The 72,089-nt window shown below is 35.5% G+C and overlaps 8 non-coding genes across 8 annotated transcripts; all 8 read right to left on the bottom strand.

Annotated features, from left to right (window-relative positions):
- Positions 1-1,000: 1,000 nt before the first annotated feature.
- MIR7359A-1 (microRNA mir-7359a-1) lies at positions 1,001-1,056 on the bottom strand. Its single transcript, NR_127582.1, has one exon. It is a non-coding gene; the product is annotated as a microRNA mir-7359a-1 (primary transcript).
- A 2,643-nt stretch (positions 1,057-3,699) lies between these two features.
- MIR7359B-1 (microRNA mir-7359b-1) lies at positions 3,700-3,755 on the bottom strand. Its single transcript, NR_127592.1, has one exon. It is a non-coding gene; the product is annotated as a microRNA mir-7359b-1 (primary transcript).
- Positions 3,756-11,794: 8,039 nt separating this feature from the next.
- Positions 11,795-11,850, bottom strand: MIR7359A-2 (microRNA mir-7359a-2). Its single transcript, NR_127583.1, has one exon. It is a non-coding gene; the product is annotated as a microRNA mir-7359a-2 (primary transcript).
- Positions 11,851-26,449: 14,599 nt separating this feature from the next.
- Positions 26,450-26,508, bottom strand: MIR7360-3 (microRNA mir-7360-3). The gene has a single exon (NR_127589.1). It is a non-coding gene; the product is annotated as a microRNA mir-7360-3 (primary transcript).
- Positions 26,509-29,148: 2,640 nt separating this feature from the next.
- MIR7360-2 (microRNA mir-7360-2) lies at positions 29,149-29,207 on the bottom strand. The gene has a single exon (NR_127588.1). It is a non-coding gene; the product is annotated as a microRNA mir-7360-2 (primary transcript).
- Positions 29,208-38,781: 9,574 nt separating this feature from the next.
- Positions 38,782-38,837, bottom strand: MIR7359B-2 (microRNA mir-7359b-2). The gene has a single exon (NR_127593.1). It is a non-coding gene; the product is annotated as a microRNA mir-7359b-2 (primary transcript).
- An 11,903-nt stretch (positions 38,838-50,740) lies between these two features.
- MIR7360-9 (microRNA mir-7360-9) lies at positions 50,741-50,799 on the bottom strand. Its single transcript, NR_127596.1, has one exon. It is a non-coding gene; the product is annotated as a microRNA mir-7360-9 (primary transcript).
- Positions 50,800-53,439: 2,640 nt separating this feature from the next.
- Positions 53,440-53,498, bottom strand: MIR7360-1 (microRNA mir-7360-1). The gene has a single exon (NR_127587.1). It is a non-coding gene; the product is annotated as a microRNA mir-7360-1 (primary transcript).
- Between the last annotated feature and the right edge of the window lie 18,591 nt (positions 53,499-72,089).

Consider the following 72,089-nt stretch of genomic DNA (forward strand, 5'->3'; position numbering starts at 1 on the left):
TACCAAGGTGTCAAGAAGATGATGTGGGTTCTGACCGCTCAATACATAGTCATATACAATATCCTAGTTGATATAGAAACATTGTTGTACAACATGTGAAATGACCTCAGGAATTCTAACTTCTAAGGACTCATTCGCTTCATAGAGAAAATATCCAATGAGTTATAGCATTGTTTGTTCAACAGATTGAGAAAGAAACTCTTAAATGGCAAGATCTTACCTTATCTGTAAGATCTTGTGGATTCTCAGGCTCGATTTCATTCTATGACAAAATATTCAGTGTATTAGGAAGATATGAAACAGACAGCAAACTGAAGAACTAAATGAAAATAAATACTAATTATAGAAGACAACGAGGATTGTAGTGCGCCATTAAATCGTTCGGTATGGTGTTCAATTCCTTAAGAAATATTGTTGCTGCAGACGGGGAAAATTGCTCAGAGACACACAAAATAAATAACCTTTCTGCATGACAATGTGTGCTCAAAGGATCCAATCCATTCTGTGATACAATATTCAATATTTTTATAAAAATATTATAGCTACAGAACGAACAGGGCCTCAGGATCTACTAATACCACCATGTCGATAAGATGAGGAGGATCCTTAGGGCTCGTTATTTTCGGATAGGCAATACTGAAGATGTACTAGAAATGTTGTTTCTATAGAATGTGAAAGGACATCAGAAACTCTAAACTCTAATGGCCTTTCACAATCTAAGACACAACACCCAAGGTATCATAGCTCAATCGTTCTAACAAACTCAGAAAGAAACTTAAGAAACGAACCAGAAGAATTGATTTAAATGTTGAAGCGTGCTCAAAGACCCCACACCATTCTGGAATACAATATTCAATTTTTTATAAAAATATTATACATACAGAATGGAAAGGGACCTCAGAATCTCCTAATACCAGCTTCCCTAAACGATGAGGAGTATCCCGATGTCTCAATATGTATTCTGATATTCAATATTCACGATGTACTCGAAATATCGTCTCTAAGAATGTGAAAGGCTATGAGAAACAAAAATGTCTAATGGCCTTTCACATTCTAAGACACAATATTCAAAGGGTTATAAGCAGTATTGTTCCACCAAAACGGGAAAGGATCTTAGAAACAAAAAGTGACACACATTCCAGATGATGATTGTTGTTCCAAGAACATAGTCTGTTTTGATCTATAATATTCATTTTTTTTAAAGAAATGTTGTTCTGACCGAATTGGAAGGGTCCAGTGAAACATCAAATCACAGCAAACATACAGAATGATACAAGTAATAAAGATGCTTTTCATTCTCAGATACAACATTCAACATGTACTAGAAATTTTGGATCTCCAGAAGATCCTCAGAGGTTATGAATAGCCACATGTCCAGAAGATGATGTGGCTTCTGAAGGCTCAATACATTGTCATATACAGTGTCCAACATTTGATAGACACATTTTTCTACAGTACGTGAAACGACCTCAGAAATTCTGATTTCTATAGGCCCATTACATTGTAAGACAAAATATTCAACGAGTTAAAGAAATGTTATACCAACTGATTGAGAATGGAACTCTGAATTGGCAAGATCCTACCTTATTTGGAAGATGATGAGGGTTCTCAGGGCCGATTTCATTCTGTGACAAAATAGGGAACATGTTAGAGATACCTACAGAATTGCAAAGAACTTAAAGAAAATCAAAAACCAAACTCCCTAGAAGACAATGAAGACTGCAGCCACCATTAAAGTCCGAGATACAATATTTAATTACAGAGTGGGAAATTAGCTCAGAAACCAAAAAATACCCTTTCTACATGCCAATGCTTGCTCAAAGGGATCACTCAATTCTGCGACAAAATATTCAATCTTTCCTCAAAAAATTATACCTACAGAATGGAAAGGTCCCTCAGAATCTCCCAATAAAACCATCACTAAATGATGAGCAGTATCCTGAAGTCTCATATACTCTGATATTCAATATTCAAAAGGATCAAGAAATATTGTTACTCAAGATGGTGAAAGGACATCAGAAGCTCTAACGTCTAATGGCGTTTTATATTCTAAGACACAATATTCAATGGGTTATAGCTCAATTGTTCTAAGAAAATGGGAAAGAACTTTAGAAACAAATTATAAGAACCTCCTAAGTTGATGATGATTGGTCAAAGGGCCCAGTCCAATCTGTGATACAATATTTAATTTTTTATTAAAATATTATACCTACAGAAAGGAATGGGACCTCAGAACCTCCTAATACCCCCATCTCTAAACGATGAGGAGTATCCTGAAGACTCAATATATTCTGTTATTCAATATCCACGATGTACTATAAATATTGTTCCTAAGGAATATGAAAGGACATCAGAAGCTCTAAAATCTAATGGCCGTTCACATCCTAAGACACAACATTCAAACTTTTATAGCACTAATTTTCCATTAAAATGGGAAAAGAGTACAGAAATGAAAAAAACCACTCACTCCATATGATGATAGTTGTTCCAACAGCCCAGTCGTTTCGAAATACAACACTCAAATTTTTAAAAAAATATAGTTTCCACAGAATTGGAAGGGACCCGTGAAGTTTCAAATCACAGCAAGCATAGGGAATGATGACATTTCTAAAGACCATTTTCATTCTGAGATACAATATTTAATAAGTACTTGAAATATTGGATCTACAGAATGTGAAAGGTCCTCAGATACTATGAATACCAAGGTGTCAAGAAGATGATGTGGGTTCTGACCTCTCAATACATAGTCATATACAATATCCTAGTTGATATAGAAACATTGTTGTACAACATGTGAAATGACCTCAGGAATTCTAACTTCTAAGGACTCATTCGTTTCATAGAGAAAATATTCAATGAGTTATAGCATTGTTTGTTCAACAGATTGAGAAAGAAACTCTTAAATGGCAAGATCTTACCTTATCTGTAAGATCATGTGGATTCTCAGGCCCGATTTCATTCTATGACAAAATATTCAGTGTATTAGGAAGATATGAAACAGACAGCAAACTGAAGAACTAAATGAAAATAAATACTAATTATAGAAGACAACGAGGATTGTAGTGCGCCATTAAATCGTTCGGTATGGTGTTCAATTCCTTAAGAAATATTGCTGCTGCAGACGGGGAAAATTGCTCAGAGACACACAAAATAAATAACCTTTCTGCATGACAATGTGTGCTCAAAGGATCCAATCCATTCTGTGATACAATATTCAATATTTTTATATAAATATTATAGCTACAGAACGAACAGGGCCTCAGGATCTACTAATACCACCATGTCGATAAGATGAGGAGGATCCTTAGGGCTCGTTATTTTCGGATAGGCAATACTGAAGATGTACTAGAAATGTTGTTTCTATAGAATGTGAAAGGACATCAGAAACTCTAAACTCTAATGGCCTTTCACAATCTAAGACACAACACCCAAGGTATCATAGCTCAATCGTTCTAACAAACTCAGAAAGAAACTTAAGAAACGAACCAGAAGAATTGATTTAAATGTTGAAGCGTGCTCAAAGACCCCACACCATTCTGGAATACAATATTCAATTTTTTATAAAAATATTATACATACAGAATGGAAAGGGACCTCAGAATCTCCTAATACCAGCTTCCCTAAACGATGAGGAGTATCCCGATGTCTCAATATGTATTCTGATATTCAATATTCACGATGTACTAGAAATATCGTCTCTAAAGAATGTGAAAGGCTATGAGAAACAAAAATGTCTAATGGCCTTTCACATTCTAAGACACAATATTCAAAGGGTTATAAGCAGTATTGTTCCACCAAAACGGGAAAGGATCTTAGAAACAAAAAGTGACACACATTCCAGATGATGATTGTTGTTCCAAGAACATAGTCTGTTTTGATCTATAATATTCATTTTTTTTAAAGAAATGTTGTTCTGACCGAATTGGAAGGGTCCAGTGAAACATCAAATCACAGCAAACATACAGAATGATACAAGTAATAAAGATGCTTTTCATTCTCAGATACAACATTCAACATGTACTAGAAATTTTGGATCTCCAGAAGATCCTCAGAGGTTATGAATAGCCACATGTCCAGAAGATGATGTGGCTTCTGAAGGCTCAATACATTGTCATATACAGTGTCCAACATTTGATAGAAACATTTTTCTACAGTACGTGAAACGACCTCAGAAATTCTGATTTCTATAGGCCCATTACATTGTAAGACAAAATATTCAACGAGTTAAAGAAATGTTATACCAACTGATTGAGAATGGAACTCTGAATTGGCAAGATCCTACCTTATTTGGAAGATGATGAGGGTTCTCAGGGCCGATTTCATTCTGTGACAAAATAGGGAACATGTTAGAGATACCTACAGAATTGCAAAGAACTTAAAGAAAATCAAAAACCAAACTCCCTAGAAGACAATGAAGACTGCAGCCACCATTAAAGTCCGAGATACAATATTTAATTACAGAGTGGGAAATTAGCTCAGAAACCAAAAAATACCCTTTCTACATGCCAATGCTTGCTCAAAGGGATCACTCAATTCTGCGACAAAATATTCAATCTTTCCTCAAAAAATTATACCTACAGAATGGAAAGGTCCCTCAGAATCTCCCAATAAAACCATCACTAAATGATGAGCAGTATCCTGAAGTCTCATATACTCTGATATTCAATATTCAAAAGGATCAAGAAATATTGTTACTCAAGATGGTGAAAGGACATCAGAAGCTCTAACGTCTAATGGCGTTTTATATTCTAAGACACAATATTCAATGGGTTATAGCTCAATTGTTCTAAGAAAATGGGAAAGAACTTTAGAAACAAATTATAAGAACCTCCTAAGTTGATGATGATTGGTCAAAGGGCCCAGTCCAATCTGTGATACAATATTTAATTTTTTATTAAAATATTATACCTACAGAAAGGAATGGGACCTCAGAACCTCCTAATACCCCCATCTCTAAACGATGAGGAGGATCCTGAAGACTCAATATATTCTGTTATTCAATATCCACGATGTACTAGAAATATTGTTCCTAAGGAATATGAAAGGACATCAGAAGCTCTAAAATCTAATGGCCGTTCACATCCTAAGACACAACATTCAAACTTTTATAGCACTAATTTTCCATTAAAATGGGAAAAGAGTACAGAAATGAAAAAAACCACTCACTCCATATGATGATAGTTGTTCCTACAGCCCAGTCGTTTCGAAATACAACACTCAAATTTTTAAAGAAATATAGTTTCCACAGAATTGGAAGGGACCCTTGAAGTTTCAAATCACAGCAAGCATAGGGAATGATGACATTTCTAAAGACCATTTTCATTCTGAGATACAATATTTAATATGTACTTGAAATATTGGATCTACAGAATGTGAAAGGTCCTCAGATACTATGAATACCAAGGTGTCAAGAAGATGATGTGGGTTCTGACCGCTCAATACATAGTCATATACAATATCCTAGTTGATATAGAAACATTGTTGTACAACATGTGAAATGACCTCAGGAATTCTAACTTCTAAGGACTCATTCGCTTCATAGAGAAAATATCCAATGAGTTATAGCATTGTTTGTTCAACAGATTGAGAAAGAAACTCTTAAATGGCAAGATCTTACCTTATCTGTAAGATCTTGTGGATTCTCAGGCTCGATTTCATTCTATGACAAAATATTCAGTGTATTAGGAAGATATGAAACAGACAGCAAACTGAAGAACTAAATGAAAATAAATACTAATTATAGAAGACAACGAGGATTGTAGTGCGCCATTAAATCGTTCGGTATGGTGTTCAATTCCTTAAGAAATATTGTTGCTGCAGACGGGGAAAATTGCTCAGAGACACACAAAATAAATAACCTTTCTGCATGACAATGTGTGCTCAAAGGATCCAATCCATTCTGTGATACAATATTCAATATTTTTATAAAAATATTATAGCTACAGAACGAACAGGGCCTCAGGATCTACTAATACCACCATGTCGATAAGATGAGGAGGATCCTTAGGGCTCGTTATTTTCGGATAGGCAATACTGAAGATGTACTAGAAATGTTGTTTCTATAGAATGTGAAAGGACATCAGAAACTCTAAACTCTAATGGCCTTTCACAATCTAAGACACAACACCCAAGGTATCATAGCTCAATCGTTCTAACAAACTCAGAAAGAAACTTAAGAAACGAACCAGAAGAATTGATTTAAATGTTGAAGCGTGCTCAAAGACCCCACACCATTCTGGAATACAATATTCAATTTTTTATAAAAATATTATACATACAGAATGGAAAGGGACCTCAGAATCTCCTAATACCAGCTTCTCTAAACGATGAGGAGTATCCCGATGTCTCAATATGTATTCTGATATTCAATATTCACGATGTACTCGAAATATCGTCTCTAAGAATGTGAAAGGCTATGAGAAACAAAAATGTCTAATGGCCTTTCACATTCTAAGACACAATATTCAAAGGGTTATAAGCGGTATTGTTCCACCAAAACGGGAAAGGATCTTAGAAACAAAAAGTGACACACATTCCAGATGATGATTGTTGTTCCAAGAACATAGTCTGTTTTGATCTATAATATTCATTTTTTTTAAAGAAATGTTGTTCTGACCGAATTGGAAGGGTCCAGTGAAACATCAAATCACAGCAAACATACAGAATGATACAAGTAATAAAGATGCTTTTCATTCTCAGAAACAACATTCAACATGTACTAGAAATTTTGGATCTCCAGAAGATCCTCAGAGGTTATGAATAGCCACATGTCCAGAAGATGATGTGGCTTCTGAAGGCTCAATACATTGTCATATACAGTGTCCAACATTTGATAGACACATTTTTCTACAGTACGTGAAACGACCTCAGAAATTCTGATTTCTATAGGCCCATTACATTGTAAGACAAAATATTCAACGAGTTAAAGAAATGTTATACCAACTGATTGAGAATGGAACTCTGAATTGGCAAGATCCTACCTTATTTGGAAGATGATGAGGGTTCTCAGGGCCGATTTCATTCTGTGACAAAATAGGGAACATGTTAGAGATACCTACAGAATTGCAAAGAACTTAAAGAAAATCAAAAACCAAACTCCCTAGAAGACAATGAAGACTGCAGCCACCATTAAAGTCCGAGATACAATATTTAATTACAGAGTGGGAAATTAGCTCAGAAACCAAAAAATACCCTTTCTACATGCCAATGCTTGCTCAAAGGGATCACTCAATTCTGCGACAAAATATTCAATCTTTCCTCAAAAAATTATACCTACAGAATGGAAAGGTCCCTCAGAATCTCCCAATAAAACCATCACTAAATGATGAGCAGTATCCTGAAGTCTCATATACTCTGATATTCAATATTCAAAAGGATCAAGAAATATTGTTACTCAAGATGGTGAAAGGACATCAGAAGCTCTAACGTCTAATGGCGTTTTATATTCTAAGACACAATATTCAATGGGTTATAGCTCAATTGTTCTAAGAAAATGGGAAAGAACTTTAGAAACAAATTATAAGAACCTCCTAAGTTGATGATGATTGGTCAAAGGGCCCAGTCCAATCTGTGATACAATATTTAATTTTTTATTAAAATATTATACCTACAGAAAGGAATGGGACCTCAGAACCTCCTAATACCCCCATCTCTAAACGATGAGGAGTATCCTGAAGACTCAATATATTCTGTTATTCAATATCCACGATGTACTAGAAATATTGTTCCTAAGGAATATGAAAGGACATCAGAAGCTCTAAAATCTAATGGCCGTTCACATCCTAAGACACAACATTCAAACTTTTATAGCACTAATTTTCCATTAAAATGGGAAAAGAGTACAGAAATGAAAAAAACCACTCACTCCATATGATGATAGTTGTTCCAACAGCCCAGTCGTTTCGAAATACAACACTCAAATTTTTAAAAAAATATAGTTTCCACAGAATTGGAAGGGACCCGTGAAGTTTCAAATCACAGCAAGCATAGGGAATGATGACATTTCTAAAGACCATTTTCATTCTGAGATACAATATTTAATAAGTACTTGAAATATTGGATCTACAGAATGTGAAAGGTCCTCAGATACTATGAATACCAAGGTGTCAAGAAGATGATGTGGGTTCTGACCTCTCAATACATAGTCATATACAATATCCTAGTTGATATAGAAACATTGTTGTACAACATGTGAAATGACCTCAGGAATTCTAACTTCTAAGGACTCATTCGTTTCATAGAGAAAATATTCAATGAGTTATAGCATTGTTTGTTCAACAGATTGAGAAAGAAACTCTTAAATGGCAAGATCTTACCTTATCTGTAAGATCATGTGGATTCTCAGGCCCGATTTCATTCTATGACAAAATATTCAGTGTATTAGGAAGATATGAAACAGACAGCAAACTGAAGAACTAAATGAAAATAAATACTAATTATAGAAGACAACGAGGATTGTAGTGCGCCATTAAATCGTTCGGTATGGTGTTCAATTCCTTAAGAAATATTGCTGCTGCAGACGGGGAAAATTGCTCAGAGACACACAAAATAAATAACCTTTCTGCATGACAATGTGTGCTCAAAGGATCCAATCCATTCTGTGATACAATATTCAATATTTTTATATAAATATTATAGCTACAGAACGAACAGGGCCTCAGGATCTACTAATACCACCATGTCGATAAGATGAGGAGGATCCTTAGGGCTCGTTATTTTCGGATAGGCAATACTGAAGATGTACTAGAAATGTTGTTTCTATAGAATGTGAAAGGACATCAGAAACTCTAAACTCTAATGGCCTTTCACAATCTAAGACACAACACCCAAGGTATCATAGCTCAATCGTTCTAACAAACTCAGAAAGAAACTTAAGAAACGAACCAGAAGAATTGATTTAAATGTTGAAGCGTGCTCAAAGACCCCACACCATTCTGGAATACAATATTCAATTTTTTATAAAAATATTATACATACAGAATGGAAAGGGACCTCAGAATCTCCTAATACCAGCTTCCCTAAACGATGAGGAGTATCCCGATGTCTCAATATGTATTCTGATATTCAATATTCACGATGTACTAGAAATATCGTCTCTAAAGAATGTGAAAGGCTATGAGAAACAAAAATGTCTAATGGCCTTTCACATTCTAAGACACAATATTCAAAGGGTTATAAGCAGTATTGTTCCACCAAAACGGGAAAGGATCTTAGAAACAAAAAGTGACACACATTCCAGATGATGATTGTTGTTCCAAGAACATAGTCTGTTTTGATCTATAATATTCATTTTTTTTAAAGAAATGTTGTTCTGACCGAATTGGAAGGGTCCAGTGAAACATCAAATCACAGCAAACATACAGAATGATACAAGTAATAAAGATGCTTTTCATTCTCAGATACAACATTCAACATGTACTAGAAATTTTGGATCTCCAGAAGATCCTCAGAGGTTATGAATAGCCACATGTCCAGAAGATGATGTGGCTTCTGAAGGCTCAATACATTGTCATATACAGTGTCCAACATTTGATAGAAACATTTTTCTACAGTACGTGAAACGACCTCAGAAATTCTGATTTCTATAGGCCCATTACATTGTAAGACAAAATATTCAACGAGTTAAAGAAATGTTATACCAACTGATTGAGAATGGAACTCTGAATTGGCAAGATCCTACCTTATTTGGAAGATGATGAGGGTTCTCAGGGCCGATTTCATTCTGTGACAAAATAGGGAACATGTTAGAGATACCTACAGAATTGCAAAGAACTTAAAGAAAATCAAAAACCAAACTCCCTAGAAGACAATGAAGACTGCAGCCACCATTAAAGTCCGAGATACAATATTTAATTACAGAGTGGGAAATTAGCTCAGAAACCAAAAAATACCCTTTCTACATGCCAATGCTTGCTCAAAGGGATCACTCAATTCTGCGACAAAATATTCAATCTTTCCTCAAAAAATTATACCTACAGAATGGAAAGGTCCCTCAGAATCTCCCAATAAAACCATCACTAAATGATGAGCAGTATCCTGAAGTCTCATATACTCTGATATTCAATATTCAAAAGGATCAAGAAATATTGTTACTCAAGATGGTGAAAGGACATCAGAAGCTCTAACGTCTAATGGCGTTTTATATTCTAAGACACAATATTCAATGGGTTATAGCTCAATTGTTCTAAGAAAATGGGAAAGAACTTTAGAAACAAATTATAAGAACCTCCTAAGTTGATGATGATTGGTCAAAGGGCCCAGTCCAATCTGTGATACAATATTTAATTTTTTATTAAAATATTATACCTACAGAAAGGAATGGGACCTCAGAACCTCCTAATACCCCCATCTCTAAACGATGAGGAGTATCCTGAAGACTCAATATATTCTGTTATTCAATATCCACGATGTACTAGAAATATTGTTCCTAAGGAATATGAAAGGACATCAGAAGCTCTAAAATCTAATGGCCGTTCACATCCTAAGACACAACATTCAAACTTTTATAGCACTAATTTTCCATTAAAATGGGAAAAGAGTACAGAAATGAAAAAAACCACTCACTCCATATGATGATAGTTGTTCCAACAGCCCAGTCGTTTCGAAATACAACACTCAAATTTTTAAAAAAATATAGTTTCCACAGAATTGGAAGGGACCCGTGAAGTTTCAAATCACAGCAAGCATAGGGAATGATGACATTTCTAAAGACCATTTTCATTCTGAGATACAATATTTAATAAGTACTTGAAATATTGGATCTACAGAATGTGAAAGGTCCTCAGATACTATGAATACCAAGGTGTCAAGAAGATGATGTGGGTTCTGACCTCTCAATACATAGTCATATACAATATCCTAGTTGATATAGAAACATTGTTGTACAACATGTGAAATGACCTCAGGAATTCTAACTTCTAAGGACTCATTCGTTTCATAGAGAAAATATTCAATGAGTTATAGCATTGTTTGTTCAACAGATTGAGAAAGAAACTCTTAAATGGCAAGATCTTACCTTATCTGTAAGATCATGTGGATTCTCAGGCCCGATTTCATTCTATGACAAAATATTCAGTGTATTAGGAAGATATGAAACAGACAGCAAACTGAAGAACTAAATGAAAATAAATACTAATTATAGAAGACAACGAGGATTGTAGTGCGCCATTAAATCGTTCGGTATGGTGTTCAATTCCTTAAGAAATATTGCTGCTGCAGACGGGGAAAATTGCTCAGAGACACACAAAATAAATAACCTTTCTGCATGACAATGTGTGCTCAAAGGATCCAATCCATTCTGTGATACAATATTCAATATTTTTATATAAATATTATAGCTACAGAACGAACAGGGCCTCAGGATCTACTAATACCACCATGTCGATAAGATGAGGAGGATCCTTAGGGCTCGTTATTTTCGGATAGGCAATACTGAAGATGTACTAGAAATGTTGTTTCTATAGAATGTGAAAGGACATCAGAAACTCTAAACTCTAATGGCCTTTCACAATCTAAGACACAACACCCAAGGTATCATAGCTCAATCGTTCTAACAAACTCAGAAAGAAACTTAAGAAACGAACCAGAAGAATTGATTTAAATGTTGAAGCGTGCTCAAAGACCCCACACCATTCTGGAATACAATATTCAATTTTTTATAAAAATATTATACATACAGAATGGAAAGGGACCTCAGAATCTCCTAATACCAGCTTCCCTAAACGATGAGGAGTATCCCGATGTCTCAATATGTATTCTGATATTCAATATTCACGATGTACTCGAAATATCGTCTCTAAGAATGTGAAAGGCTATGAGAAACAAAAATGTCTAATGGCCTTTCACATTCTAAGACACAATATTCAAAGGGTTATAAGCAGTATTGTTCCACCAAAACGGGAAAGGATCTTAGAAACAAAAAGTGACACACATTCCAGATGATGATTGTTGTTCCAAGAACATAGTCTGTTTTGATCTATAATATTCATTTTTTTTAAAGAAATGTTGTTCTGACCGAATTGGAAGGGTCCAGTGAAACATCAAATCACAGCAAACATACAGAATGATACAAGTAATAAAGATGCTTTTCATTCTCAGATACAACATTCAACATGTACTAGAAATTTTGGATCTCCAGAAGATCCTCAGAGGTTATGAATAGCCACATGTCCAGAAGATGATATGGCTTCTGAAGGCTCAATACATTGTCATATACAGTGTCCAACATTTGATAGAAACATTTTTCTACAGTACGTGAAACGACCTCAGAAATTCTGATTTCTATAGGCCCATTACATTGTAAGACAAAATATTCAACGAGTTAAAGAAATGTTATACCAACTGATTGAGAATGGAACTCTGAATTGGCAAGATCCTACCTTATTTGGAAGATGATGAGGGTTCTCAGGGCCGATTTCATTCTGTGACAAAATAGGGAACATGTTAGAGATACCTACAGAATTGCAAAGAACTTAAAGAAAATCAAAAACCAAACTCCCTAGAAGACAATGAAGACTGCAGCCACCATTAAAGTCCGAGATACAATATTTAATTACAGAGTGGGAAATTAGCTCAGAAACCAAAAAATACCCTTTCTACATGCCAATGCTTGCTCAAAGGGATCACTCAATTCTGCGACAAAATATTCAATCTTTCCTCAAAAAATTATACCTACAGAATGGAAAGGTCCCTCAGAATCTCCCAATAAAACCATCACTAAATGATGAGCAGTATCCTGAAGTCTCATATACTCTGATATTCAATATTCAAAAGGATCAAGAAATATTGTTACTCAAGATGGTGAAAGGACATCAGAAGCTCTAACGTCTAATGGCGTTTTATATTCTAAGACACAATATTCAATGGGTTATAGCTCAATTGTTCTAAGAAAATGGGAAAGAACTTTAGAAACAAATTATAAGAACCTCCTAAGTTGATGATGATTGGTCAAAGGGCCCAGTCCAATCTGTGATACAATATTTAATTTTTTATTAAAATATTATACCTACAGAAAGGAATGGGACCTCAGAACCTCCTAATACCCCCATCTCTAAACGATGAGGAGTATCCTGAAGACTCAATATATTCTGTTATTCAATATCCACGATGTACTAGAAATATTGTTCCTAAGGAATATGAAAGGACATCAGAAGCTCTAAAATCTAATGGCCGTTCACATCCTAAGACACAACATTCAAACTTTTATAGCACTAATTTTCCATTAAAATGGGAAAAGAGTACAGAAATGAAAAAAACCACTCACTCCATATGATGATAGTTGTTCCAACAGCCCAGTCGTTTCGAAATACAACACTCAAATTTTTAAAAAAATATAGTTTCCACAGAATTGGAAGGGACCCGTGAAGTTTCAAATCACAGCAAGCATAGGGAATGATGACATTTCTAAAGACCATTTTCATTCTGAGATACAATATTTAATAAGTACTTGAAATATTGGATCTACAGAATGTGAAAGGTCCTCAGATACTATGAATACCAAGGTGTCAAGAAGATGATGTGGGTTCTGACCTCTCAATACATAGTCATATACAATATCCTAGTTGATATAGAAACATTGTTGTACAACATGTGAAATGACCTCAGGAATTCTAACTTCTAAGGACTCATTCGTTTCATAGAGAAAATATTCAATGAGTTATAGCATTGTTTGTTCAACAGATTGAGAAAGAAACTCTTAAATGGCAAGATCTTACCTTATCTGTAAGATCATGTGGATTCTCAGGCCCGATTTCATTCTATGACAAAATATTCAGTGTATTAGGAAGATATGAAACAGACAGCAAACTGAAGAACTAAATGAAAATAAATACTAATTATAGAAGACAACGAGGATTGTAGTGCGCCATTAAATCGTTCGGTATGGTGTTCAATTCCTTAAGAAATATTGCTGCTGCAGACGGGGAAAATTGCTCAGAGACACACAAAATAAATAACCTTTCTGCATGACAATGTGTGCTCAAAGGATCCAATCCATTCTGTGATACAATATTCAATATTTTTATATAAATATTATAGCTACAGAACGAACAGGGCCTCAGGATCTACTAATACCACCATGTCGATAAGATGAGGAGGATCCTTAGGGCTCGTTATTTTCGGATAGGCAATACTGAAGATGTACTAGAAATGTTGTTTCTATAGAATGTGAAAGGACATCAGAAACTCTAAACTCTAATGGCCTTTCACAATCTAAGACACAACACCCAAGGTATCATAGCTCAATCGTTCTAACAAACTCAGAAAGAAACTTAAGAAACGAACCAGAAGAATTGATTTAAATGTTGAAGCGTGCTCAAAGACCCCACACCATTCTGGAATACAATATTCAATTTTTTATAAAAATATTATACATACAGAATGGAAAGGGACCTCAGAATCTCCTAATACCAGCTTCCCTAAACGATGAGGAGTATCCCGATGTCTCAATATGTATTCTGATATTCAATATTCACGATGTACTAGAAATATCGTCTCTAAAGAATGTGAAAGGCTATGAGAAACAAAAATGTCTAATGGCCTTTCACATTCTAAGACACAATATTCAAAGGGTTATAAGCAGTATTGTTCCACCAAAACGGGAAAGGATCTTAGAAACAAAAAGTGACACACATTCCAGATGATGATTGTTGTTCCAAGAACATAGTCTGTTTTGATCTATAATATTCATTTTTTTTAAAGAAATGTTGTTCTGACCGAATTGGAAGGGTCCAGTGAAACATCAAATCACAGCAAACATACAGAATGATACAAGTAATAAAGATGCTTTTCATTCTCAGATACAACATTCAACATGTACTAGAAATTTTGGATCTCCAGAAGATCCTCAGAGGTTATGAATAGCCACATGTCCAGAAGATGATGTGGCTTCTGAAGGCTCAATACATTGTCATATACAGTGTCCAACATTTGATAGAAACATTTTTCTACAGTACGTGAAACGACCTCAGAAATTCTGATTTCTATAGGCCCATTACATTGTAAGACAAAATATTCAACGAGTTAAAGAAATGTTATACCAACTGATTGAGAATGGAACTCTGAATTGGCAAGATCCTACCTTATTTGGAAGATGATGAGGGTTCTCAGGGCCGATTTCATTCTGTGACAAAATAGGGAACATGTTAGAGATACCTACAGAATTGCAAAGAACTTAAAGAAAATCAAAAACCAAACTCCCTAGAAGACAATGAAGACTGCAGCCACCATTAAAGTCCGAGATACAATATTTAATTACAGAGTGGGAAATTAGCTCAGAAACCAAAAAATACCCTTTCTACATGCCAATGCTTGCTCAAAGGGATCACTCAATTCTGCGACAAAATATTCAATCTTTCCTCAAAAAATTATACCTACAGAATGGAAAGGTCCCTCAGAATCTCCCAATAAAACCATCACTAAATGATGAGCAGTATCCTGAAGTCTCATATACTCTGATATTCAATATTCAAAAGGATCAAGAAATATTGTTACTCAAGATGGTGAAAGGACATCAGAAGCTCTAACGTCTAATGGCGTTTTATATTCTAAGACACAATATTCAATGGGTTATAGCTCAATTGTTCTAAGAAAATGGGAAAGAACTTTAGAAACAAATTATAAGAACCTCCTAAGTTGATGATGATTGGTCAAAGGGCCCAGTCCAATCTGTGATACAATATTTAATTTTTTATTAAAATATTATACCTACAGAAAGGAATGGGACCTCAGAACCTCCTAATACCCCCATCTCTAAACGATGAGGAGTATCCTGAAGACTCAATATATTCTGTTATTCAATATCCACGATGTACTAGAAATATTGTTCCTAAGGAATATGAAAGGACATCAGAAGCTCTAAAATCTAATGGCCGTTCACATCCTAAGACACAACATTCAAACTTTTATAGCACTAATTTTCCATTAAAATGGGAAAAGAGTACAGAAATGAAAAAAACCACTCACTCCATATGATGATAGTTGTTCCAACAGCCCAGTCGTTTCGAAATACAACACTCAAATTTTTAAAAAAATATAGTTTCCACAGAATTGGAAGGGACCCGTGAAGTTTCAAATCACAGCAAGCATAGGGAATGATGACATTTCTAAAGACCATTTTCATTCTGAGATACAATATTTAATAAGTACTTGAAATATTGGATCTACAGAATGTGAAAGGTCCTCAGATACTATGAATACCAAGGTGTCAAGAAGATGATGTGGGTTCTGACCTCTCAATACATAGTCATATACAATATCCTAGTTGATATAGAAACATTGTTGTACAACATGTGAAATGACCTCAGGAATTCTAACTTCTAAGGACTCATTCGTTTCATAGAGAAAATATTCAATGAGTTATAGCATTGTTTGTTCAACAGATTGAGAAAGAAACTCTTAAATGGCAAGATCTTACCTTATCTGTAAGATCATGTGGATTCTCAGGCCCGATTTCATTCTATGACAAAATATTCAGTGTATTAGGAAGATATGAAACAGACAGCAAACTGAAGAACTAAATGAAAATAAATACTAATTATAGAAGACAACGAGGATTGTAGTGCGCCATTAAATCGTTCGGTATGGTGTTCAATTCCTTAAGAAATATTGCTGCTGCAGACGGGGAAAATTGCTCAGAGACACACAAAATAAATAACCTTTCTGCATGACAATGTGTGCTCAAAGGATCCAATCCATTCTGTGATACAATATTCAATATTTTTATATAAATATTATAGCTACAGAACGAACAGGGCCTCAGGATCTACTAATACCACCATGTCGATAAGATGAGGAGGATCCTTAGGGCTCGTTATTTTCGGATAGGCAATACTGAAGATGTACTAGAAATGTTGTTTCTATAGAATGTGAAAGGACATCAGAAACTCTAAACTCTAATGGCCTTTCACAATCTAAGACACAACACCCAAGGTATCATAGCTCAATCGTTCTAACAAACTCAGAAAGAAACTTAAGAAACGAACCAGAAGAATTGATTTAAATGTTGAAGCGTGCTCAAAGACCCCACACCATTCTGGAATACAATATTCAATTTTTTATAAAAATATTATACATACAGAATGGAAAGGGACCTCAGAATCTCCTAATACCAGCTTCCCTAAACGATGAGGAGTATCCCGATGTCTCAATATGTATTCTGATATTCAATATTCACGATGTACTAGAAATATCGTCTCTAAAGAATGTGAAAGGCTATGAGAAACAAAAATGTCTAATGGCCTTTCACATTCTAAGACACAATATTCAAAGGGTTATAAGCAGTATTGTTCCACCAAAACGGGAAAGGATCTTAGAAACAAAAAGTGACACACATTCCAGATGATGATTGTTGTTCCAAGAACATAGTCTGTTTTGATCTATAATATTCATTTTTTTTAAAGAAATGTTGTTCTGACCGAATTGGAAGGGTCCAGTGAAACATCAAATCACAGCAAACATACAGAATGATACAAGTAATAAAGATGCTTTTCATTCTCAGATACAACATTCAACATGTACTAGAAATTTTGGATCTCCAGAAGATCCTCAGAGGTTATGAATAGCCACATGTCCAGAAGATGATGTGGCTTCTGAAGGCTCAATACATTGTCATATACAGTGTCCAACATTTGATAGAAACATTTTTCTACAGTACGTGAAACGACCTCAGAAATTCTGATTTCTATAGGCCCATTACATTGTAAGACAAAATATTCAACGAGTTAAAGAAATGTTATACCAACTGATTGAGAATGGAACTCTGAATTGGCAAGATCCTACCTTATTTGGAAGATGATGAGGGTTCTCAGGGCCGATTTCATTCTGTGACAAAATAGGGAACATGTTAGAGATACCTACAGAATTGCAAAGAACTTAAAGAAAATCAAAAACCAAACTCCCTAGAAGACAATGAAGACTGCAGCCACCATTAAAGTCCGAGATACAATATTTAATTACAGAGTGGGAAATTAGCTCAGAAACCAAAAAATACCCTTTCTACATGCCAATGCTTGCTCAAAGGGATCACTCAATTCTGCGACAAAATATTCAATCTTTCATCAAAAAATTATACCTACAGAATGGAAAGGTCCCTCAGAATCTCCCAATAAAACCATCACTAAATGATGAGCAGTATCCTGAAGTCTCATATACTCTGATATTCAATATTCAAAAGGATCAAGAAATATTGTTACTCAAGATGGTGAAAGGACATCAGAAGCTCTAACGTCTAATGGCGTTTTATATTCTAAGACACAATATTCAATGGGTTATAGCTCAATTGTTCTAAGAAAATGGGAAAGAACTTTAGAAACAAATTATAAGAACCTCCTAAGTTGATGATGATTGGTCAAAGGGCCCAGTCCAATCTGTGATACAATATTTAATTTTTTATTAAAATATTATACCTACAGAAAGGAATGGGACCTCAGAACCTCCTAATACCCCCATCTCTAAACGATGAGGAGGATCCTGAAGACTCAATATATTCTGTTATTCAATATCCACGATGTACTAGAAATATTGTTCCTAAGGAATATGAAAGGACATCAGAAGCTCTAAAATCTAATGGCCGTTCACATCCTAAGACACAACATTCAAACTTTTATAGCACTAATTTTCCATTAAAATGGGAAAAGAGTACAGAAATGAAAAAAACCACTCACTCCATATGATGATAGTTGTTCCTACAGCCCAGTCGTTTCGAAATACAACACTCAAATTTTTAAAGAAATATAGTTTCCACAGAATTGGAAGGGACCCTTGAAGTTTCAAATCACAGCAAGCATAGGGAATGATGACATTTCTAAAGACCATTTTCATTCTGAGATACAATATTTAATATGTACTTGAAATATTGGATCTACAGAATGTGAAAGGTCCTCAGATACTATGAATACCAAGGTGTCAAGAAGATGATGTGGGTTCTGACCGCTCAATACATAGTCATATACAATATCCTAGTTGATATAGAAACATTGTTGTACAACATGTGAAATGACCTCAGGAATTCTAACTTCTAAGGACTCATTCGCTTCATAGAGAAAATATCCAATGAGTTATAGCATTGTTTGTTCAACAGATTGAGAAAGAAACTCTTAAATGGCAAGATCTTACCTTATCTGTAAGATCTTGTGGATTCTCAGGCTCGATTTCATTCTATGACAAAATATTCAGTGTATTAGGAAGATATGAAACAGACAGCAAACTGAAGAACTAAATGAAAATAAATACTAATTATAGAAGACAACGAGGATTGTAGTGCGCCATTAAATCGTTCGGTATGGTGTTCAATTCCTTAAGAAATATTGTTGCTGCAGACGGGGAAAATTGCTCAGAGACACACAAAATAAATAACCTTTCTGCATGACAATGTGTGCTCAAAGGATCCAATCCATTCTGTGATACAATATTCAATATTTTTATAAAAATATTATAGCTACAGAACGAACAGGGCCTCAGGATCTACTAATACCACCATGTCGATAAGATGAGGAGGATCCTTAGGGCTCGTTATTTTCGGATAGGCAATACTGAAGATGTACTAGAAATGTTGTTTCTATAGAATGTGAAAGGACATCAGAAACTCTAAACTCTAATGGCCTTTCACAATCTAAGACACAACACCCAAGGTATCATAGCTCAATCGTTCTAACAAACTCAGAAAGAAACTTAAGAAACGAACCAGAAGAATTGATTTAAATGTTGAAGCGTGCTCAAAGACCCCACACCATTCTGGAATACAATATTCAATTTTTTATAAAAATATTATACATACAGAATGGAAAGGGACCTCAGAATCTCCTAATACCAGCTTCTCTAAACGATGAGGAGTATCCCGATGTCTCAATATGTATTCTGATATTCAATATTCACGATGTACTCGAAATATCGTCTCTAAGAATGTGAAAGGCTATGAGAAACAAAAATGTCTAATGGCCTTTCACATTCTAAGACACAATATTCAAAGGGTTATAAGCGGTATTGTTCCACCAAAACGGGAAAGGATCTTAGAAACAAAAAGTGACACACATTCCAGATGATGATTGTTGTTCCAAGAACATAGTCTGTTTTGATCTATAATATTCATTTTTTTTAAAGAAATGTTGTTCTGACCGAATTGGAAGGGTCCAGTGAAACATCAAATCACAGCAAACATACAGAATGATACAAGTAATAAAGATGCTTTTCATTCTCAGAAACAACATTCAACATGTACTAGAAATTTTGGATCTCCAGAAGATCCTCAGAGGTTATGAATAGCCACATGTCCAGAAGATGATGTGGCTTCTGAAGGCTCAATACATTGTCATATACAGTGTCCAACATTTGATAGACACATTTTTCTACAGTACGTGAAACGACCTCAGAAATTCTGATTTCTATAGGCCCATTACATTGTAAGACAAAATATTCAACGAGTTAAAGAAATGTTATACCAACTGATTGAGAATGGAACTCTGAATTGGCAAGATCCTACCTTATTTGGAAGATGATGAGGGTTCTCAGGGCCGATTTCATTCTGTGACAAAATAGGGAACATGTTAGAGATACCTACAGAATTGCAAAGAACTTAAAGAAAATCAAAAACCAAACTCCCTAGAAGACAATGAAGACTGCAGCCACCATTAAAGTCCGAGATACAATATTTAATTACAGAGTGGGAAATTAGCTCAGAAACCAAAAAATACCCTTTCTACATGCCAATGCTTGCTCAAAGGGATCACTCAATTCTGCGACAAAATATTCAATCTTTCCTCAAAAAATTATACCTACAGAATGGAAAGGTCCCTCAGAATCTCCCAATAAAACCATCACTAAATGATGAGCAGTATCCTGAAGTCTCATATACTCTGATATTCAATATTCAAAAGGATCAAGAAATATTGTTACTCAAGATGGTGAAAGGACATCAGAAGCTCTAACGTCTAATGGCGTTTTATATTCTAAGACACAATATTCAATGGGTTATAGCTCAATTGTTCTAAGAAAATGGGAAAGAACTTTAGAAACAAATTATAAGAACCTCCTAAGTTGATGATGATTGGTCAAAGGGCCCAGTCCAATCTGTGATACAATATTTAATTTTTTATTAAAATATTATACCTACAGAAAGGAATGGGACCTCAGAACCTCCTAATACCCCCATCTCTAAACGATGAGGAGTATCCTGAAGACTCAATATATTCTGTTATTCAATATCCACGATGTACTAGAAATATTGTTCCTAAGGAATATGAAAGGACATCAGAAGCTCTAAAATCTAATGGCCGTTCACATCCTAAGACACAACATTCAAACTTTTATAGCACTAATTTTCCATTAAAATGGGAAAAGAGTACAGAAATGAAAAAAACCACTCACTCCATATGATGATAGTTGTTCCAACAGCCCAGTCGTTTCGAAATACAACACTCAAATTTTTAAAAAAATATAGTTTCCACAGAATTGGAAGGGACCCGTGAAGTTTCAAATCACAGCAAGCATAGGGAATGATGACATTTCTAAAGACCATTTTCATTCTGAGATACAATATTTAATAAGTACTTGAAATATTGGATCTACAGAATGTGAAAGGTCCTCAGATACTATGAATACCAAGGTGTCAAGAAGATGATGTGGGTTCTGACCTCTCAATACATAGTCATATACAATATCCTAGTTGATATAGAAACATTGTTGTACAACATGTGAAATGACCTCAGGAATTCTAACTTCTAAGGACTCATTCGTTTCATAGAGAAAATATTCAATGAGTTATAGCATTGTTTGTTCAACAGATTGAGAAAGAAACTCTTAAATGGCAAGATCTTACCTTATCTGTAAGATCATGTGGATTCTCAGGCCCGATTTCATTCTATGACAAAATATTCAGTGTATTAGGAAGATATGAAACAGACAGCAAACTGAAGAACTAAATGAAAATAAATACTAATTATAGAAGACAACGAGGATTGTAGTGCGCCATTAAATCGTTCGGTATGGTGTTCAATTCCTTAAGAAATATTGCTGCTGCAGACGGGGAAAATTGCTCAGAGACACACAAAATAAATAACCTTTCTGCATGACAATGTGTGCTCAAAGGATCCAATCCATTCTGTGATACAATATTCAATATTTTTATATAAATATTATAGCTACAGAACGAACAGGGCCTCAGGATCTACTAATACCACCATGTCGATAAGATGAGGAGGATCCTTAGGGCTCGTTATTTTCGGATAGGCAATACTGAAGATGTACTAGAAATGTTGTTTCTATAGAATGTGAAAGGACATCAGAAACTCTAAACTCTAATGGCCTTTCACAATCTAAGACACAACACCCAAGGTATCATAGCTCAATCGTTCTAACAAACTCAGAAAGAAACTTAAGAAACGAACCAGAAGAATTGATTTAAATGTTGAAGCGTGCTCAAAGACCCCACACCATTCTGGAATACAATATTCAATTTTTTATAAAAATATTATACATACAGAATGGAAAGGGACCTCAGAATCTCCTAATACCAGCTTCCCTAAACGATGAGGAGTATCCCGATGTCTCAATATGTATTCTGATATTCAATATTCACGATGTACTAGAAATATCGTCTCTAAAGAATGTGAAAGGCTATGAGAAACAAAAATGTCTAATGGCCTTTCACATTCTAAGACACAATATTCAAAGGGTTATAAGCAGTATTGTTCCACCAAAACGGGAAAGGATCTTAGAAACAAAAAGTGACACACATTCCAGATGATGATTGTTGTTCCAAGAACATAGTCTGTTTTGATCTATAATATTCATTTTTTTTAAAGAAATGTTGTTCTGACCGAATTGGAAGGGTCCAGTGAAACATCAAATCACAGCAAACATACAGAATGATACAAGTAATAAAGATGCTTTTCATTCTCAGATACAACATTCAACATGTACTAGAAATTTTGGATCTCCAGAAGATCCTCAGAGGTTATGAATAGCCACATGTCCAGAAGATGATGTGGCTTCTGAAGGCTCAATACATTGTCATATACAGTGTCCAACATTTGATAGAAACATTTTTCTACAGTACGTGAAACGACCTCAGAAATTCTGATTTCTATAGGCCCATTACATTGTAAGACAAAATATTCAACGAGTTAAAGAAATGTTATACCAACTGATTGAGAATGGAACTCTGAATTGGCAAGATCCTACCTTATTTGGAAGATGATGAGGGTTCTCAGGGCCGATTTCATTCTGTGACAAAATAGGGAACATGTTAGAGATACCTACAGAATTGCAAAGAACTTAAAGAAAATCAAAAACCAAACTCCCTAGAAGACAATGAAGACTGCAGCCACCATTAAAGTCCGAGATACAATATTTAATTACAGAGTGGGAAATTAGCTCAGAAACCAAAAAATACCCTTTCTACATGCCAATGCTTGCTCAAAGGGATCACTCAATTCTGCGACAAAATATTCAATCTTTCCTCAAAAAATTATACCTACAGAATGGAAAGGTCCCTCAGAATCTCCCAATAAAACCATCACTAAATGATGAGCAGTATCCTGAAGTCTCATATACTCTGATATTCAATATTCAAAAGGATCAAGAAATATTGTTACTCAAGATGGTGAAAGGACATCAGAAGCTCTAACGTCTAATGGCGTTTTATATTCTAAGACACAATATTCAATGGGTTATAGCTCAATTGTTCTAAGAAAATGGGAAAGAACTTTAGAAACAAATTATAAGAACCTCCTAAGTTGATGATGATTGGTCAAAGGGCCCAGTCCAATCTGTGATACAATATTTAATTTTTTATTAAAATATTATACCTACAGAAAGGAATGGGACCTCAGAACCTCCTAATACCCCCATCTCTAAACGATGAGGAGGATCCTGAAGACTCAATATATTCTGTTATTCAATATCCACGATGTACTAGAAATATTGTTCCTAAGGAATATGAAAGGACATCAGAAGCTCTAAAATCTAATGGCCGTTCACATCCTAAGACACAACATTCAAACTTTTATAGCACTAATTTTCCATTAAAATGGGAAAAGAGTACAGAAATGAAAAAAACCACTCACTCCATATGATGATAGTTGTTCCTACAGCCCAGTCGTTTCGAAATACAACACTCAAATTTTTAAAGAAATATAGTTTCCACAGAATTGGAAGGGACCCTTGAAGTTTCAAATCACAGCAAGCATAGGGAATGATGACATTTCTAAAGACCATTTTCATTCTGAGATACAATATTTAATATGTACTTGAAATATTGGATCTACAGAATGTGAAAGGTCCTCAGATACTATGAATACCAAGGTGTCAAGAAGATGATGTGGGTTCTGACCGCTCAATACATAGTCATATACAATATCCTAGTTGATATAGAAACATTGTTGTACAACATGTGAAATGACCTCAGGAATTCTAACTTCTAAGGACTCATTCGCTTCATAGAGAAAATATCCAATGAGTTATAGCATTGTTTGTTCAACAGATTGAGAAAGAAACTCTTAAATGGCAAGATCTTACCTTATCTGTAAGATCTTGTGGATTCTCAGGCTCGATTTCATTCTATGACAAAATATTCAGTGTATTAGGAAGATATGAAACAGACAGCAAACTGAAGAACTAAATGAAAATAAATACTAATTATAGAAGACAACGAGGATTGTAGTGCGCCATTAAATCGTTCGGTATGGTGTTCAATTCCTTAAGAAATATTGTTGCTGCAGACGGGGAAAATTGCTCAGAGACACACAAAATAAATAACCTTTCTGCATGACAATGTGTGCTCAAAGGATCCAATCCATTCTGTGATACAATATTCAATATTTTTATAAAAATATTATAGCTACAGAACGAACAGGGCCTCAGGATCTACTAATACCACCATGTCGATAAGATGAGGAGGATCCTTAGGGCTCGTTATTTTCGGATAGGCAATACTGAAGATGTACTAGAAATGTTGTTTCTATAGAATGTGAAAGGACATCAGAAACTCTAAACTCTAATGGCCTTTCACAATCTAAGACACAACACCCAAGGTATCATAGCTCAATCGTTCTAACAAACTCAGAAAGAAACTTAAGAAACGAACCAGAAGAATTGATTTAAATGTTGAAGCGTGCTCAAAGACCCCACACCATTCTGGAATACAATATTCAATTTTTTATAAAAATATTATACATACAGAATGGAAAGGGACCTCAGAATCTCCTAATACCAGCTTCTCTAAACGATGAGGAGTATCCCGATGTCTCAATATGTATTCTGATATTCAATATTCACGATGTACTCGAAATATCGTCTCTAAGAATGTGAAAGGCTATGAGAAACAAAAATGTCTAATGGCCTTTCACATTCTAAGACACAATATTCAAAGGGTTATAAGCGGTATTGTTCCACCAAAACGGGAAAGGATCTTAGAAACAAAAAGTGACACACATTCCAGATGATGATTGTTGTTCCAAGAACATAGTCTGTTTTGATCTATAATATTCATTTTTTTTAAAGAAATGTTGTTCTGACCGAATTGGAAGGGTCCAGTGAAACATCAAATCACAGCAAACATACAGAATGATACAAGTAATAAAGATGCTTTTCATTCTCAGAAACAACATTCAACATGTACTAGAAATTTTGGATCTCCAGAAGATCCTCAGAGGTTATGAATAGCCACATGTCCAGAAGATGATGTGGCTTCTGAAGGCTCAATACATTGTCATATACAGTGTCCAACATTTGATAGACACATTTTTCTACAGTACGTGAAACGACCTCAGAAATTCTGATTTCTATAGGCCCATTACATTGTAAGACAAAATATTCAACGAGTTAAAGAAATGTTATACCAACTGATTGAGAATGGAACTCTGAATTGGCAAGATCCTACCTTATTTGGAAGATGATGAGGGTTCTCAGGGCCGATTTCATTCTGTGACAAAATAGGGAACATGTTAGAGATACCTACAGAATTGCAAAGAACTTAAAGAAAATCAAAAACCAAACTCCCTAGAAGACAATGAAGACTGCAGCCACCATTAAAGTCCGAGATACAATATTTAATTACAGAGTGGGAAATTAGCTCAGAAACCAAAAAATACCCTTTCTACATGCCAATGCTTGCTCAAAGGGATCACTCAATTCTGCGACAAAATATTCAATCTTTCCTCAAAAAATTATACCTACAGAATGGAAAGGTCCCTCAGAATCTCCCAATAAAACCATCACTAAATGATGAGCAGTATCCTGAAGTCTCATATACTCTGATATTCAATATTCAAAAGGATCAAGAAATATTGTTACTCAAGATGGTGAAAGGACATCAGAAGCTCTAACGTCTAATGGCGTTTTATATTCTAAGACACAATATTCAATGGGTTATAGCTCAATTGTTCTAAGAAAATGGGAAAGAACTTTAGAAACAAATTATAAGAACCTCCTAAGTTGATGATGATTGGTCAAAGGGCCCAGTCCAATCTGTGATACAATATTTAATTTTTTATTAAAATATTATACCTACAGAAAGGAATGGGACCTCAGAACCTCCTAATACCCCCATCTCTAAACGATGAGGAGTATCCTGAAGACTCAATATATTCTGTTATTCAATATCCACGATGTACTAGAAATATTGTTCCTAAGGAATATGAAAGGACATCAGAAGCTCTAAAATCTAATGGCCGTTCACATCCTAAGACACAACATTCAAACTTTTATAGCACTAATTTTCCATTAAAATGGGAAAAGAGTACAGAAATGAAAAAAACCACTCACTCCATATGATGATAGTTGTTCCAACAGCCCAGTCGTTTCGAAATACAACACTCAAATTTTTAAAAAAATATAGTTTCCACAGAATTGGAAGGGACCCGTGAAGTTTCAAATCACAGCAAGCATAGGGAATGATGACATTTCTAAAGACCATTTTCATTCTGAGATACAATATTTAATAAGTACTTGAAATATTGGATCTACAGAATGTGAAAGGTCCTCAGATACTATGAATACCAAGGTGTCAAGAAGATGATGTGGGTTCTGACCTCTCAATACATAGTCATATACAATATCCTAGTTGATATAGAAACATTGTTGTACAACATGTGAAATGACCTCAGGAATTCTAACTTCTAAGGACTCATTCGTTTCATAGAGAAAATATTCAATGAGTTATAGCATTGTTTGTTCAACAGATTGAGAAAGAAACTCTTAAATGGCAAGATCTTACCTTATCTGTAAGATCATGTGGATTCTCAGGCCCGATTTCATTCTATGACAAAATATTCAGTGTATTAGGAAGATATGAAACAGACAGCAAACTGAAGAACTAAATGAAAATAAATACTAATTATAGAAGACAACGAGGATTGTAGTGCGCCATTAAATCGTTCGGTATGGTGTTCAATTCCTTAAGAAATATTGCTGCTGCAGACGGGGAAAATTGCTCAGAGACACACAAAATAAATAACCTTTCTGCATGACAATGTGTGCTCAAAGGATCCAATCCATTCTGTGATACAATATTCAATATTTTTATAAAAATATTATAGCTACAGAACGAACAGGGCCTCAGGATCTACTAATACCACCATGTCGATAAGATGAGGAGGATCCTTAGGGCTCGTTATTTTCGGATAGGCAATACTGAAGATGTACTAGAAATGTTGTTTCTATAGAATGTGAAAGGACATCAGAAACTCTAAACTCTAATGGCCTTTCACAATCTAAGACACAACACCCAAGGTATCATAGCTCAATCGTTCTAACAAACTCAGAAAGAAACTTAAGAAACGAACCAGAAGAATTGATTTAAATGTTGAAGCGTGCTCAAAGACCCCACACCATTCTGGAATACAATATTCAATTTTTTATAAAAATATTATACATACAGAATGGAAAGGGACCTCAGAATCTCCTAATACCAGCTTCCCTAAACGATGAGGAGTATCCCGATGTCTCAATATGTATTCTGATATTCAATATTCACGATGTACTAGAAATATCGTCTCTAAAGAATGTGAAAGGCTATGAGAAACAAAAATGTCTAATGGCCTTTCACATTCTAAGACACAATATTCAAAGGGTTATAAGCAGTATTGTTCCACCAAAACGGGAAAGGATCTTAGAAACAAAAAGTGACACACATTCCAGATGATGATTGTTGTTCCAAGAACATAGTCTGTTTTGATCTATAATATTCATTTTTTTTAAAGAAATGTTGTTCTGACCGAATTGGAAGGGTCCAGTGAAACATCAAATCACAGCAAACATACAGAATGATACAAGTAATAAAGATGCTTTTCATTCTCAGATACAACATTCAACATGTACTAGAAATTTTGGATCTCCAGAAGATCCTCAGAGGTTATGAATAGCCACATGTCCAGAAGATGATGTGGCTTCTGAAGGCTCAATACATTGTCATATACAGTGTCCAACATTTGATAGAAACATTTTTCTACAGTACGTGAAACGACCTCAGAAATTCTGATTTCTATAGGCCCATTACATTGTAAGACAAAATATTCAACGAGTTAAAGAAATGTTATACCAACTGATTGAGAATGGAACTCTGAATTGGCAAGATCCTACCTTATTTGGAAGATGATGAGGGTTCTCAGGGCCGATTTCATTCTGTGACAAAATAGGGAACATGTTAGAGATACCTACAGAATTGCAAAGAACTTAAAGAAAATCAAAAACCAAACTCCCTAGAAGACAATGAAGACTGCAGCCACCATTAAAGTCCGAGATACAATATTTAATTACAGAGTGGGAAATTAGCTCAGAAACCAAAAAATACCCTTTCTACATGCCAATGCTTGCTCAAAGGGATCACTCAATTCTGCGACAAAATATTCAATCTTTCCTCAAAAAATTATACCTACAGAATGGAAAGGTCCCTCAGAATCTCCCAATAAAACCATCACTAAATGATGAGCAGTATCCTGAAGTCTCATATACTCTGATATTCAATATTCAAAAGGATCAAGAAATATTGTTACTCAAGATGGTGAAAGGACATCAGAAGCTCTAACGTCTAATGGCGTTTTATATTCTAAGACACAATATTCAATGGGTTATAGCTCAATTGTTCTAAGAAAATGGGAAAGAACTTTAGAAACAAATTATAAGAACCTCCTAAGTTGATGATGATTGGTCAAAGGGCCCAGTCCAATCTGTGATACAATATTTAATTTTTTATTAAAATATTATACCTACAGAAAGGAATGGGACCTCAGAACCTCCTAATACCCCCATCTCTAAACGATGAGGAGGATCCTGAAGACTCAATATATTCTGTTATTCAATATCCACGATGTACTAGAAATATTGTTCCTAAGGAATATGAAAGGACATCAGAAGCTCTAAAATCTAATGGCCGTTCACATCCTAAGACACAACATTCAAACTTTTATAGCACTAATTTTCCATTAAAATGGGAAAAGAGTACAGAAATGAAAAAAACCACTCACTCCATATGATGATAGTTGTTCCTACAGCCCAGTCGTTTCGAAATACAACACTCAAATTTTTAAAGAAATATAGTTTCCACAGAATTGGAAGGGACCCTTGAAGTTTCAAATCACAGCAAGCATAGGGAATGATGACATTTCTAAAGACCATTTTCATTCTGAGATACAATATTTAATATGTACTTGAAATATTGGATCTACAGAATGTGAAAGGTCCTCAGATACTATGAATACCAAGGTGTCAAGAAGATGATGTGGGTTCTGACCGCTCAATACATAGTCATATACAATATCCTAGTTGATATAGAAACATTGTTGTACAACATGTGAAATGACCTCAGGAATTCTAACTTCTAAGGACTCATTCGCTTCATAGAGAAAATATCCAATGAGTTATAGCATTGTTTGTTCAACAGATTGAGAAAGAAACTCTTAAATGGCAAGATCTTACCTTATCTGTAAGATCTTGTGGATTCTCAGGCCCGATTTCATTCTATGACAAAATATTCAGTGTATTAGGAAGATATGAAACAGACAGCAAACTGAAGAACTAAATGAAAATAAATACTAATTATAGAAGACAACGAGGATTGTAGTGCGCCATTAAATCGTTCGGTATGGTGTTCAATTCCTTAAGAAATATTGTTGCTGCAGACGGGGAAAATTGCTCAGAGACACACAAAATAAATAACCTTTCTGCATGACAATGTGTGCTCAAAGGATCCAATCCATTCTGTGATACAATATTCAATATTTTTATAAAAATATTATAGCTACAGAACGAACAGGGCCTCAGGATCTACTAATACCACCATGTCGATAAGATGAGGAGGATCCTTAGGGCTCGTTATTTTCGGATAGGCAATACTGAAGATGTACTAGAAATGTTGTTTCTATAGAATGTGAAAGGACATCAGAAACTCTAAACTCTAATGGCCTTTCACAATCTAAGACACAACACCCAAGGTATCATAGCTCAATCGTTCTAACAAACTCAGAAAGAAACTTAAGAAACGAACCAGAAGAATTGATTTAAATGTTGAAGCGTGCTCAAAGACCCCACACCATTCTGGAATACAATATTCAATTTTTTATAAAAATATTATACATACAGAATGGAAAGGGACCTCAGAATCTCCTAATACCAGCTTCTCTAAACGATGAGGAGTATCCCGATGTCTCAATATGTATTCTGATATTCAATATTCACGATGTACTCGAAATATCGTCTCTAAGAATGTGAAAGGCTATGAGAAACAAAAATGTCTAATGGCCTTTCACATTCTAAGACACAATATTCAAAGGGTTATAAGCGGTATTGTTCCACCAAAACGGGAAAGGATCTTAGAAACAAAAAGTGACACACATTCCAGATGATGATTGTTGTTCCAAGAACATAGTCTGTTTTGATCTATAATATTCATATTTTTTAAAGAAATGTTGTTCTGACCGAATTGGAAGGGTCCAGTGAAACATCAAATCACAGCAAACATACAGAATGATACAAGTAATAAAGATGCTTTTCATTCTCAGAAACAACATTCAACATGTACTAGAAATTTTGGATCTCCAGAAGATCCTCAGAGGTTATGAATAGCCACATGTCCAGAAGATGATGTGGCTTCTGAAGGCTCAATACATTGTCATATACAGTGTCCAACATTTGATAGAAACATTTTTCTACAGTACGTGAAACGACCTCAGAAATTCTGATTTCTATAGGCCCATTACATTGTAAGACAAAATATTCAACGAGTTAAAGAAATGTTATACCAACTGATTGAGAATGGAACTCTGAATTGGCAAGATCCTACCTTATTTGGAAGATGATGAGGGTTCTCAGGGCCGATTTCATTCTGTGACAAAATAGGGAACATGTTAGAGATACCTACAGAATTGCAAAGAACTTAAAGAAAATCAAAAACCAAACTCCCTAGAAGACAATGAAGACTGCAGCCACCATTAAAGTCCGAGATACAATATTTAATTACAGAGTGGGAAATTAGCTCAGAAACCAAAAAATACCCTTTCTACATGCCAATGCTTGCTCAAAGGGATCACTCAATTCTGCGACAAAATATTCAATCTTTCCTCAAAAAATTATACCTACAGAATGGAAAGGTCCCTCAGAATCTCCCAATAAAACCATCACTAAATGATGAGCAGTATCCTGAAGTCTCATATACTCTGATATTCAATATTCAAAAGGATCAAGAAATATTGTTACTCAAGATGGTGAAAGGACATCAGAAGCTCTAACGTCTAATGGCGTTTTATATTCTAAGACACAATATTCAATGGGTTATAGCTCAATTGTTCTAAGAAAATGGGAAAGAACTTTAGAAACAAATTATAAGAACCTCCTAAGTTGATGATGATTGGTCAAAGGGCCCAGTCCAATCTGTGATACAATATTTAATTTTTTATTAAAATATTATACCTACAGAAAGGAATGGGACCTCAGAACCTCCTAATACCCCCATCTCTAAACGATGAGGAGTATCCTGAAGACTCAATATATTCTGTTATTCAATATCCACGATGTACTAGAAATATTGTTCCTAAGGAATATGAAAGGACATCAGAAGCTCTAAAATCTAATGGCCGTTCACATCCTAAGACACAACATTCAAACTTTTATAGCACTAATTTTCCATTAAAATGGGAAAAGAGTACAGAAATGAAAAAAACCACTCACTCCATATGATGATAGTTGTTCCAACAGCCCAGTCGTTTCGAAATACAACACTCAAATTTTTAAAGAAATATAGTTTCCACAGAATTGGAAGGGACCCGTGAAGTTTCAAATCACAGCAAGCATAGGGAATGATGACATTTCTAAAGACCATTTTCATTCTGAGATACAATATTTAATATGTACTTGAAATATTGGATCTACAGAATGTGAAAGGTCCTCAGATACTATGAATACCAAGGTGTCAAGAAGATGATGTGGGTTCTGACCTCTCAATACATAGTCATATACAATATCCTAGTTGATATAGAAACATTGTTGTACAACATGTGAAATGACCTCAGGAATTCTAACTTCTAAGGACTCATTCGTTTCATAGAGAAAATATTCAATGAGTTATAGCATTGTTTGTTCAACAGATTGAGAAAGAAACTCTTAAATGGCAAGATCTTACCTTATCTGTAAGATCATGTGGATTCTCAGGCCCGATTTCATTCTATGACAAAATATTCAGTGTATTAGGAAGATATGAAACAGACAGCAAACTGAAGAACTAAATGAAAATAAATACTAATTATAGAAGACAACGAGGATTGTAGTGCGCCATTAAATCGTTCGGTATGGTGTTCAATTCCTTAAGAAATATTGCTGTTGCAGACGGGGAAAATTGCTTAGAGACACACAAAATAAATAACCTTTCTGCATGACAATGTGTGCTCAAAGGATCCAATCCATTCTGTGATACAATATTCAATATTTTTATAAAAATATTATAGCTACAGAACGAACAGGGCCTCAGGATCTACTAATACCACCATGTCGATAAGATGAGGAGGATCCTTAGGGCTCGTTATTTTCGGATAGGCAATACTGAAGATGTACTAGAAATGTTGTTTCTATAGAATGTGAAAGGACATCAGAAACTCTAAACTCTAATGGCCTTTCACAATCTAAGACACAACACCCAAGGTATCATAGCTCAATCGTTCTAACAAACTCAGAAAGAAACTTAAGAAACGAACCAGAAGAATTGATTTAAATGTTGAAGCGTGCTCAAAGACCCCACACCATTCTGGAATACAATATTCAATTTTTTATAAAAATATTATACATACAGAATGGAAAGGGACCTCAGAATCTCCTAATACCAGCTTCCCTAAACGATGAGGAGTATCCCGATGTCTCAATATGTATTCTGATATTCAATATTCACGATGTACTCGAAATATCGTCTCTAAAGAATGTGAAAGGCTATGAGAAATAAAAATGTCTAATGGCCTTTCACATTCTAAGACACAATATTCAAAGGGTTATAAGCAGTACTGTTCCACCAAAACGGGAAAGGATCTTAGAAACAAAAAGTGACACACATTCCAGATGATGATTGTTGTTCCAAGAACATAGTCTGTTTTGATCTATAATATTCATTTTTTTTAAAGAAATGTTGTTCTGACCGAATTGGAAGGGTCCAGTGAAACATCAAATCACAGCAAACATACAGAATGATACAAGTAATAAAGATGCTTTTCATTCTCAGATACAACATTCAACATGTACTAGAAATTTTGGATCTCCAGAAGATCCTCAGAGGTTATGAATAGCCACATGTCCAGAAGATGATATGGCTTCTGAAGGCTCAATACATTGTCATATACAGTGTCCAACATTTGATAGAAACATTTTTCTACAGTACGTGAAACGACCTCAGAAATTCTGATTTCTATAGGCCCATTACATTGTAAGACAAAATATTCAACGAGTTAAAGAAATGTTATACCAACTGATTGAGAATGGAACTCTGAATTGGCAAGATCCTACCTTATTTGGAAGATGATGAGGGTTCTCAGGGCCGATTTCATTCTGTGACAAAATAGGGAACATGTTAGAGATACCTACAGAATTGCAAAGAACTTAAAGAAAATCAAAAACCAAACTCCCTAGAAGACAATGAAGACTGCAGCCACCATTAAAGTCCGAGATACAATATTTAATTACAGAGTGGGAAATTAGCTCAGAAACCAAAAAATACCCTTTCTACATGCCAATGCTTGCTCAAAGGGATCACTCAATTCTGCGACAAAATATTCAATCTTTCCTCAAAAAATTATACCTACAGAATGGAAAGGTCCCTCAGAATCTCCCAATAAAACCATCACTAAATGATGAGCAGTATCCTGAAGTCTCATATACTCTGATATTCAATATTCAAAAGGATCAAGAAATATTGTTACTCAAGATGGTGAAAGGACATCAGAAGCTCTAACGTCTAATGGCGTTTTATATTCTAAGACACAATATTCAATGGGTTATAGCTCAATTGTTCTAAGAAAATGGGAAAGAACTTTAGAAACAAATTATAAGAACCTCCTAAGTTGATGATGATTGGTCAAAGGGCCCAGTCCAATCTGTGATACAATATTTAATTTTTTATTAAAATATTATACCTACAGAAAGGAATGGGACCTCAGAACCTCCTAATACCCCCATCTCTAAACGATGAGGAGTATCCTGAAGACTCAATATATTCTGTTATTCAATATCCACGATGTACTAGAAATATTGTTCCTAAGGAATATGAAAGGACATCAGAAGCTCTAAAATCTAATGGCCGTTCACATCCTAAGACACAACATTCAAACTTTTATAGCACTAATTTTCCATTAAAATGGGAAAAGAGTACAGAAATGAAAAAAACCACTCACTCCATATGATGATAATTGTTCCAACAGCCCAGTCGTTTCGAAATACAACACTCAAATTTTTAAAAAAATATAGTTTCCACAGAATTGGAAGGGACCCGTGAAGTTTCAAATCACAGCAAGCATAGGGAATGATGACATTTCTAAAGACCATTTTCATTCTGAGATACAATATTTAATAAGTACTTGAAATATTGGATCTACAGAATGTGAAAGGTCCTCAGATACTATGAATACCAAGGTGTCAAGAAGATGATGTGGGTTCTGACCTCTCAATACATAGTCATATACAATATCCTAGTTGATATAGAAACATTGTTGTACAACATGTGAAATGACCTCAGGAATTCTAACTTCTAAGGACTCATTCGTTTCATAGAGAAAATATTCAATGAGTTATAGCATTGTTTGTTCAACAGATTGAGAAAGAAACTCTTAAATGGCAAGATCTTACCTTATCTGTAAGATCATGTGGATTCTCAGGCCCGATTTCATTCTATGACAAAATATTCAGTGTATTAGGAAGATATGAAACAGACAGCAAACTGAAGAACTAAATGAAAATAAATACTAATTATAGAAGACAACGAGGATTGTAGTGCGCCATTAAATCGTTCGGTATGGTGTTCAATTCCTTAAGAAATATTGCTGTTGCAGACGGGGAAAATTGCTTAGAGACACACAAAATAAATAACCTTTCTGCATGACAATGTGTGCTCAAAGGATCCAATCCATTCTGTGATACAATATTCAATATTTTTATAAAAATATTATAGCTACAGAACGAACAGGGCCTCAGGATCTACTAATACCACCATGTCGATAAGATGAGGAGGATCCTTAGGGCTCGTTATTTTCGGATAGGCAATACTGAAGATGTACTAGAAATGTTGTTTCTATAGAATGTGAAAGGACATCAGAAACTCTAAACTCTAATGGCCTTTCACAATCTAAGACACAACACCCAAGGTATCATAGCTCAATCGTTCTAACAAACTCAGAAAGAAACTTAAGAAACGAACCAGAAGAATTGATTTAAATGTTGAAGCGTGCTCAAAGACCCCACACCATTCTGGAATACAATATTCAATTTTTTATAAAAATATTATACATACAGAATGGAAAGGGACCTCAGAATCTCCTAATACCAGCTTCCCTAAACGATGAGGAGTATCCCGATGTCTCAATATGTATTCTGATATTCAATATTCACGATGTACTCGAAATATCGTCTCTAAAGAATGTGAAAGGCTATGAGAAACAAAAATGTCTAATGGCCTTTCACATTCTAAGACACAATATTCAAAGGGTTATAAGCAGTACTGTTCCACCAAAACGGGAAAGGATCTTAGAAACAAAAAGTGACACACATTCCAGATGATGATTGTTGTTCCAAGAACATAGTCTGTTTTGATCTATAATATTCATTTTTTTTAAAGAAATGTTGTTCTGACCGAATTGGAAGGGTCCAGTGAAACATCAAATCACAGCAAACATACAGAATGATACAAGTAATAAAGATGCTTTTCATTCTCAGATACAACATTCAACATGTACTAGAAATTTTGGATCTCCAGAAGATCCTCAGAGGTTATGAATAGCCACATGTCCAGAAGATGATATGGCTTCTGAAGGCTCAATACATTGTCATATACAGTGTCCAACATTTGATAGAAACATTTTTCTACAGTACGTGAAACGACCTCAGAAATTCTGATTTCTATAGGCCCATTACATTGTAAGACAAAATATTCAACGAGTTAAAGAAATGTTATACCAACTGATTGAGAATGGAACTCTGAATTGGCAAGATCCTACCTTATTTGGAAGATGATGAGGGTTCTCAGGGCCGATTTCATTCTGTGACAAAATAGGGAACATGTTAGAGATACCTACAGAATTGCAAAGAACTTAAAGAAAATCAAAAACCAAACTCCCTAGAAGACAATGAAGACTGCAGCCACCATTAAAGTCCGAGATACAATATTTAATTACAGAGTGGGAAATTAGCTCAGAAACCAAAAAATACCCTTTCTACATGCCAATGCTTGCTCAAAGGGATCACTCAATTCTGCGACAAAATATTCAATCTTTCCTCAAAAAATTATACCTACAGAATGGAAAGGTCCCTCAGAATCTCCCAATAAAACCATCACTAAATGATGAGCAGTATCCTGAAGTCTCATATACTCTGATATTCAATATTCAAAAGGATCAAGAAATATTGTTACTCAAGATGGTGAAAGGACATCAGAAGCTCTAACGTCTAATGGCGTTTTATATTCTAAGACACAATATTCAATGGGTTATAGCTCAATTGTTCTAAGAAAATGGGAAAGAACTTTAGAAACAAATTATAAGAACCTCCTAAGTTGATGATGATTGGTCAAAGGGCCCAGTCCAATCTGTGATACAATATTTAATTTTTTATTAAAATATTATACCTACAGAAAGGAATGGGACCTGAGAACCTCCTAATACCCCCATCTCTAAACGATGAGGAGTATCCTGAAGACTCAATATATTCTGTTATTCAATATCCACGATGTACTAGAAATATTGTTCCTAAGGAATATGAAAGGACATCAGAAGCTCTAAAATCTAATGGCCGTTCACATCCTAAGACACAACATTCAAACTTTTATAGCACTAATTTTCCATTAAAATGGGAAAAGAGTACAGAAATGAAAAAAACCACTCACTCCATATGATGATAATTGTTCCAACAGCCCAGTCGTTTCGAAATACAACACTCAAATTTTTAAAAAAATATAGTTTCCACAGAATTGGAAGGGACCCGTGAAGTTTCAAATCACAGCAAGCATAGGGAATGATGACATTTCTAAAGACCATTTTCATTCTGAGATACAATATTTAATAAGTACTTGAAATATTGGATCTACAGAATGTGAAAGGTCCTCAGATACTATGAATACCAAGGTGTCAAGAAGATGATGTGGGTTCTGACCTCTCAATACATAGTCATATACAATATCCTAGTTGATATAGAAACATTGTTGTACAACATGTGAAATGACCTCAGGAATTCTAACTTCTAAGGACTCATTCGTTTCATAGAGAAAATATTCAATGAGTTATAGCATTGTTTGTTCAACAGATTGAGAAAGAAACTCTTAAATGGCAAGATCTTACCTTATCTGTAAGATCATGTGGATTCTCAGGCCCGATTTCATTCTATGACAAAATATTCAGTGTATTAGGAAGATATGAAACAGACAGCAAACTGAAGAACTAAATGAAAACAAATACTAATTATAGAAGACAACGAGGATTGTAGTGCGCCATTAAATCGTTCGGTATGGTGTTCAATTCCTTAAGAAATATTGCTGCTGCAGACGGGGAAAATTGCTCAGAGACACACAAAATAAATAACCTTTCTGCATGACAATGTGTGCTCAAAGGATCCAATCCATTCTGTGATACAATATTCAATATTTTTATAAAAATATTATAGCTACAGAACGAACAGGGCCTCAGGATCTACTAATACCACCATGTCGATAAGATGAGGAGGATCCTTAGGGCTCGTTATTTTCGGATAGGCAATACTGAAGATGTACTAGAAATGTTGTTTCTATAGAATGTGAAAGGACATCAGAAACTCTAAACTCTAATGGCCTTTCACAATCTAAGACACAACACCCAAGGTATCATAGCTCAATCGTTCTAACAAACTCAGAAAGAAACTTAAGAAACGAACCAGAAGAATTGATTTAAATGTTGAAGCGTGCTCAAAGACCCCACACCATTCTGGAATACAATATTCAATTTTTTATAAAAATATTATACATACAGAATGGAAAGGGACCTCAGAATCTCCTAATACCAGCTTCCCTAAACGATGAGGAGTATCCCGATGTCTCAATATGTATTCTGATATTCAATATTCACGATGTACTCGAAATATCGTCTCTAAAGAATGTGAAAGGCTATGAGAAACAAAAATGTCTAATGGCCTTTCACATTCTAAGACACAATATTCAAAGGGTTATAAGCAGTATTGTTCCACCAAAACGGGAAAGGATCTTAGAAACAAAAAGTGACACACATTCCAGATGATGATTGTTGTTCCAAGAACATAGTCTGTTTTGATCTATAATATTCATTTTTTTTAAAGAAATGTTGTTCTGACCGAATTGGAAGGGTCCAGTGAAACATCAAATCACAGCAAACATACAGAATGATACAAGTAATAAAGATGCTTTTCATTCTCAGATACAACATTCAACATGTACTAGAAATTTTGGATCTCCAGAAGATCCTCAGAGGTTATGAATAGCCACATGTCCAGAAGATGATGTGGCTTCTGAAGGCTCAATACATTGTCATATACAGTGTCCAACATTTGATAGAAACATTTTTCTACAGTACGTGAAACGACCTCAGAAATTCTGATTTCTATAGGCCCATTACATTGTAAGACAAAATATTCAACGAGTTAAAGAAATGTTATACCAACTGATTGAGAATGGAACTCTGAATTGGCAAGATCCTACCTTATTTGGAAGATGATGAGGGTTCTCAGGGCCGATTTCATTCTGTGACAAAATAGGGAACATGTTAGAGATACCTACAGAATTGCAAAGAACTTAAAGAAAATCAAAAACCAAACTCCCTAGAAGACAATGAAGACTGCAGCCACCATTAAAGTCCGAGATACAATATTTAATTACAGAGTGGGAAATTAGCTCAGAAACCAAAAAATACCCTTTCTACATGCCAATGCTTGCTCAAAGGGATCACTCAATTCTGCGACAAAATATTCAATCTTTCCTCAAAAAATTATACCTACAGAATGGAAAGGTCCCTCAGAATCTCCCAATAAAACCATCACTAAATGATGAGCAGTATCCTGAAGTCTCATATACTCTGATATTCAATATTCAAAAGGATCAAGAAATGTTGTTACTCAAGATGGTGAAAGGACATCAGAAGCTCTAACGTCTAATGGCGTTTTATATTCTAAGACACAATATTCAATGGGTTATAGCTCAATTGTTCTAAGAAAATGGGAAAGAACTTTAGAAACAAATTATAAGAACCTCCTAAGTTGATGATGATTGGTCAAAGGGCCCAGTCCAATCTGTGATACAATATTTAATTTTTTATTAAAATATTATACCTACAGAAAGGAATGGGACCTCAGAACCTCCTAATACCCCCATCTCTAAACGATGAGGAGTATCCTGAAGACTCAATATATTCTGTTATTCAATATCCACGATGTACTAGAAATATTGTTCCTAAGGAATATGAAAGGACATCAGAAGCTCTAAAATCTAATGGCCGTTCACATCCTAAGACACAACATTCAAACTTTTATAGCACTAATTTTCCATTAAAATGGGAAAAGAGTACAGAAATGAAAAAAACCACTCACTCCATATGATGATAGTTGTTCCTACAGCCCAGTCGTTTCGAAATACAACACTCAAATTTTTAAAGAAATATAGTTTCCACAGAATTGGAAGGGACCCGTGAAGTTTCAAATCACAGCAAGCATAGGGAATGATGACATTTCTAAAGACCATTTTCATTCTGAGATACAATATTTAATAAGTACTTGAAATATTGGATCTACAGAATGTGAAAGGTCCTCAGATACTATGAATACCAAGGTGTCAAGAAGATGATGTGGGTTCTGACCTCTCAATACATAGTCATATACAATATCCTAGTTGATATAGAAACATTGTTGTACAACATGTGAAATGACCTCAGGAATTCTAACTTCTAAGGACTCATTCGTTTCATAGAGAAAATATTCAATGAGTTATAGCATTGTTTGTTCAACAGATTGAGAAAGAAACTCTTAAATGGCAAGATCTTACCTTATCTGTAAGATCATGTGGATTCTCAGGCCCGATTTCATTCTATGACAAAATATTCAGTGTATTAGGAAGATATGAAACAGACAGCAAACTGAAGAACTAAATGAAAACAAATACTAATTATAGAAGACAACGAGGATTGTAGTGCGCCATTAAATCGTTCGGTATGGTGTTCAATTCCTTAAGAAATATTGTTGCTGCAGACGGGGAAAATTGCTCAGAGACACACAAAATAAATAACCTTTCTGCATGACAATGTGTGCTCACAGGATCCAATCCATTCTGTGATACAATATTCAATATTTTTATAAAAATATTATAGCTACAGAAAGAACAGGGCCTCAGGATCTACTAATACCACCATGTCGATAAGATGAGGAGGATCCTTAGGGCTCGTTATTTTCGGATAGGCAATACTGAAGATGTACTAGAAATGTTGTTTCTATAGAATGTGAAAGGACATCAGAAACTCTAAACTCTAATGGCCTTTCACAATCTAAGACACAACACCCAAGGTATCATAGCTCAATCGTTCTAACAAACTCAGAAAGAAACTTAAGAAACGAACCAGAAGAATTGATTTAAATGTTGAAGCGTGCTCAAAGACCCCACACCATTCTGGAATACAATATTCAATTTTTTATAAAAATATTATACATACAGAATGGAAAGGGACCTCAGAATCTCCTAATACCAGCTTCCCTAAACGATGAGGAGTATCCCGATGTCTCAATATGTATTCTGATATTCAATATTCACGATGTACTCGAAATATCGTCTCTAAAGAATGTGAAAGGCTATGAGAAACAAAAATGTCTAATGGCCTTTCACATTCTAAGACACAATATTCAAAGGGTTATAAGCAGTACTGTTCCACCAAAACGGGAAGGATCTTAGAAACAAAAAGTGACACACATTCCAGATGATGATTGTTGTTCCAAGAACATAGTCTGTTTTGATCTATAATATTCATTTTTTTTAAAGAAATGTTGTTCTGACCGAATTGGAAGGGTCCAGTGAAACATCAAATCACAGCAAACATACAGAATGATACAAGTAATAAAGATGCTTTTCATTCTCAGATACAACATTCAACATGTACTAGAAATTTTGGATCTCCAGAAGATCCTCAGAGGTTATGAATAGCCACATGTCCAGAAGATGATATGGCTTCTGAAGGCTCAATACATTGTCATATACAGTGTCCAACATTTGATAGAAACATTTTTCTACAGTACGTGAAACGACCTCAGAAATTCTGATTTCTATAGGCCCATTACATTGTAAGACAAAATATTCAACGAGTTAAAGAAATGTTATACCAACTGATTGAGAATGGAACTCTGAATTGGCAAGATCCTACCTTATTTGGAAGATGATGAGGGTTCTCAGGGCCGATTTCATTCTGTGACAAAATAGGGAACATGTTAGAGATACCTACAGAATTGCAAAGAACTTAAAGAAAATCAAAAACCAAACTCCCTAGAAGACAATGAAGACTGCAGCCACCATTAAAGTCCGAGATACAATATTTAATTACAGAGTGGGAAATTAGCTCAGAAACCAAAAAATACCCTTTCTACATGCCAATGCTTGCTCAAAGGGATCACTCAATTCTGCGACAAAATATTCAATCTTTCCTCAAAAAATTATACCTACAGAATGGAAAGGTCCCTCAGAATCTCCCAATAAAACCATCACTAAATGATGAGCAGTATCCTGAAGTCTCATATACTCTGATATTCAATATTCAAAAGGATCAAGAAATATTGTTACTCAAGATGGTGAAAGGACATCAGAAGCTCTAACGTCTAATGGCGTTTTATATTCTAAGACACAATATTCAATGGGTTATAGCTCAATTGTTCTAAGAAAATGGGAAAGAACTTTAGAAACAAATTATAAGAACCTCCTAAGTTGATGATGATTGGTCAAAGGGCCCAGTCCAATCTGTGATACAATATTTAATTTTTTATTAAAATATTATACCTACAGAAAGGAATGGGACCTGAGAACCTCCTAATACCCCCATCTCTAAACGATGAGGAGTATCCTGAAGACTCAATATATTCTGTTATTCAATATCCACGATGTACTAGAAATATTGTTCCTAAGGAATATGAAAGGACATCAGAAGCTCTAAAATCTAATGGCCGTTCACATCCTAAGACACAACATTCAAACTTTTATAGCACTAATTTTCCATTAAAATGGGAAAAGAGTACAGAAATGAAAAAAACCACTCACTCCATATGATGATAATTGTTCCAACAGCCCAGTCGTTTCGAAATACAACACTCAAATTTTTAAAAAAATATAGTTTCCACAGAATTGGAAGGGACCCGTGAAGTTTCAAATCACAGCAAGCATAGGGAATGATGACATTTCTAAAGACCATTTTCATTCTGAGATACAATATTTAATAAGTACTTGAAATATTGGATCTACAGAATGTGAAAGGTCCTCAGATACTATGAATACCAAGGTGTCAAGAAGATGATGTGGGTTCTGACCTCTCAATACATAGTCATATACAATATCCTAGTTGATATAGAAACATTGTTGTACAACATGTGAAATGACCTCAGGAATTCTAACTTCTAAGGACTCATTCGTTTCATAGAGAAAATATTCAATGAGTTATAGCATTGTTTGTTCAACAGATTGAGAAAGAAACTCTTAAATGGCAAGATCTTACCTTATCTGTAAGATCATGTGGATTCTCAGGCCCGATTTCATTCTATGACAAAATATTCAGTGTATTAGGAAGATATGAAACAGACAGCAAACTGAAGAACTAAATGAAAACAAATACTAATTATAGAAGACAACGAGGATTGTAGTGCGCCATTAAATCGTTCGGTATGGTGTTCAATTCCTTAAGAAATATTGCTGCTGCAGACGGGGAAAATTGCTCAGAGACACACAAAATAAATAACCTTTATGCATGACAATGTGTGCTCAAAGGATCCAATCCATTCTGTGATACAATATTCAATATTTTTATAAAAATATTATAGCTACAGAACGAACAGGGCCTCAGGATCTACTAATACCACCATGTCGATAAGATGAGGAGGATCCTTAGGGCTCGTTATTTTCGGATAGGCAATACTGAAGATGTACTAGAAATGTTGTTTCTATAGAATGTGAAAGGACATCAGAAACTCTAAACTCTAATGGCCTTTCACAATCTAAGACAAAACACCCAAGGTATCATAGCTCAATCGTTCTAACAAACTCAGAAAGAAACTTAAGAAACGAACCAGAAGAATTGATTTAAATGTTGAAGCGTGCTCAAAGACCCCACACCATTCTGGAATACAATATTCAATTTTTTATAAAAATATTATACATACAGAATGGAAAGGGACCTCAGAATCTCCTAATACCAGCTTCCCTAAACGATGAGGAGTATCCCGATGTCTCAATATGTATTCTGATATTCAATATTCACGATGTACTCGAAATATCGTCTCTAAAGAATGTGAAAGGCTATGAGAAACAAAAATGTCTAATGGCCTTTCACATTCTAAGACACAATATTCAAAGGGTTATAAGCAGTATTGTTCCACCAAAACGGGAAAGGATCTTAGAAACAAAAAGTGACACACATTCCAGATGATGATTGTTGTTCCAAGAACATAGTCTGTTTTGATCTATAATATTCATTTTTTTTAAAGAAATGTTGTTCTGACCGAATTGGAAGGGTCCAGTGAAACATCAAATCACAGCAAACATACAGAATGATACAAGTAATAAAGATGCTTTTCATTCTCAGATACAACATTCAACATGTACTAGAAATTTTGGATCTCCAGAAGATCCTCAGAGGTTATGAATAGCCACATGTCCAGAAGATGATGTGGCTTCTGAAGGCTCAATACATTGTCATATACAGTGTCCAACATTTGATAGAAACATTTTTCTACAGTACGTGAAACGACCTCAGAAATTCTGATTTCTATAGGCCCATTACATTGTAAGACGAAATATTCAACGAGTTAAAGAAATGTTATACCAACTGATTGAGAATGGAACTCTGAATTGGCAAGATCCTACCTTATTTGGAAGATGATGAGGGTTCTCAGGGCCGATTTCATTCTGTGACAAAATAGGGAACATGTTAGAGATACCTACAGAATTGCAAAGAACTTAAAGAAAATCAAAAACCAAACTCCCTAGAAGACAATGAAGACTGCAGCCACCATTAAAGTCCGAGATACAATATTTAATTACAGAGTGGGAAATTAGCTCAGAAACCAAAAAATACCCTTTCTACATGCCAATGCTTGCTCAAAGGGATCACTCAATTCTGCGACAAAATATTCAATCTTTCCTCAAAAAATTATACCTACAGAATGGAAAGGTCCCTCAGAATCTCCCAATAAAACCATCACTAAATGATGAGCAGTATCCTGAAGTCTCATATACTCTGATATTCAATATTCAAAAGGATCAAGAAATGTTGTTACTCAAGATGGTGAAAGGACATCAGAAGCTCTAACGTCTAATGGCGTTTTATATTCTAAGACACAATATTCAATGGGTTATAGCTCAATTGTTCTAAGAAAATGGGAAAGAACTTTAGAAACAAATTATAAGAACCTCCTAAGTTGATGATGATTGGTCAAAGGGCCCAGTCCAATCTGTGATACAATATTTAATTTTTTATTAAAATATTATACCTACAGAAAGGAATGGGACCTCAGAACCTCCTAATACCCCCATCTCTAAACGATGAGGAGTATCCTGAAGACTCAATATATTCTGTTATTCAATATCCACGATGTACTAGAAATATTGTTCCTAAGGAATATGAAAGGACATCAGAAGCTCTAAAATCTAATGGCCGTTCACATCCTAAGACACAACATTCAAACTTTTATAGCACTAATTTTCCATTAAAATGGGAAAAGAGTACAGAAATGAAAAAAACCACTCACTCCATATGATGATAGTTGTTCCTACAGCCCAGTCGTTTCGAAATACAACACTCAAATTTTTAAAGAAATATAGTTTCCACAGAATTGGAAGGGACCCGTGAAGTTTCAAATCACAGCAAGCATAGGGAATGATGACATTTCTAAAGACCATTTTCATTCTGAGATACAATATTTAATAAGTACTTGAAATATTGGATCTACAGAATGTGAAAGGTCCTCAGATACTATGAATACCAAGGTGTCAAGAAGATGATGTGGGTTCTGACCTCTCAATACATAGTCATATACAATATCCTAGTTGATATAGAAACATTGTTGTACAACATGTGAAATGACCTCAGGAATTCTAACTTCTAAGGACTCATTCGTTTCATAGAGAAAATATTCAATGAGTTATAGCATTGTTTGTTCAACAGTTTGAGAAAGAAACTCTTAAATGGCAAGATCTTACCTTATCTGTAAGATCATGTGGATTCTCAGGCCCGATTTCATTCTATGACAAAATATTCAGTGTATTAGGAAGATATGAAACAGACAGCAAACTGAAGAACTAAATGAAAACAAATACTAATTATAGAAGACAACGAGGATTGTAGTGCGCCATTAAATCGTTCGGTATGGTGTTCAATTCCTTAAGAAATATTGTTGCTGCAGACGGGGAAAATTGCTCAGAGACACACAAAATAAATAACCTTTCTGCATGACAATGTGTGCTCACAGGATCCAATCCATTCTGTGATACAATATTCAATATTTTTATAAAAATATTATAGCTACAGAAAGAACAGGGCCTCAGGATCTACTAATACCACCATGTCGATAAGATGAGGAGGATCCTTAGGGCTCGTTATTTTCGGATAGGCAATACTGAAGATGTACTAGAAATGTTGTTTCTATAGAATGTGAAAGGACATCAGAAACTCTAAACTCTAATGGCCTTTCACAATCTAAGACACAACACCCAAGGTATCATAGCTCAATCGTTCTAACAAACTCAGAAAGAAACTTAAGAAACGAACCAGAAGAATTGATTTAAATGTTGAAGCGTGCTCAAAGACCCCACACCATTCTGGAATACAATATTCAATTTTTTATAAAAATATTATACATACAGAATGGAAAGGGACCTCAGAATCTCCTAATACCAGCTTCCCTAAACGATGAGGAGTATCCCGATGTCTCAATATGTATTCTGATATTCAATATTCACGATGTACTCGAAATATCGTCTCTAAAGAATGTGAAAGGCTATGAGAAACAAAAATGTCTAATGGCCTTTCACATTCTAAGACACAATATTTAAAGGGTTATAAGCAGTATTGTTCCACCAAAACGGGAAAGGATCTTAGAAACAAAAAGTGACACACATTCCAGATGATGATTGTTGTTCCAAGAACATAGTCTGTTTTGATCTATAATATTCATTTTTTTTAAAGAAATGTTGTTCTGACCGAATTGGAAGGGTCCAGTGAAACATCAAATCACAGCAAACATACAGAATGATACAAGTAATAAAGATGCTTTTCATTCTCAGATACAACATTCAACATGTACTAGAAATTTTGGATCTCCAGAAGATCCTCAGAGGTTATGAATAGCCACATGTCCAGAAAATGATGTGGCTTCTGAAGGCTCAATACATTGTCATATACAGTGTCCAACATTTGATAGAAACATTTTTCTACAGTACGTGAAACGACCTCAGAAATTCTGATTTCTATAGGCCCATTACATTGTAAGACAAAATATTCAACGAGTTAAAGAAATGTTATACCAACTGATTGAGAATGGAACTCTGAATTGGCAAGATCCTACCTTATTTGGAAGATGATGAGGGTTCTCAGGGCCGATTTCATTCTGTGACAAAATAGGGAACATGTTAGAGATACCTACAGAATTGCAAAGAACTTAAAGAAAATCAAAAACCAAACTCCCTAGAAGACAATGAAGACTGCAGCCACCATTAAAGTCCGAGATACAATATTTAATTACAGAGTGGGAAATTAGCTCAGAAACCAAAAAATACCCTTTCTACATGCCAATGCTTGCTCAAAGGGATCACTCAATTCTGCGACAAAATATTCAATCTTTCCTCAAAAAATTATACCTACAGAATGGAAAGGTCCCTCAGAATCTCCCAATAAAACCATCACTAAATGATGAGCAGTATCCTGAAGTCTCCATATATTCTGATATTCAATATTCAAAACGGTCTAGAAATATTGTTACTCAAGATGATGAAAGGACATCAGAAACTCTAACGTCTAATGGCGTTTTATATTCTAAGACACAATATTCAATGGGTTATAGCCCAATTGTTCTAAGAAAATGGGAAAGAACCTTAGAAACAACTTATAAGAACCTCCTAAGTTGATGATGATTGGTCAAAGGGCCCAGTCCAATCTGTGATACAATATTTAATTTTTTATTAAAATATTATACCTACAGAAAGGAATGGGACCTCAGAACCTCCTAATACCCCCATCTCTAAATGATGAGGAGTATCCTGAAGACTCAATATATTCTGTTATTCAATATCCACGATGTACTAGAAATATTGTTCCTAAGGAATGTGAAAGGACATCAGAAGCTCTAAAATCTAATGGCCGTTCACATCCTAAGACACAACATTCAAACTTTTATAGCACTAATTTTCCATTAAAATGGGAAAAGAGTACAGAAATGAAAAAAATCCACTCACTCCATATGATGATAGTTGTTCCAACAGCCCAGTCGTTTCGAAATACAACACTCAAATTTTTAAAGAAATATAGTTTCCACAGAATTGGAAGGGACCCGTGAAGTTTCAAATCACAGCAAGCATAGGGAATGATGACATTTCTAAAGACCATTTTCATTCTGAGATACAATATTTAATATGTACTTGAAATATTGGATCTACAGAATGTGAAAGGTCCTCAGATACTATGAAAACCAAGGTGTCAAGAAGATGATGTGGGTTCTGACCTCTCAATACATAGTCATATACCATATCCTAGTTGATATAGAAACATTGTTGTACAACATGTGAAATGACCCCAGGAATTCTAACTTCTAAGGACTCATTCGTTTCATAGAGAAAATATTCAATGAGTTATAGCATTGTTTGTTCAACAGTTTGAGAAAGAAACTCTTAAATGGCAAGATCTTACCTTATCTGTAAGATCATGTGGATTCTCAGGCCCGATTTCATTCTATGACAAAATATTCAGTGTATTAGGAAGATATGAAACAGACAGCAAACTGAAGAACTAAATGAAAGCAAATACTAATTATAGAAGACAACGAGGATTGTAGTCCGCCATTAAATCGTTCGGTATGGTGTTCAATTCCTTAAGAAATATTGCTGCTGCAGACGGGGAAAATTGCTCAGAGACACACAAAATAAATAACCTTTCTGCATGACAATGTGTGCTCAAAGGATCCAATCCATTCTGTGATACAATATTCAATATTTTTATATAAATATTATAGCTACAGAACGAACAGGGCCTCAGGATCTACTAATACCACCATGTCGATAAGATGAGGAGGATCCTTAGGGCTCGTTATTTTCGGATAGGCAATACTGAAGATGTACTAGAAATGTTGTTTCTATAGAATGTGAAAGGACATCAGAAACTCTAAACTCTAATGGCCTTTCACAATCTAAGACACAACACCCAAGGTATCATAGCTCAATCGTTCTAACAAACTCAGAAAGAAACTTAAGAAACGAACCAGAAGAATTGATTTAAATGTTGAAGCGTGCTCAAAGACCCCACACCATTCTGGAATACAATATTCAATTTTTTATAAAAATATTATACATACAGAATGGAAAGGGACCTCAGAATCTCCTAATACCAGCTTCTCTAAACGATGAGGAGTATCCCGATGTCTCAATATGTATTCTGATATTCAATATTCACGATGTACTCGAAATATCGTCTCTAAGAATGTGAAAGGCTATGAGAAACAAAAATGTCTAATGGCCTTTCACATTCTAAGACACAATATTCAAAGGGTTATAAGCAGTATTGTCCCACGAAAACGGGAAAGGATCTTAGAAACAAAAAATGACACACATTCCAGATGATGATTGTTGTTCCAAGAACATAGTCTGTTTTGATCTATAATATTCATTTTTTTTAAAGAAATGTTGTTCTGACCGAATTGGAAGGGTCCAGTGAAACATCAAATCACAGCAAACATACAGAATGATACAAGTAATAAAGATGCTTTTCATTCTCAGATACAACATTCAACATGTACTAGAAATTTTGGATCTCCAGAAGATCCTCAGAAGTTATGAATAGCCACATGTCCAGAAGATGATATGGCTTCTGAAGGCTCAATACATTGTCATATTCAGTGTCCAACATTTGATAGAAACATTTTTCTACAGTACGTGAAACGACCTCAGAAATTCTGATTTCTATAGGCCCATTACATTGTAAGACAAAATATTCAACGAGTTAAAGAAATGTTATACCAACTGATTGAGAATGGAACTCTGAATTGGCAAGATCCTACCTTATTTGGAAGATGATGAGGGTTCTCAGGGCCGATTTCATTCTGTGACAAAATAGGAAACACGTTAGAGATACCTACAGAATTGCAAAGAACTTAAAGAAAATCAAAAACCAAACTCCCTAGAAGACAATGAAGACTGCAGCCACCATTAAAGTCCGAGATACAATATTTAATTACAGAGTGGGAAATTAGCTCAGAAACCAAAAAATACCCTTTCTACATGCCAATGCTTGCTCAAAGGGATCACTCAATTCTGCGACAAAATATTCAGTCTTTCCTCAAAAAATTATACCTACAGAATGGAAAGGTCCGTCAGAATCTCCCAATAAAACCATCACTAAATGATGAGCAGTATCCTGAAGTCTCCATATATTCTGATATTCAATATTCAAAACGGTCTAGAAATATTGTTACTCAAGATGGTGAAAGGACATCAGAAACTCTAACGTCTAATGGCGTTTTATATTCTAAGACACAATATTCAATGGGTTATAGCTCAATTGTTCTAAGAAAATGGGAAAGAACCTTAGAAACAACTTATAAGAACCTCCTAAGTTGATGATGATTGGTCAAAGGGCCCAGTCCAATCTGTGATACAATATTTAATTTTTTATTAAGATATTATACCTACAGAAAGGAATGGGACCTCAGAACCTCCTAATACCCCCATCTCTAAACGATGAGGAGTATCCTGAAGACTCAATATATTCTGTTATTCAATATCCACGATGTACTAGAAATATTGTTCCTAAGGAATGTGAAAGGACATCAGAAGCTCTAAAATCTAATGGCCGTTCACATCCTAAGACACAACATTCAAACTTTTATAGCACTAATTTTCCATTAAAATGGGAAAAGAGTACAGAAATGAAAAAAATCCACTCACTCCATATGATGATAGTTGTTCCAACAGCCCAGTCGTTTCGAAATACAACACTCAAATTTTTAAAGAAATATAGTTTCCACAGAATTGGAAGGGACCCGTGAAGTTTCAAATCACAGCAAGCATAGGGAATGATGACATTTCTAAAGACCATTTTCATTCTGAGATACAATATTTAATATGTACTTGAAATATTGGATCTACAGAATGTGAAAGGTCCTCAGATACTATGAATACCAAGGTGTCAAGAAGATGATGTGGGTTCTGACCTCTCAATACATAGTCATATACAATATCCTAGTTGATATAGAAACATTGTTGTACAACATGTGAAATGACCCCAGGAATTCTAACTTCTAAGGACTCATTCGTTTCATAGAGAAAATATTCAATGAGTTATAGCATTGTTTGTTCAACAGATTGAGAAAGAAACTCTTAAATGGCAAGATCTTACCTTATCTGTAAGATCATGTGGATTCTCAGGCCCGATTTCATTCTATGACAAAATATTCAGTGTATTAGGAAGATATGAAACAGACAGCAAACTGAAGAACTAAATGAAAGCAAATACTAATTATAGAAGACAATGAGGATTGTAGTCCGCCATTAAATCGTTCGGTATGGTGTTCAATTCCTTAAGAAATATTGTTGCTGCAGACGGGGAAAATTGCTCAGAGACACACAAAATAAATAACCTTTCTGCATGACAATGTGTGCTCAAAGGATCCAATCCATTCTGTGATACAATATTCAATATTTTTATATAAATATTATAGCTACAGAACGAACAGGGCCTCAGGATCTACTAATACCACCATGTCGATAAGATGAGGAGGATCCTTAGGGCTCGTTATTTTCGGATAGGCAATACTGAAGATGTACTAGAAATGTTGTTTCTATAGAATGTGAAAGGACATCAGAAACTCTAAACTCTAATGGCCTTTCACAATCTAAGACACAACACCCAAGGTATCATAGCTCAATCGTTCTAACAAACTCAGAAAGAAACTTAAGAAACGAACCAGAAGAATTGATTTAAATGTTGAAGCGTGCTCAAAGACCCCACACCATTCTGGAATACAATATTCAATTTTTTATAAAAATATTATACATACAGAATGGAAAGGGACCTCAGAATCTCCTAATACCAGCTTCCCTAAACGATGAGGAGTATCCCGATGTCTCAATATGTATTCTGATATTCAATATTCACGATGTACTCGAAATATCGTCTCTAAGAATGTGAAAGGCTATGAGAAACAAAAATGTCTAATGGCCTTTCACATTCTAAGACACAATATTCAAAGGGTTATAGGCAGTATTGTTCCACCAAAACGGGAAAGGATCTTAGAAACAAAAAATGACACACATTCCAGATGATGATTGTTGTTCCAAGAACATAGTCTGTTTTGATCTATAATATTCATTTTTTTTAAAGAAATGTTGTTCTGACCGAATTGGAAGGGTCCAGTGAAACATCAAATCACAGCAAACATACAGAATGATACAAGTAATAAAGATGCTTTTCATTCTCAGATACAACATTCAACATGTACTAGAAATTTTGGATCTCCAGAAGATCCTCAGAGGTTATGAATAGCCACATGTCCAGAAGATGATGTGGCTTCTGAAGGCTCAATACATTGTCATATACAGTGTCCAACATTTGATAGAAACATTTTTCTACAGTACGTGAAACGACCTCAGAAATTCTGATTTCTATAGGCCCATTACATTGTAAGACAAAATATTCAACGAGTTAAAGAAATGTTATACCAACTGATTGAGAATGGAACTCTGAATTGGCAAGATCCTACCTTATTTGGAAGATGATGAGGGCTCTCAGGGCCGATTTCATTCTGTGACAAAATAGGAAACACGTTAGAGATACCTACAGAATTGCAAGGAACTTAAAGAAAATCAAAAACCAAACTCCCTAGAAGACAATGAAGACTGCAGCCACCATTAAAGTCCGAGATACAATATTTAATTACAGAGTGGGAAATTAGCTCAGAAACCAAAAAATACCCTTTCTACATGCCAATGCTTGCTCAAAGGGATCACTCAATTCTGCGACAAAATATTCAATCTTTCCTCAAAAAATTATACCTACAGAATGGAAAGGTCCCTCAGAATCTCCCAATAAAACCATCACTAAATGATGAGCAGTATCCTGAAGTCTCATATACTCTGATATTCAATATTCAAAAGGATCAAGAAATATTGTTACTCAAGATGGTGAAAGGACATCAGAAGCTCTAACGTCTAATGGCGTTTTATATTCTAAGACACAATATTCAATGGGTTATAGCTCAATTGTTCTAAGAAAATGGGAAAGAACCTTAGAAACAACTTATAAGAACCTCCTAAGTTGATGATGATTGGTCAAAGGGCCCAGTCCAATCTGTGATACAATATTTAATTTTTTATTAAAATATTATACCTACAGAAAGGAATGGGACCTCAGAACCTCCTAATACCCCCATCTCTAAACGATGAGGAGTATCCTGAAGACTCAATATATTCTGTTATTCAATATCCACGATGTACTAGAAATATTGTTCCTAAGGAATGTGAAAGGACATCAGAAGCTCTAAAATCTAATGGCCGTTCACATCCTAAGACACAACAGTCAAACTTTTATAGCACTAATTTTCCATTAAAATGGGAAAAGAGTACAGAAATGAAAAAAATCCACTCACTCCATATGATGATAGTTGTTCCAACAGCCCAGTCGTTTCGAAATACAACACTCAAATTTTTAAAGAAATATAGTTTGCACAGAATTGGAAGGGACCCGTGAAGTTTCAAATCACAGCAAGCATAGGGAATGATGACATTTCTAAAGACCATTTTCATTCTGAGATACAATATTTAATATGTACTTGAAATATTGGATCTACAGAATGTGAAAGGTCCTCAGATACTATGAATACCAAGGTGTCAAGAAGATGATGTGGGTTCTGACCGCTCAATACATAGTCATATACCATATCCTAGTTGATATAGAAACATTGTTGTACAACATGTGAAATAACCTCAGGAATTCTAACTTCTAAGGACTCATTCGTTTCATAGAGAAAATATCCAATGAGTTATAGCATTGTTTGTTCAACAGATTGAGAAAGAAACTCTTAAATGGCAAGATCTTACCTTATCTGTAAGACCATGTGGATTCTCAGGCCCGATTTCATTCTATGACAAAATATTCAGTGTATTAGGAAGATATGAAACAGACAGCAAACTGAAGAACTAAATGAAAGCAAATACTAATTATAGAAGACAACGAGGATTGTAGTCCACCATTAAATCGTTCGGTATGGTGTTCAATTCCTTAAGAAATATTGTTGCTGCAGACGGGGAAAATTGCTCAGAGACACACAAAATAAATAACTTTTCTGCATGACAATCTCCTTAATGAACACAGATGCAAAAATCTTAAATATGATACTAGCAAAAAGACTCCAGCAAGTGATCATGTGGGTTACTCACTACGATCAGGTGGGATTTATACCAGGAATGCAAGGATCATTCAATATTAGGAAAGCCCTCTACATAATTGACAATATCAACAAGCAAACGAACAAAAATCACATGATTATTTCAATATATGCAGAAAAAGCCTTTGACAAAATACAACTCATTCCTATTAAAAACACTAGAAAGTATAGGAATAGAAGGGCCTTTCCTAAAAATAATAAACAGTATTTTTCTAAAACCATCAGCCAACATCATCCTCAATGGGAATAAAGTAGATGCATTCCAAATAAGTTCAGGAGTGATACAAGGATGCCCATTATCACCTCTATTATTTAACATTGTACTAGAAACACTAGCAGTAGCAATTAGAGAAGAGAAAGAAATTGAAGGTATTAAAATTTGTAATGAGGAGACCAAGCTATCACTCTTTGCAGATGATATGATGGTCTCCTTAAGGAATCCTAGAGAATCAACTAAAAAGCTAGTGGAAATAATCGACAACTTTAGCAAAGTTGCAGGATACAAAATAAACCCACACAAATGATCAGCATTTCTATATATCTCCAACCCATTTCAGCAGCAAGAATTAGAAAGAGGAATTCCATTTAAAATCACCCTAGACAAAATAAAATACTTAGGAATCTATCTGACGAGACAAACACAGGAAATATAGAACACAACTACAAAACACTTTCCACACAATTAAAACTAGATCTAAACAATTGGAAAAACATCAACTGCTCATGGGTAGGACGAGCTAACATAATCAAAATGACAATCCTACCCAAACTAATTTACTTATTTGGGGCCATACCCATCAAACTACTAAAAAACTATTTAATAGATTTAGGAAAAAAATAACAAATTTTATTTGGAAGAACAAAATATCAAGAATATCAAAGGAAATAATGAAAAATATGTGAAGGAAGGTGACCTAGCAGTACCAGTTCTTAAACTGTACTATAAAGCAGTAATCATCAAACACACATGATACTGGCTAAGAGACAAAAGGGAGGATCAGTGGAATAGACTTGGGGTAAGTGAGCTCAGTAAGACAGTCTATGATAAACCCAAAGATCCCAGCTTTGGGGGAAAACCCACTATTTGACAAAAACTGCTGGGAAAATTGGAAAACAGTATGGGAGAGATTATGTTTAGGTCAACATCTCACACTCTATACCAAGATAAACTCAGAATGGGTGAATGACTTGAACATAAAGAATGAAACAATAAGTAAATTAGGTGAACACAGAATAGTATACTTGTCAGATCTTTGTGAAAGGAAAGATTTTAAGACCAAGCAAGAGTTAGAAAAAAATACAAAATGCAAAATAGATAATTTTGATTACATTAAATTAAAAAGGTCTTGTATAAACAAAACCCATGCAGTCAAAATTAGAATGGAATCAACAAATTGTGAAATAATCTTTATACCAAAAACCTCTGACAAAGGTCTAATCACTCAAATTTATAAGGAATTAAATCAATTGTACAAAAATCAAGCCATTCTCCAGTTGATAAATGGGCAAGGGACATGAATAGGCAATTTTCAGTCAAAGAAATCAAAACTATTAATAATCACATGAAAATTTTTTCTAAATCTCTTATAATCAGAGAAATGCAAATCAAAACAACTCTAAGGTACCACCTAACACCTAGCAGATTGGCCAACAGGACAGCAAGGGAAAGTAATAAATGTTGGAGGGGATGTGGCAAAATTGGGAAATTAATGCATTGCTGGTGGAGTTGTTAACTGATCCAACCATTCTGGAAGGCAATTTGAAACTATGTCTAAAGGGCGCTAAAAGCCTGTCTGCTCTTTGATCCAGCCATAGCACTGCTGGGTTTACACTTCAAAGAGATAAATAAGGAAAAAGACCTGTACAAAAATCTTATAGCCTCACTCTTTGTGGTGGCAAAAATTTGGAAAATGAGTGGATGCCCTCCGATTGGGCAATGGCTGAACAAATTGTTGTATCTGTTGATGGAATAGTATTCTGCTCAAAGGAATAAAAAATGGAGGGATTCCATATGAAGTGGAACAACCTCCAGGAAGTGATGCAGAGTGAGAGGAGCAGAACCAAAACATTGTACATAGAGACATTGTGGTACAATTGAATATAATGGACTTCTCTACTAGCAGCAATGTAATAATGATCCAGGATAATTTTGTAGGACTTATGAGAAAGAACACTATCCACATTCAGAGGAAGAATTGGGAATAGAAACACAGAAGAAAAACAACTGCTTGATCACATGGGTCGATGGGGATATGACTAGTGACTTAGAGTCTACACAATCACCCTATTACAAATATTAATAATATGGAAATAAGTCTTGATCAATGACACATGTATAACACAGTGGATTTGCTCATTGACTATGGGAAGGGGCAGGAGGGAAAGAATATGAATCATGTAACCATGGAAATATATTCTAAATTAATTAAATAACAATTTTCAATTCAGAAAAATAAAGTCTCACTTGTCATCTCATAAACCTGATGTAAGATGATCTTATGGGTTTTAAGGGCCTATTACACTCTGGAACACTGTTCTAATTGTTGCAGAATTAAACATCTCTTATCTGGTAGAGACCTCAATAGCTAAAAAGACAACTGCAAACATAAAATATTTCTTTAATAGCATAGATATTATGCTGTCTTATAGCATTTGAAGGAATATATGCATTGATGGACAAACACCTGCCTCTGAGGCAGCCACTTCTACAGTTTCAAAACTCCATGAGTTTAAAAGACTGACCCATTCAGCTCTGGAGGAACATATTCAATAAGTCACAGGCTGATGGCACCTTACAGCTGGCATTTTAGCTGCTGTCAAATAAATACTTCCAAAGTAACTCCCAGTAGAGTACTCATCTTCTCTTACTTACTGTATGAGTCACCAAGACTCACAACCAACAGTGACACCTATGTCCATCCAAGTCTCACTTATATCCTCATACACTTAATGGGAAAGATGATAATGTGCATTGTAAGGGGCCATTCAACTCTGAGACATGGTGTTCTCAATGTATGTCAGAGTTGGGAGGGTCCTTAGCAGCTAAAAAGATGACTGAACTCATGAAATACAACTTTTCTTTAAGAAAATAGTCATTTTATCACTGTATGGCCCTTGAACAAACATGCCCATTTGGGGGAAAGCCCTTGCCTCCTGAAGCAGCCAATTCCATTTTTCAAGAACATTATTAGGTCCAAAGGGATTTCATAAGAGAAGTCTGAAATGGATTCTCATAATTTTGTATTCAGTGTTTCTATAAACTGCCCAAGAGGCAAGGAAAACCATCTAATTTCTTTTTTTAAAAAACATTATTTTATTTGGTCATTTACAAACATTATTCATTGGAAAGAGAGATTATTTTCTTTTCCTCCCCCTCTCCCATAGCCGATGCACGATTCCACTGGGTATCACATGTGTTCTTTATTTGAACCCATTTCCATGTTGTTGGTATCTGCATTAGGGTGTTCATTTAGAGTCTCTCCTCAGTCATATCCCCTCCACCCCTGTAGTCGAGCAGTTGCTTTTCATCGGTGTTTTTACTCCCACAGTTTATCCTCTGCTTGTGGATAGTGTTTTTTAGATCCCTGCAAGTTGTTCAGGATCACTGCATTGCCACTAATGGAGAAGTTCATTACATTCATTTGTGCCACAGTGTATCGGTCTCTGTGTACAATGTTCTCCTGCTTCTGCTCCTCTCGCTCTGCATCACTTCCTGGAGGTTGTTCCAGTCTCCATGGAATTCCTCCACTTTATTATTCAAAACCATCTAATTTCACAATGAGAACGTACATCATTCTGCCAGAGGTTCTGTCCCATATATGAATAATAACACCTCGATGATATGCCCCACAAAGGGTTCTCTCATGTTCTATTAACAACATCCTGTTGCCATCCACCTGATCCAGTCCTTCAGCACTTCCAAGGGGTGGCATACTTTCTAAGGGCCTGTGCAGCTCTGGGAGACCGTGTTTAATGAGTCACAGAGTGACAACATCTCAGAGCTGGGAGGGACATTAATAGCCATTTAATATACAAAATTAACTCCTAAGAGAGTTCTTATCTTGTTCTCCTTATAGTAGCAGTCACCAAAGGCCACAACCAAAAATGCATCTCATGTCAGCCTAAGTCTCATTTATTCTCTCATACTTGTGATAAGAAATGATGACAGATTCCAGGAGATCACTTAATTCTGGGAAATGCTGTTCAGTCACAGAATTAAAGAATCTCAGAGCTTTTAGGATCCTGTATGAGAGCTATGTGAGTTTTAAAGATTGTTCATTAGAAAAACGAATGGAATTCTCTTAATTTTGCATTTGATGCTCCTTTAAATTGCCCAAGAGACAAGAAAACCCAAAGAATTTCACAATAGGAATGTATAGGCCTCTGCTATAGGGTGAAATTCCATGAATAGTAATTTCCCCTTTGGTATCCCTCACAAGAGTTCCCCCCTGTTTTTCTTAGAAATATACTCGCCCTATTGTTTCTGACATGTTCTTAAACTATAGCAATTCCAATTGTGTACCAGAGAGTGGAACTTTTTCTAAGACCATTCAGCTCTGGGAAGCTGAGTTCAAAAGAATAATAGCACCCCAGTGTTGGGACATTCATTACTGGCTTTAAGAATCATACTAAAGTAATCTTACTCTATTTACAGTAGGAGCCAGCAACATCCCAGACCAGGGATGCAATCCATTTCCATGTCATTCTCTCTCACCCCACAAACCACTGATGAAAGAAGGTAATGTATGTACTATGGGCCCATTCAAATTTGGGACACACTGTTCCAAGTGTCACAGACGTAAAGCATTTCAGAGCTGCTGGGATCTTAGCAGCTAAAAAGAGGTCTGAATGCATGAAATAAATTGATTCTTAAAGACTATTACCAATATGTTGTCTTGGAGACCCTGCATGAATATGTCCATTTAGGGCCAAACATCTTGTCTTTAGGCAATAGTCAATACTACTTTTTCACAACTCTGAGATTCATATATTTTTCAAAATGGTAAACATGAACGATAGCCTCATAATTTGTTCACGATGCTCCTTTAAATTGCCTGACAGCCAAGAAAACCAATAAAATTTCTACATGGGAATGGATATTTTGGGTTATAATGTAGAACTCATACAAAAATTGCAGTCATATTTACAATATGACCTACACATGTTCTGCCATTTTTCTTTGAGAAGGATGCCTGCCAAATTTCCACTGGCCCAATAACAGAATTTCTAAAAACATTGGCTACCAGATGGCTGAGTATTTTCTAAGAGTCTATTTATCTCTTGTAGGCCATGTATAAAAAGTGAGAAAAAAACATCGTGGATCTAGGGCAGACATCAATTGGTACTCAAATATGTACAAAAAATCTCAGTTGTATCTTTCTCTAATTATCTCATTTGTCCAGTGAGCAATCTATGCCCATCACAGTCTCAATGGTTTCCTCATAGACAGGATAAAAGAAGCTGATGCAGATTCTAAGAGCTCAGTCAATTGTGGCTCACACCATTCAAAGGGTCATCAAATCAAAGCATCTCAGGGTTGGTAGAGTCCTCAGTAGTAAAAAAAAAATGATGACGAAACACATGAAACACAACTTTACCTTATGACTACAGTCAATATACTACACTGTGACCCTTGAGTAAATGTCCATTTAGGGGCAACTACCTACCTCCCCAAACAGCTAATTCTTGCTTTTGAGAGCTCTAAGACATTTGATGTTTTTCTTTTTTTCCTTCAATTTAAACATTATTTTATTTGGTCATTTTCAAACAATATTCCTTGGAAACAAAGATCCTTTTCTTTTCCTCCCCCTCACACCACCCCTCCCCTAGCCAATGCACGATTCCACTGGGTAGCTGATGTTTTTCTTGAGAGAAGCATAAATGAGATTCACTTAATTTCATAATCAAATGTTTCTTTAAATTGTCTCCAGAGGAAGAAAAAAAATTAATTTCACAATGGGAATATATAAACTCCTGTTATTTGTTGCAGTGCTTATATAAAGAGTGATCATCTTTATAACATGCCCCATAAGAGTTCTTCTATGTTCCACTTACAAATGCACCCATCCTATCGCTTCTGACTTTGTCCAGAGCTTTGGCAATTCCAAGTGCATTGGCTATCAAAGGGAAGGATATTTCCTAATTACCCATTTGGCTCTGGAATACCATGATCAATGAACATGACAGCAACTCAGCCAGGAGGGATATCAATGGCCATCAAATATATACAAGAGAAAATCCCACAAGAACTGCCATCTTCCTTTATTTCAGGTAGGAGTAACCAAGCTCCAAAAGAAAAGATTCAACTGCTGAAATCCATGGTCTCTTGTTCCTCAGTACACCTTCTGGAAGAAGATGATATATGTTCTAATGGCCCATTCGATTTGGGGGCGCATTATTTAAAGAGTTATAAAATGAGAACATTTGAGAATTGCTCAGGACCTCAGAGACTAAAGAGACGACCTAATACATGAAGTAAAATGATGCCTTAAGAACTTACTCTATACATCTTCGTGTGCCTTTGAGTGAACACGCCCATTTAGGGTCAAACATGTTCTCAAGGCAGTCAGGTCTACTTTTCTACAGCTTCATGAGGGACAAAAGTTTTTCATAAGAAGCATGAATGGGATTTTTCTTAATTTTGTATCCTTTGTACCTTTAAGTTACCTAAAGGCAAAGAAAAGAATTTCTCTGAATTTCAAAATCAGAATGTATATCTTTCTATAGGAACCAACTCACATATGAACAGTAATAGCCTCGATTGTATAATTCAGAAAAATTCCACTTTAGTGGACACTCACCTTATTGTTTCTGACCTGGTCCCAAGTTTCAAGAATTCCAGTTTTTTATTGGCTACCAGGTGATGTCATATTTTCTAAGGACTTATTCATTCAGGACTGAGAGGCCTTCTGCAAAGAAGCAAAGAGTTGGGAGGGATATCAATTGGCCCTTTAATAGATAAAAAAGATGTCTCTGAAGTAACTCTTGAGCTCAATTTATTATAGGACCAATCAAGCCTAAGAAGGCCACCCATGTCTATCACGATCTTCCTCATTCCTTCATAAATCTAATAGAAGAAGATAATGTACATTCTCAAACACATGCTATAGAGAGTTTCAGGATCAAAGCATCTCAGAGCTAGTGGAGATCTTGGTGGCTAAAATGACCACAGAACAGATGAGACAAAGTTCTCCTTAGGAATACATATGAAATGCTATCTTATAGCCACAGAAGGATCATAATTATTTAGGGACAAACCCTTGCACCTTGAAACACCTGATTCCACTTTTCTACAGATCCATATTTAAAGATTTTTCATAAGAAAAATCTGAATGGTCTTCTCTCAGTTTTGTCTCTGCTGCTCCTTTAAATTGCCTATGGGTCTAGAAACAGTACAGACTTTTTACAATAGTAATGTATAATATTCTGCTGAATGGTTCAACTCAACTACAGTAATCACTTTGATAAAATGATCCATGAGATTTCTCTCCAAATATACTGAGAAGGGTGCCACATCTATTGGCTCTGTACAAATCTGGAGCTTCACCAATTCCAAGTGTATTGGTTAACGGATGGCAGAATATTTTCTAAGGGCGCAGGCAGCTGTGGGAGAATGTCAACAAGTCACAGAACGACAGCAACTCAGCTGTGAAGAACATCACTGGTCAATGAATATCTAAAAATGTAACTCATGTTGAGTACTCATCTTTCTTTACTTATAGTAGCTGCCACCAATCCTGCACCCTCCCCAAATTAGCAGTGTAACCCATTCTCGCCTGTTCCTACAGATCACTGGTGGAAGATGACGATGTGTGTGCTAAGGGCCCATTTAGCTCTGAGAAAGAGCATTCAGAGAGACACAGAATCAAAGCATCTCAGAGCTAGAAGGAACCTTGGCAGCTAAAAAAGAACACAAAATGTCTAAAATATAACTTTTCCTTAGGAAGAAAGCAAATACGTTTTGGGGGAGAACTCAGAGGCATTTAGAAGCAAATAGCTGCTTTGCGAGGCAGTCAGTTGGACTTTTCCCAGCTGTCTGAGATTCAAAGGTTTTTTTTAATAATGCAAGAGGGAATGGGATTCTCTGTTTTCTACAAATTGTTTCTTTAAACTGTTTAGAGGGCAAGAAAAAGGAAATAATTTACAAATAGCCATGTATAGCCAAAAATATATATATACATAAAACTCTATAATAAGTCCCACAAGTGTTCTTCCACATTCTGTTTAGAAAGATGCCTACCAGATTGCCATTGATTTAATGTAGAACTTTAGCAAAAAAAAGTACACTAGTCTACCTAATGGTGGGATATTGTCCAAGGGCTGACAACTCTTGGAGGCTGTCTGCACTAAGCCTGAAAATACTACCACTCTAGAGTGAGACATGCAAAAGGATCTGTCTCAGAAGTACTCATCTTGCTCTATGTATGGTATGAATTGACATGCTTAGGGAAAAGGCAACCCATGGCCATCCTGGCACTTGTTCTCTCATATACCTGATGGCAGTTGACATGGATTACAGCAGCCAAATAACTCTTGGACACACTGGCCAAAGAATCAAAACATGATAGTTGGTAGGTATACTGCAGCAAAGGAAAAAAGCCAAATTCATAAAATCCACCTCTTTCTTAAGAACACAGTCAGTGTTGTCTAACACCTGCCTCTTGAGGTAGTCAAATCCACTTTTCCACAGTTCCATGACGCTCATGAGTTTTTCATGGAAGAAGTATAAATTGGATTCAATCAGTTTTGTGTCCATTGTTCCTTTAAATTGCCTAAGAGGAAAGAAAAAAATTAATATTGGGAATTAATAGCCTTCTTCCATAGGGTCCAATGCAGAAATGACAAATCATCACCTCTATACCATTTCCCACAAGAGTCCTCCCACATTCCATTGAGGATGTTCACCTTATTTCCACTGACACAATCTTGAGATCCAGCAATTCCAAGTATGCTGGCTACCAGAGGACGGAATGCTGTCTAAGGTCCCATTTGGCTGTAGGAGACCATGTTCCATCAGTTCGAATGACAGCATCTCAGATCGGGGAGGCACATCCATGGCCATCGAATGTATGCAAAGTAACTCCTACATGAGTACTTGCCTTGCTCTATTTACAACAGGCGTTACCAATTCTGATATCCAACAGCGCAATCAATGCCTGCCTATTTCATTCTTTCACACATATAGCTAAAGAAGAAGATGTATGTGCTGAGAATCTATTCCTCTGGGACTCTGGGACACATTGTTCAAACAATCAGAGAGTCAAAGCATATAACATATTTTGAGAAAAAGAAAATAACCTTGTCTTGTAGCCCTTCTGCAAACATACCAATTAGAGACAAACATTTCTGCATCCTGAAACAGTTGATTCTACCTTTCAATTCAATTCAATTCAATTCAACAAACATTAATTAAACTCCTACTTGTGCCAGGTGCCCAACTCATTGTGGTTCAAAGACTGTTCAGAGGAGTCACGAGTGGGATTCTCTCACTTTTGTGCCTACTCTTCTTTTAAATTGCCTAAGGGGAAGGAAAAGACAGAAAATATCACAAAGAAAAAGTGTAACATCTGCTAACTCTAACGGGTCCATATAGAAACAATAATCACCTTTATAATATGCCTCATGAGAGCTCTCCATCCCTCCCTCCACTGATGATTCCCATCCTATCTCCCCTTACATGGTACCAAGCTTCAGCAATTCCACAGCTATGGATTATGACACAGTAGAATTTTCTGTGCGCCCATTTAGATCTTGAATGCTGTCTTTAATGAGTCAAAGTTTGAGGGTCTCAGAGCAGAGAGAGACATGCAAGACCCTCAATAATGGGCAAAATGAACTCATAACAAAAATTCAGTTTGCTCTCCTTATGGTTAGTCAGTCAATAAACATTTCTTAAGCATCCACTGTGTGCCAGGTATTGTGCTAATTACTGTGCATATAGAGAAAGACAAAAATAGCCTCTGGTGAGAAAATGTATAAACAACTAGGCACAAGTAAAATATATGCAGATAGAAGGAAGGCACTAGGGGACTCAGAACAGGTGAGCCAAAGAAGGTGGAATTTTATTTGAGACTTGGAGGAAAGCATAGAAGTCAGAAGGGAGAAATGAGGAAGAAGAACACTGAAGGCATGGGGAAAGCCAAAGAAAATGCCCAGACTCTGGAAATGGAGTGCTCCGTATACATGTAAGGAAAAGAGAAGATGGATATCCTAAGGACTAATCCAACTCTGGAATATATTGTTCAAGGATAAACAGAATCAAAGCATCTTGGAATTCTTAGGGATTTCAGCAGCTAAAAAGACTACTGAATACATAGAGCACAACGTTGCCTAAAGAACATAGTCAGTATATTGTTTTGTAGTCTTTAAGAGAATATTTTCATTTTTTAAATTTTTTTTAATTTGGTCAATTTCAAACATTATTCCCTGGTTACAAAAATCATTTTCTATTCCTCCCTCCCCTCCCCCCATCCCTCCCATAGTCAACTTACAGTTCCACTGGGTATTACATGTGTCTTTGACCAGAATCCATTTCCATATTGTTGGTGGTTGCACTAGGATGTTCATTCAGAGTCTACATCCCCAATCATATCCCCTCGACCCATGTAACCAAGCAATTGTTTTTTCTTTAGTGTTTTTACTCTCACAGTTTTCCCTCTGAATGTAGATAGTGTTATTTCTCATAGATCCCTACAAGTTGTTCAGGATCACTGAATTGCCACTAATGGAGAAGTCCATTACATTCAATTGTGCCACAGTGTGTCAGTCTCTGTGTACAATGTTCTCCTGGCTCTTATCCTTTCGCTATGCATCACTTCCTGGAGGTTGTTCCAGTTTCCATGGAATTCCTCCACTTTATTATTCCTTTGAGCACAATAGTATTCCATCACCAACATATACCAAAATTTGTTCAGCCATTCCCCAATTGAAGGGCATCCCCTCATTTCCCAATTCTTTCCTACCACAAAGAGCGCAGCTATGAATATTCTTGTACAAGTCTTTTTCCTTATTATCTCTTTGGGGTACAAACCCAGCAATGCTATGGCTGGATCAAAAGGTAAACAGTCTTTTAGCGCCTTTTGGGCATAGTTCCAAATTGCCCTCCAGAATGGTTGGATCCATTCACAACTCCACCAGCAATGCATTAGTGTCCCCACTTTGCCACATCCCCTCCAGCATTCATTACTTTCCTCTGCTGTCATGGTAGCCAATCTGCTAGGTGTTACATGGTCCCTCAGAGTTGTTTTGATTTGCATCTCTCTGATTATAAGAAATTTGGAGCACTTTTTCATGTGCTTATTAATGGTTTTGATTTCTTTGACTGAAAATTGCCTATCCACATCCCTTGCCCATTTATCAATTGGAGAATGGCTTGATTTTTTTGTACAATTGATTTAGCTCTTCGTAAATTTGAGTAATTAGACCTTTGTCAGAGGTTTTCGTTGTGAAGATTGTTTCCCAGTTTATTTCCCTTCTGATTTTGGTTACATTGGTTTTGTTTGTACAAAACACTTTTTAATTTGATGTAGTCAAAATTATTTATTTTATATTTTGTGACTCTTTCTAAGTCTTGCTTGGTTTTAAAATTATTTCCTTCCCAAAGGTTTGAAATGTATACTATTCTGTGTTCACATAATTTACTTATAGTTTCCTTCTTTATATTCAGGTCATTCATGCATTCTGAGTTTATCTTGGTGTAGGGTGTGAGCTGTTGATCCAAGTCTAATCACTCCCATTCTGTCTTCCAATTTTCCCAGCAGTTTTTATCAAATAGTAGATTTTTGTCCCAGAAGCTGGGATCTTTTGGCTTGTCATACACTGTCTTGGGGTCACTTACCCCAAGTCTATTCCACTGATCCTCCTTTCTGTCTCTTAGCCAGTACCAAATTGTTTTGATGACCACTGCTTTAGTGTATAGTTTGAGATCTGGTACTGCAAGGCCACCATCCTTTGTATTTTTTTTCATTATTTCCCTGGGTATCCTTGATCTTTTGTTCTTCCAAATGAACTTTGTTATGGTTCTTTCTCATTAATTAAAATTTTTTTGGAAGTTCGATGGGTATGGCACTAAATAAATAGATAAATTTGGGTAGGATGGTCATTTTTATTATGTTAGCTTGTCCTACCCAGGAGCAGTTAATGTTTTTCCAATTGCTCAGATCTAGTTTTAGTTGTGTGGAAAGTGTTTTGTAGTTGTGTTCATATAGTTCCTGTGTTTGACTTGGCAGAGATCGATTCCTAAGTGTTTTATATTGTATAGGGTAATTTTAAATGGAATTTCTCTTTCTAACTATTGATGAGTTGTGTTGGAAATTTAATGAAATGATGATTCATGTGGGTTTATTTTGTATCCTGCAAGTTTGCTAAAGTTATTGATTAATCCAGCCATACCATTGCTGGGTTTGTACCCCAAAGAGATAATGGAGAAAAAGACTTGTACAAGAATATTCATAGCTGTGCTCTTTGTGGTGGCCAAAAATCGGAAAATGAGGGGATGCCCTTCAATTGGGGAATGATTAAGCAAATTGTGGTATATGTTGGTGATGGAATACTATTGTGCTCAAAGGAATAACAAAGTGGAGGAGTTCCATGGAGACTGGAACAACCTCCAGGAAGTGATGCAGAGTGAGAGGAGTAGAACCAGGAGATCATTGTACACAGAGACCGATACACTGTGGTATACAATTGAATGTAATGGACCTCTCCATTAGTGGCAATGCAGTGACCCTGAACAACTTGGAGGAAGCTACAAGAAAAACCACTATCCACATCCAGAGGAAACACTGCAGGAGTAAAAACACTGAAGAAAAAGAAGTGCTTGGATACATGGATTGAAGGGATATGATTGGGGATGTAGACTCTAAATGAACATCCTAGTCTAAACAACAACATGGAAATAGGTTCTGATCAAGGACACAGGTAATACCCAATGAAATTGCGTGTTGGCTGCGGGAAGAGTGGGTGTAGGGGAGGGAGGGAAATAATGTGATTATTGTAACCAAGGAATAATGTTCTAAATTGACTAAATAAACTTATTCAAATGGAAAAAAAAATAAAATAAAACTTAAAAAAAATAAAGTTGTTGATTATTTCCATTAGCTTTTTACGTGATTCTCTAGGATTATTTAAGTAGACCATCATATCATCTGCAATGGGTGATAGCTTGGTCTCTTCATTGCCAATTTTAATACCTTCAATTTCTTTCTCTTCTCTAATTGCTACTGCTAATGTTTCTAGTACAATATTAAATAATAGAGGTGATAATGGGCATCCTTGTTTCACTCCTGATCTTATTGGGAATGTTTCTAGTTTATCCCGATTGTAGATGATGTTGGCTGATGGTTTTAGATAGATAACTGTTTATTATTTTTAGGAAAGGTCCTTCTATTCCTATACTTTCTAGTGTTTTTAATAGAAATGAGTGTTGTATTTTGTCAAAGGCTTTTTCTGCATATATTGAAATAATCATGTGATTTTTGTTGGTTTGCTTGTTGATATGGTCAATTATGTGGATGGTTTTCCTAATATTGAACCATCTCTGCATTCCTGGTATAAATCCCACCTGATCAAAGTGAATAACCCTCATGATGACTTGCTGGAGTCTTTTTGCTAGTATCCTATTTAAGATTTTTGCATATATGTCCATTAAGGAGACTGGTCTTTAGTTTTCTTTCTCTGTTTTTGATCTGCCTGGCTTTGGAATCAGTACCATATTTGTGTCATGAAATGAATTTGGTAGAATTCCTTCTTTGCTTACTATGTCAAATAGTTTGTATAGTATTGGGATTAGCTGTTCTTTGAATGTTTGATAGAATTCACTTGTGAATCCATCAGGCCCTGGGGATTTTTTCTTTGGGAGTTCTTTGATGGCCTGCTGGATTTCTTTTTGTGATATGGGATTATTTAAGAATTCTATTTCTTCTTCTGTTAATCTAGGCAATTTATATTTTTGTAAATATTAATCCATATCACCTAGATTGGCATGTTTATTGCCATATAATTGGGAAAAATATTTTTAATGAGTGCTTTAATTTCCTTTTCATTGGAAGTGAGTTCTCCCTTTTCATCTATGATACTGTTAATTTGATTTTCATCTTTCCGTTTTTTTTTTATTAGATTGACCAGTACTTTGCCTATTTTGTTTGTTTTTTCAAAATACCAGCTTCTAGTCTTATTTATTAGTTCAGTAGTTCTATCACTTTTGATTTTATTAATTTCTCCCTTAATTTTTAGGATCTTTAATTTGGTTTTTTTCTGGGGATTTTTAATTTGTTCGCTTTCAAGATTTTGGATTTGCATGTCCAAATCATTGACCTCTGTCCTTCCTAATTTGTTAATATATGAACTCAAGGATACAAATTTTCCCCTGAGTATTGCTTTGGCTGCCTCCCATAGGGTTTGAAAGGATATCTCATCATTGTCATTTTCTTCAGTGAAATTATTGTTTCTATGATTTGTTCTCTAACCGATTTTGAAGAATCATATTGTTTAATTTCCAATTAATTTTTGATTTGACTCTCCATGTACCCTTTTGAATCATTTTTATTGCCTTTTGATCTGAAAAGGTTACATTTATTATTTCTGCTTTTCTGCATTTGTATGCTATGTTTTTATGACCTAGTATATGGTCAATCTTTGTGAATGTACCATGTGCTGCTGAAAAGAAGGTGTATTCCTTTTTGTCCCTATTTATTTTTCTCCATATATCTATTAACTCTAATTTTCCTAAGATTTCATTCATGTCTCTTACCTCTTATATTTTTTTTGGTTTGATTAATCTAAATTTGATAGTGGTAGGTTCAGGTGTCCCACTAGTATAGTTTTACTATCTATTTCCTCCTTCAATTTTACTAGTTTTTCCATTAGAAATTGGGTGCTATACCATTTGGTGCATACATGTTGATTAGTGATATTTCCTCATTGTCTATACTCCCTTTTATCAGGATGTATTTACCTTCCCTATCCCTTTTAATCAGGTTTATTTTTACTTTAGAGTATTTTCATTTAGAGGCAAACACTTCACTCCTGAGGTAGCCAATTCTACTTTTCAGATGTATTTAATAAGAGAGGGTATTTTATTTTTCAAGGGCTCATTCAGTACTGGGAAACCTTCTATGATGAGTCAAAGAATAACATCTCAGATTGGGGAGGGTTAGCAACTTGTCTTCTGATATATTCTAACATAACTGTGCAAAACTACTCATCTTGTCAAACTTATGGTAGGAGTCATCATGCTCCCAAGTGAATAATATAAACTATGCTGACCACAGTCTCATTTATTCACTCATATGCCATAAGATCATGCATGTACAGAGGGCCCACTCAACTCCAGGATACTTTGTTCACAGAGTCAAAACATTTCAAGCCTGATAAGGTCCTCAGTAGCTGAAAAGGTGACATTATACATAAAATAAAACATTTCTTTAAAATCACAGCTTTTAAGGTTTTTTATGGCCATGAACCTGTCCATTTAGGCTTGGACATCTCCCTCCTGAGCCATCCAGGTCATTTTTTCCATAGTTGCATTGGGTTTGAAACTTTTCGATATTTATTTTCAATTTTATTCCCATTGCTCCTTTATATGGCCTGCTAGTTTGTTGTTCATTTGTTTCAGTCATGTCTGACTCTTTGTGAACCCATTTGGAGTTTTCTTGGCAAAGATACTGGAGTAGTTTTCCATTTCCTTCTCCAACTCATTTTATAGAGGAGAAACTGAGGCAAACAGGGTTACGTGACTTGCCCAGGATCACAGTTAGTAAGAGACTAAGAAAAAATTGGACCTCAGGAGAATGGGTCTGGCACTCTAACCACTGTGCAACCTAGCTGCCTTTATGTTATCTAAGGGGAAATAAAAATCAAAAGTTTTCACTAGGTTTCATAAATTGATGCTCTCTAAATGGTTCAAGATCTAATACATTTCTATTGTATTTATTCTAAGATGCTGCAGTATTTTCTAAGTACCAACTCAGCTCTGGGAGGACATCTGCAATAAGCCCAAGAATAACAGCCTCTCTCAGCTAGGAGGAACATAATATTTGAAGACATGCAAAAGTAACTCCTACATCAGTAGTTCCCCGTCTCTCATTTTTCTGTACTTACAGTAGGTGGGAACCACAACAACTCACCACAAGCTTACCTGTGGGCACATACAATAGAAGGAAGAAGTTGATTTGTGTTCTAAAGGCCTGTGTAACTCTGGGATGCTTTGATCAAAGAAAGAGGGAATCAAAGCAATCCAGAGCTAATACAGACTTCAGCAGCAAAAAAAAAAATAAATAAAAGGCAATGCTATATAGGAAATAAAATGTTTCTTTAAGACTTGTACCCTATCCTGGGTGTGATGCGATGGCTCATACCTGAAATCTGTCACCAAGGGAGGCCGAGGCTGGAAAATTGCTTGAGTCCAGTAATTCTCAGTCATAGAAGGGGCAATGACAAATGGTGTCTACATTCATCGTGGCTCTGAAATCATGGCATTCTGAGAATAGGGGACTCCAAGGTTTCCCAAGGAAGAGCCAATCAGTCCAGGCTGGAAAGTATCCAGGTCAGGGTGATGACTCTATCAGGGAAAAAAAGCTTCCTTTAGAGATTTTGCCTGTAAAAATTGCCTTTGGGGCAAATACCTACCTTTTGGGATAGCCAGTTCCACTTTTTTTCATAGCTCCATTAGGTTAAAAGCTTTTCCATAGAAGTAGTACAAATAGGCATCTCTTCATTTTATACCAATTGCTGGCCTCTTTCTACCTTTTTCTTTTTCTTACACTTTTCTCTCCATCTCCCATACATTGTGATCTAGTGACAATGGCCTCTGCTCTGTCCCTTGCAAATACCATTCCCAATTCCCCTTCATGCTAGTGCCTTCTCTCTGGGATTTTCTCTAATTTATCCAGTCTATCGCTGTTTACATGCTGTCTTCCTCATTAGTCTGGAAGTTCTTAAGGGCAGGAACTGGCTTGATGCCCTCTGGGTAGCCCTAGCACTTGGCATGGTACCTGATACATAGAAGGTGCTGAAAAATGCTTGTTGATGACTATTATTCACACAGCATACACCAGGCCTTGAATACGGAGTAAACAATAATGGTGGCACAACCAAAAAAGAGAAAGAGCTAAATCCATCAAAGAATCTTGATTCTCTCCAGTGCTTCGGATCCACTTGTCAGAGCTACTTCAATGTACCTTATTTTGGCCAGTACCTGGAGTCAGAGAAATGACATTATCTTCTTCTCTGTGATCATGTGATTAGGCAACTCTTCATTATGTGCTTTCCTTGATGGAATCTTCTGAAGCCACTTACTCATTTTGTGAAGTGATGTAGCTAAAACGAGATAAAATGGCATGTCAATATGCTTAACCAGGAATGGGGCAAACTGCAACAAACATACTGTAATATCCAGAAAGGGAAAGAAGCACTGAGTGTGCTACTTTCTCCCCTCCAAATCCTTGGCATTCCCCATTTGACCACAAGGTTATCTGGCATGTGGACCGAGTGAGAGAACATCAGTGACCACCTGTACACTCGACATCTTCAAAGTTTCATTTTGTAAG

Source organism: Monodelphis domestica, chromosome X (assembly GCF_027887165.1).
Source record: "Monodelphis domestica isolate mMonDom1 chromosome X, mMonDom1.pri, whole genome shotgun sequence".
NCBI classification, from domain to species: Eukaryota; Metazoa; Chordata; class Mammalia; order Didelphimorphia; family Didelphidae; genus Monodelphis; species Monodelphis domestica.